Source organism: Sander vitreus, chromosome 9 (assembly GCF_031162955.1).
Source record: "Sander vitreus isolate 19-12246 chromosome 9, sanVit1, whole genome shotgun sequence".
Lineage (NCBI taxonomy): Eukaryota > Metazoa > Chordata > Actinopteri > Perciformes > Percidae > Sander > Sander vitreus.
The window spans coordinates 10,653,796-10,712,707 of NC_135863.1; the positions used below are offsets into that span (position 1 = coordinate 10,653,796).

Consider the following 58,912-nt stretch of genomic DNA (forward strand, 5'->3'; position numbering starts at 1 on the left):
CCAAGGTGACGTATTCAAAGATATTCAGTCAATTATCACATTAAACAAAAAAGCATTTTCTAAATACTTTTAATCCGACCAATATGTGTATTTTTTTCTTTTCTTTGAGTAAAATATTTTTCTTTTAAAGTGCTTTTCTGATATAATGTCACAAACACGTGGGTTGCCATAATGTATTGCATGTGTGTGTTTCAGTGTTTGGCATACCATCTGTACCTCATCATCACTCACATTGTGTCTGGGTGTGTGTGTGTGATTGTTGGATTTTCTTGTCAGGACTGAGTGTGTAAAAAGGCCTGAAGGTTGAACTTTCCCCTACTTCTCACACTGACTCCTCTCACTGACTTTTTTTCCAATCAATCTGCACTCCCACACAAAACTTTCTGAAAACAAAAATGCTAAAACTATACATATGGTATTGGTTTAAATAATTTGGGATGAAATGCTTGAATAAAATGGAAATATGGAAAACACTGTAGACAAAAACTTATTTTATTCAGTGTAGTTGGGGATGTAAAATTGGGATTTCTTTAGGGATGAAAAACACATGGTGACTTGTTGGTCAGACAAAACAAGACATTTGATGTCAGCTTGGGCGGCTCTAGGATATTATGATGGGCATTTTTCTGATATTTTATAGACGGGTTTATTAGTTCAGAAAATAATTGTTAATTACAGCCCTACATAGAATATTTGAGTTTAAGACCAATTACATGAAAGAAATGTATAAAGGGCTTTGGTAGAAAACATCAGTTTAAGCTTTGAAAGTAAAACAGAATCCATGTTACATTCCTGTATCAGTCAGTGTTTAATCAGTAATTCAGACCTTTTATTGCATCATGATCCAAGTCCGTATAAGGGTAACTGACTACCATGAAAGACTATCCACGCCCCCAGCCTCCCTCCTGCCCCACCTCCAAGCTCCAACAGCCAATCAGAGGAGCCCTCTGCTGCAGCACTGAGCAATAAAAACCTCACAATGCTGTTCAGCAGCACAGAACAGAGACAGAGAGAGACATCAGAACCAGCTTTCATACTGAAACAGCCGACAAAAAGATGAAGATGCCACAGCTTCTCATCCTCCTGATGACCATTTTGGTGCACGCAGCAACCGCTTTCCCCACGGACAGAAGAGCTCTGCTGATCCAGGACGAACATGCCTCCTGGGACGACGTGAACGTGGTGGCTCACGGCCTCCTGCAGCTGGGCCAGGGTCTGAAGGAGCACGTCGACAAGACCAAAGCCCAGATGAGAGACATCAATGCCAAACTGAAGGCCTTCAACGGCACGGTGGCTGGCCTGGAGAGGAGGCAGCAGGAGCAAGGTGAAGCTCTGAAGGCAAGAAGCAAAGAGGAGGAGGAGGAGAGGGAGAGGCTGGCCGAGGAGGTGAAGACACAGAGCGAGGGCATCCACACCAGGATGGACAGACTGGAGGAGAAGGTGGATGAGGTGCTTAAAGAGCCGACACTGAAAAGCAACAACAGCGAAAACACAAGAGTCTCATTTATCCAGGTGAGTGGAAAATACTGCTCTCTTCCAGCTTACTGGAAGAAAATGAGTAGTCCTGCAATGAGATAAATAACAATTGAAAACCCACAGACTAGTAAATGTTCTAAAGGAGTGTCACTATTGGAGACAAACCTCCATCAGAAGCTGACCAAACGTTTTATTTTTCCAGAGACTGGTAGCAGCTCAGAACAGACGCATTGACCAGCTGGTGGAGAAAATCACACAGCAACAAGACAAACTGGAGAAACAGAGTCTGTACCTGCAAACAATGCAGAGAAAGGTGAGTTTCACCACATTAAATTAAACTGTAAACCTTGTGTGATTTAGCCGGTGAGAGAGAACAAAACCTGTGACATTCAGCTGCAGGATGATCCCTCTAACCAAAAGATTACCTTAGCAGTAACACGACGAATGTAAGTGATTAACCATAATTTCTTGACCTCTCTCTGTGATCCACCAGGTTGCACACAAGAGAGTAAAATCACACCGACGGAGAGATGAGGAGACGGCACTGATGGGAGAGCCAGCAGAGCACAGCAAAGACGCATCAGGTAAGAAAATAAACTGTTAAAAAAAAAATGTAAAAGTGATAGAGACATAAGTTCTGTGAGTGAGTAAAAAAGTAAATGAGTGATGATTTTGAAAAGACTTTGTAAAAGGGTTTAACCTATTGAGCGCTGAAAACTTGTGCCGCCTTAGAAAAATGAACTACTAAGTAACCATTGCCCTCATTTCTTCTTCTTTTTATGGGCATTCCTCCTTAAGTACTAAACGCAAATAAACAAATACAAGTACTTTGAGATGAAACACAAATGCCGAAGAGAGTAGGCTACACATCTACGTCACATAAAATAAGAGTGCACCGATACAGGAGCTATTCATGTATCCTAATGTGACATAAGAACAAACGTTCACCTTTGCACCTGAATATACAATACTTGATCTGCTGGCAGATCAGCTCACAAACAGTCCAAAGATCAGGAGAAAATAAGGACAGCAGCTTTTAAAACACACCTACTGTACTTTATGTTCTTAGGACACAGAAAACTCAAGCAAGGTATAAGAAAAGTGTGATTAATCAAGAATTTTTGCAAATTTAATTTCCAAACTCAAACCTGACTGAACACACTGCTGCCGCAGTCTGAACAAAAACCTCAATGATCTAATCAGAGTTTTCTGTGCTTTGTCAGGTTTGGCCAGAGACTGTCATGACCTGTTTATCCGCGGGCAGCGAGCCAGCGGTGTCTACAGGATCCAACCAGAGAGCTCCAAGCCCTTTAACGTCCTCTGTGAAATGACTAAAGGTGAGTCAAACAAGAACTTTCCATAAAGGTCCTCTGGTTACACTGCTAGAGCAGAGACAACTTTTTTAGCCAAAACTACACCGGTCTCAACAGCTTAAATCACGGAGTAGACTCTCTATAAGAACACTCCTGCTAACAGGAGACATTTTAGATCAAAGGGTTGCTCATGTCAGTTATAGGAGCTCAAAAAAATTAAAATGGCTCTCACATTCTGTCTGACAAAGAGTAAAGTTTTCCAATACAGCGTCAATACAATAAAATGTGAATTATTATTTTGTGTTATAAGCCTCTTTAACTTAATCTTTTTTCCCCCTCGCTCTGCAGAAGGTGGATGGACCGTTATCCAGAAACGTCATGATGGATCCCAGAACTTCAACCAGCTGTGGGAAAGCTATAAGAAAGGCTTCGGCAACCTGAATGGTGAGAAACTCAGCGCAAAGAGTTTCTTTAAATATCTGCATCACTAAACCTCAGTGACAACAATTAATCCTAATATTTCTCATCCCCTCAGGTGAGTTTTGGTTGGGCTTGGAGAACATGCACTCTCTCTCCAAACAAGGCCAGTACGTCCTGCAGGTGGAGCTCTCCGATTGGGCAGGAGAGCAGCAACAGGAGGCTCGGTATCGACTCCAACTTGACGGAGAAGAGAAGACGTTTGCTCTCCACCTGGAATCTTCATCTGGGGTTCAGGAGAAAATACTGACAACCGGAGAATCTGGTCTTCCTTTTTCCACAGTCGACAGAGACAACGACCTCGCTGCAGATGTCAACTGTGCTGAACTGCTCTCAGGTACGATGGCTTCACTGACCCCGAAACCTCAACACACACACACACACACACACAGTCCGAGTGGCTTAATACCTGGAAAAATTTTAAATAAAACTAAAACGTTTTATAAAAATGCTATTTTTGTTGCAGGTGGTTGGTGGTTCAGTAGCTGTGGTGAGTCAAACCTTAATGGTAAATATCCCAGAAGGCCGAACTTGCTCAGGGGACAGCAGTCCAGAAGACAAGGGATGTTTTGGACGTCCACAAAGGGACAAATCAACTCTGTAAAGACCACTCTTCTGAAAATCGCGCCCACCACAATAGAGCAATAAGCAGATCCGTCTGTCTCAAACAGCAGAGGACCAAAGAAGACAAACACATCAAACTGTATTTAACTCCATTTCATGATCTCTGCGAACATGCATTGGATCATCAGATATTTCTATGCTATGCCATACAATCAATCATTGTCTTAGTGGACATGTTCAGTCATATTGACAGGTTGATTCCCTTTATAAGGGCTTCTTAAACTTATTATGTAATACTTACTTTGTGTTTGAAACATTTCTACTTTAATAATGTATAGTGTATTTTTTTAACGTGTGTACACATTTTATATTTCATTTAAAGTGTATGAAAATAAAGTTTTTAAAAAGGTTTAATAAATCTTGGCTCTTTGTTCATGCTGTCCACATTGTGAGGAGTTGAGTTGAATCTTTATTAGCATTTTGTTTTGGAATCTGACTTATTCACTGAGGTTGATTTCATTGGTTTATGTTGTAATCGCCTTCCCCCTAAACGCAAACATGTATCACAAGGCCCAAAACTGTTTATCTAAGAACTGCCTGAACTTTTAGAAGAGGAATCTTTTCTGTGTTATTTTACAAAAATACATTACATGGAAATTTTGAAAACTTTTAAAAATAACAAATTTTCATTTGGTGACAAGACTTTTAAAAAAAAGATTGTTCACTTCTGTTTATTTCCTCAATATCTGAGAGTACATTTAACCATGAACAGGTCATGGTAGCTCATCTTACAGATAGTCATCAGACACACATGTAACAAGGCATTTTATCATCGTAGGATTCCCTGATATATACTGTACGAGCAGGCGCTCTAAAAACTCTTGCAAGGCACCTCAGACTGCCAACAGTTGTGTCATACATCATCTTATAGGTCAGTTTGTTGGCACCAAGGCAAATATACGTAACATGTGCAAAAGTCCTCAGCAGCAGAAGAAGAAAAAAAAGCTCCCCGAAAAGATTAAAGCAAGCAAGTGAGTGAAATAGCAACAGGTCGCTACATATTTCCACCTTAATGATTGCCTACGAATCCATAAAAATATTTTTGTTAACACTACACAATAAAAATGTGGCCTGTGACTTTTTTTTTTTCTCTTGTAGATCGGTCAAAGTGTGGCACAGCACATAAAAAGTCATCTAGAATAGCACATGAGGGCACAGTATACGACAAGGGGGGTTAAGTGTATGCTCTTATAGGGCTTTACGTTTAACTAACATCACTCCAGTGTTTATTCACAGACACGGGAAAACGATCACTTTATCAGACAGGTCCCGGGGAAACAAAGTATGAGTTAAAAAAAAGAAAAAGAAGGAATGGCACAAAAAAAAGTGAAAACCGAGCACGGTAGGTCCACTTCTGTACTTTTTTGCATTGCTGACAAAGTTCTGTTAATGGTACAACGAGCAGCGTTTTAAACATCATAGTCGCATCGTGATTTTTTTTTTGCCTGCCATCACAACAATCTCAGAAAGCTTTAGAGCAGTTTTTTCAGGACGAAGGACGCCCTCTGCTTGTTTTGGGGCTTAAAGCAATCCAGCAGACTTCCCTCCACTGTAAAATGCAGTGTAAAGACTACAAGACTTATTTCTCTCAGTGACGGTTCTCATTTACTCATTTATGGTAATTATACTAAAATCTGAATAATAATTGTGTCATGTTTATTGATGCTTAAATGCTTCAGCGCCTTTAAGACTGATGAAACAACTCGAGGCGTGATGCGGTTTGGCATAGCTTGCATTCAGCGTATCATAAAATCGAGTGAAAGGAGGTGATGCAGGTTAAAATAAATGGAGGAAAGGAAAAGAGGAGACAAGGAGAGGAGGGGAGGAGGTTAGGAAGCGAGGAAGGGAAGTGTAAGTGTGTGGAAAGGCTTATCAGAGGTTTTGCTGGAGGAAGTGCAGCAGCGTAATCTCATAATGTTCTCCAGACTCTGGACATCGGATGCTGTGCCGCTCATTGGGATAAACCTGGAAAAACAGAAGAAAAGAACTTGTTCAATCATCACAGGATCAGCTGGATTGTTGGTTTCCGGGATTGTAGATTTACTTTTCTTGATTAGCGAAAGATTATCAAGTACAATTTCTTAACTTTTTCAAAGCTTATCTTAGCTTATCCTCCCTGCGGCTGTCTCGATTTAGTTTATTAAAGAAGGAAGAGATCCGAAGAACAAGACCAAACATAACTGGTTGTCTTTTTTTTGTACTAATCTTACTTAAAGTGACTATATGTAACTTTTAAATGTTTCGGAAACTGTAATTTTCCATCTGATGGTCATATAAATGACCTGTAACAGCAAACCAGACTAACATTGAAAAGAACGCTATTTTATATTGTTTTTATTAATGCCTCTACCCGGGTCCGACACATTCTGATGGTTCACAGATTTTGGCGTAACAATGCAAAAGCCTGTGTTAGTAAGTATCCAGCCAGGTAAAGGGTAGCAGGAGATTTCTTTATATAGGCCTAATTATATTAAAATTTATTTTAGAAGTTATCTGCTGTAGTTATGGCTGATACTGGGGCAGGACCATCACAGTAAAGGAAATAGACGAAGAACTAAAAGCTAAAAGGGAAAGATAGATGACGGGCGAAACCCGAGTCACACTCGGTCGGGCTTTCAACAGATAGAGACAATTACGGGATTGTAAATGATTCAAAACCCACCCAGAATTGGTCCTCAGGTATGTTATATGTCCATTTCATTCATAAAACAACTTTAGATTGCGCAATGTGGTTGTACGTCAGTAGCCGACATTAAATTTAGTCCCCCTTCCATTTAGCAACGTTTTATTCCTTTTAGTCAGTGTTTGTGTTGGCCTACTGCCCCTGTACCTGTGTAAAGTCTCCTTGGGTTTCATGAAATGCGATATATAAATCAAAGTTATTGTTATGTTGGTTGCTACAACAAATTCTTAATACCTTGGCTCGTGACACCATGACAGTGATAACAATACCATGTTAAGCTCACAATACATCCAAAGTAGGCTAAGTTACGTATGCAACATTTGAAATGCAACGATGCATCTGTAACGTATTCTCTTATTGTAAATGAATGATTTTCTGTCTGAGCAAAATATTCATCGCAATACATATAGCCACTTTAAATGTGCTTTGTAATGTATTGTATGATGAACGCGAAACACGGTCTCATGATAAAGTTGTTCTTTATACAAGTTGTTGCTGGAGTTTTGACCTCTTTAAACTTTATGAAAAAACCCATCCAGACTTTGTTTCACAGCATCATCACAGTTTTCACTAAAGTCAGTATAAAAAGTAAATCCTCTTACCTGCAGGTTGTATGGCTTCCCTGCCCGGATGAGTTGAGACACCAAGAAGTTGGTGTGGAAAAAGTGCACATTCTCATCTAGAAATCCGTGCAGGATCAGCAATCTGTTGGGCCTGTGTGGAGCACAAAGATCCAATTCTTAGTTTCTTCCCAAATGTTTACAAACACATTTGTAGCAGGAAATGTAACCGATACTACAGCTAACAGGAAAGAAGGACCAGAATCCCTCTATAAACTTCTACCTACCAGTAGATAAAAGAGGTAGATAACAAAAGGTATGGTAAGGTAAGTATAGTACAGTAGGACGTGTCTCTCATTGTCTGGTGCACATAATGAACAGAATGGTGATCACATTTTAGGCATAAATACTAAACAGTGTAATTTGAAATCACAGCTCTCACTCAGTGGGGAGTTTGTCAACGTGCAGGGCGACTGAACAAGCCTCGTATCCCTTCTGGTTTTTCTCAGGCGTGTCTAAATATCGCTCAGTGTAGCCGGTATCGTAGGCCATCCACAACGTCACTGGAGCTCCTGCAATAGCAACCTGAAAAATACACAAACAGGAAGTCAAACAAGCATTTTTTTGAGTTATACATAATAATCTGACAACTGGGGGATAATACCAGACATCTTTTAAAAATCAATTTATAATGCAGTTGAAATGGTAACTAGAGTACATTACATCGCTCCAGTTTAGCACAATAATAGAGTAAATGTTGATGGTTTTGACCTTGAAGATATCAGGTTTGTGGATGAGGCCCATAAGGGAGAGGAAGCCTCCGTACGACCAGCCATGGATGGCAACACGACTCAGGTCCACAAACTTGTACTTGTCTGCTACGTAGTGCAAACCCTCCACCTGGTCTTCAATCTCCACCTGACCCTGATTGGAGGAGAACAGAGGGGTAAATCACCTGGCATTAACACCCTTTCGCTATCAATATACATACAATATGCACACATGTAGGAATTCACTTCAAGTTTACAAAAAGGTTTAAACACAAACTCAGGGGGAAAAATCTTCTTGTTACATACAATTATATGTGAATCTAATCTGAGTATGATGACTGCATGACTACAAGCTGCATATCTTATATAGTAATGAGGTCATAAAACACAGACTTTCATTATCAGTAAATTAATTAATGTCTTCTATAAGAGTAAAACATGTAAATAAAACACTCAGTTCATTCCTCTACATAAGTCTGTCCTGAAGCAGACAGATGATTCAAGTGTTAACTACCATTTTGTCTTTCACAGCTCCTTCAAACTTCAGTCCCCGCTGACAGGAGCCTCGTCCATCGATGACCAGCACAGCGTAGCCCAGAGCTGCCAGCGTGCTCAGCCGCAGGTACTTTACTCCTTTATACGAGTTATTCACTAACTGGACCTGGAAGAAAGAAAGAAACATGGTTACAGCAATGTCAAAAAACATAAGGATGCTGATATGATGACTAATTTCTGATCTCCATTAAATGGAAGCTTTGACTGTCTGTTATGTTGACATCATCACAGTCACAAGTTTGATCCCTGTTGCAGTCAGTGGTAGAATAAGTATTCAGATCCTTTAAGTAAAAAGCCACCAAGTCCCAATAAAACCACTCCATTACAAGTAATAAGTATTGCATTTAAATTCCGACTTAAGTAGAAGTACACTGGTTTTATCAGTAAAATGTAATAAAAGAATCAAAAGTAAAAGTACTCATTTAAGTCTACATGACATGAATATAATGACACAGTGACAGTGGAGGAGATCAAACCTGCGGACCGCCATAGACAAAGACAACGGTGGGATGCTTCCTGCCGGGGACCAAGTTTTCTGGTTTGTACAACATGCCGTACAGCTCAAAGCCCGACTTCCCTGTGAAGCTAAAGATCTCTGGAGGAGTGCAGTCGAAAGGGAAACCTGGAAAAATAAAAAAACATATATGCTAGATAGATAGCTTTTATTGTCATTCAACTGTACATACATGCATGCATAGTGCGCACATATGAACGAAATTTCATTCCACTGGCTCATAAATACTGCCCTAACTAAAAGCAAGTACTAGTGTACAGAAGTACTTGAAGTATAAAAATAAATACAAATACCACAGTATGCTTGTGTTAAAAATACAACAGCAGCATAACTGCTTATATTGCACATGTTGAATGGCAGCAGATAAAAACAGTTATTGCACGTTCATGAATTAATATTGGTATTGCAGTAACACAGTCCAGTTCAGATGAGGCTCACTGCAGGGGATTCAGTGAGATATAGTGTTATACTAATGTAGTATAATCAGGGTGCGATTTGTAAAACAGAGAGGGGGGGGTTTAACATGCACAACAAAACAAAACATGCAAGAATTAAATCCCCCTTTCAATACCATGGATATAGTGCAACTCGACCAGCCATGCCAAAACACTTATTCATGAACTTCAATATCCAATGGAAAATAATCTCAAAAATGTGTTGTCAACATAAAACACAGCGCTTTCAAGCTGGAGAGCGGAGTAAACAAAAAAAATATTTTCACCCAGGTAACGCTCGTTTGTTCTTTATGGGCGTTTTAATTCAAACCATGATCTTTTTCCTAAACTAAACTAGTCGTTTTGGTGCCTAAACTATCATTGACGATGACGCTCACTTTTTCTGGCTCAACTCCACAACCATGGCCCCTGAAAGGACTGTCATCTGGCGGTGCCTGTAGCTGGATCACAGTCACCTATTGGCGGCTAATCAACTGCCGCTGGTAGCCGGCGTCCCGGCGCTCTGTAGCGGCAAATACAACCAGCAACTCCCGCTCCGATTTTCTCACTTTATGGCACTATAGACTGTTCACGTTGCAGCGCTTTACTTAGTTAAAAATACTTCTATTTTAGGTATATAATGGCCTATGGTCTATTGGTGAAGTAGCATTGATCACTTTGAGGGGGGGATACATTTTGTCCCCACTGGGGATAAAGTTAATTCAGCAGAGGCAGGGATATGTAGATCAGAAAGGGGGAAATCCCACGCATCCCCCCCCTGTAAAATCGCACCCCGAAATGTAATAATAATATGAGTGTCTTAAACGGATGATAGGGCAATACAAACCGAAAAACAGCTGCCAGACAACTTTTAATCTGTTATAAACAAACAGTTTGTTTTCAGTACCAGAGGACTCCATCATGCTCGCCCAGAACTGAGGCTCTTTGTGCAGCGGGTCGTCGTCAGAGCTCTGTAGCTTGTAGATATGCACACAGGGTGCTGTGGTCAAGCTGCTGTAATGGCTGACAAACATGTCAAAGGTCTGTATGGAAGAAAAAACAAATACAAAACAGGGTTAAACAGCATCCTCAACTATTTTATATTCGTAATGAACACTTGACACCATAATGCAGAAACACAAACTGCTACGGTTTGTTTTATGCTACTGGGGTTATGAAAGCTGATGCCAAAACCAATATTTTTATTTTGAGGGTGCTAATGGATGAAATTTTGTTCCAAGATTATATATAATTGTATCAAATAATTGTGTCTTAAACAGGAGTGAAACAGCATTTAAAACAGCATGGGAACACAAAATAAAAAAGTACAGTTTTATGCCTGTTTCAGATTTTCAACACTGTATCGTAGCTGTGGTCAGACAGACGCCTCCATCATGTCAATGATACTGATTAAAAGAAAAGACGAGGGCGCCTGGGTTGCTCACCTGGTAGATCGCGGGCCCATATAGAGGCTCAGTCCTCGACGCAGCGGCCACGGGTTTGCTTCTGACATGCAGCCCTTTGCTGCATGTCATTCCCCCTCCTCTTTCTCCCCCTTCAAGTCTAAGCTGTCCTGTCAATAATAAAGGCCTAAAAATGCCACAAAAAAAAACTTGAAAAAGAAAAAAAAAAAAAAAAAAAAGACGAAAACCCTAATTTCAATCACAAATTGAAGCTGTATGTAGCTTTTATTATCAGCATTATCACTGCTAATATATGGCGGCAAGTTTTCTACAGAGGCAAACGTAAACCAGGTTGCTATGTTATCCGACATAAAATATTTTTTTAATTAAAAATCGAATCATTCAAAGTTTTAGGTTTCCTGAGCAGCTTGTTGTGTGAACGCAAAAAAAAGAAAAGTTGTGGAAAAGGTCCCTCTTGCACTGAAGAAAATACTCGATAATTTTGAGTTATGCCAGGACACGAGGATGTGTGTGTGTGTGTGTGTGTGTGTGTGTGTGTGTGTGTGTGTGTGTGTGTGTGTGTGTGCGTGCGTGCGTCTTACATACCTGGCTCACTGAGCAGCTGTGGGAGAAGCCGGGTTTGGTGAGTCGGACGATTTCACCTGGCGAGTCGTAGCTCACAACATAAAGGTGATGCTCCAGAGGAGAGTCTTTGGTTCCCTGGAAGTAAACCAACTTTGCTGCCTCGTCCACCCAAATCTGAGGACTGGACGAACGCTGCACAAACAGAACACAGCAAGAAAAAGTGTCAATAAATTTGCTTCAGTTACCGTACATGCTTGTCTTAATCCTTTATTTTCCATATGTTGCTTTTGGTACTTTTATTTTCTAAATTCTTATAAAATGTACTATTTCTACATTATTACTACAGTCTGGATTATACATTTACAGAGCCTAAAAACGGGGTTCAGTGCAGCTTGTGATTCAATACTTAAAACCTTATTTTTGTGGGTATATTTTACACTAATTATTCTTTTGTCATATTTTTCACACTGACAATTATAAATATGTGATGTGTCATAATTCTACAGAGAAATATGTAGTCACTGGATCAGTTCAATTATCACACTGTTTTTGTGCATTTTCCAAATTGACTATAATGACTATAATTTATTAAACTTCTTGATGCAGGACCCCTGAAGAACAAACCCTAGAACCGTTAACTGTGCTCATGTTATTGCTTTGCTCACTGAGATGTACTGCACATCATGCAGCGCATCGCAAATGTAATTTATAATTCAGTCAGTGTACTGATGAGTGGTTGTGGCGGGGAAATTAGTGCTGCTCTGGAAACAGTTAAATGTCAGCAACCTTGAACAGATATGTGGGCAGGGCTTTACCTTCGATCCGTGATTGGCCAGCACCTCCCACTCCCCACTTGTTATGGTCACCTCCTCTTTGACTGGACATTTGAAATCATCTGGTGAGAGAAGAGAGAAGTGGATAAACTGATAGATAAATTGACCTGTGGGACACCACAGGAAACATTAAATTACTTAATTGTAATACAATCACTTTCCCGTTGCATGGCATAAATCATTTTAAAATATCTTTGACAGTGGTGCCTCATGGAAACATGTAGTGTTGAAATGTGTCAATGAGCTTTGTTTAAATAATAAATAAAACTGAATAAAAATTCAACTGAAATACATCAGTGAAATAAAAACTACAACAGACAACCAATTACTCGAAACTAGTGCTGTCAGTTAAACGCGTTATTAACGGCGTTAACGCAAACCCATTTTAACGGCGTCAATTTTTTTATCGCGACATTAACGTTCATTTTGGCATAGCAAACTTTGTCGTTTTTTTCACATGCTGTTGCAACAACTAGTAACGTTAGAAAAACTACAACACCACACCGGATCTAGCTAGACCGGGAACAAAACAACAGGCACGCTGCACACACTTGTTTGGGCTTGCGAGCCGGCCAAAGAGTAGTAGGCTAACGTCACGTTTTGAGTGGATGGTGAGCGCGAGATGCCGAAATGGATGCCAATAAGATTCTGAATGGAAAGTTTACTTTTAAAAAGTTGCCAAATGGTTCCATTGACAAGACCAAAGTGATCTGTGTGTTTTGTCGTTGTGAACTGAGCTATCATCGCAGCACGTCCAGTCTGAAATACCACTTGATGGCCAAGCACACAGCTGATGTGAATTCTCCGCCCCCTCGTCAAAGCCAGGCGACATAAGCACAAAGCAAGCTGATCCACTTTTCCATGTTGATAAGAGCATTAAAATGAGAAAAAAAATAATTGAACAAAAAGAAATCTTTAAAATTTTTAATTTTAAAACATTTAAAATAGATAAAAATGTGCATTTAATTGCGTGTTATGACATTAATGTGATTAATCGCGATTAAATATTTTAATCATTTGACAGCACTACTCAAAACTCGACTGAAACTAAACATGCAAAAAAGAGACTGGAGCTAAAAGAAACATGTAGCTCATACATTTACAGTATATTTATACTATATATATATATAGTAAAATGTAGAAAATAAGAAAATTCTAAGCAACCAATAAAGCTTATAGTTAAATTTTTCCTTTTTTCCCCAAAAACTGGTTGAATGAAGTTGGTATGGTAATGTTTGGTTGGGTTAAACTGGTACACCTGAATTATGAATGTGTGACAGCAGCCTGTGCAGCCTGTTGATGGTGTTACCTTCAGAGTGTGCGTAGCCTTTGGCCCAGTTGTAGCTGCCCTGCTGTAACACTGTGGTGATTTTATACAGGTGGCAGAAACCTGTTTTTGATTCATTTACTGCTATGAAGCTGATCTCATCATCACTGGTTTGGATGAACGGGTGGAAGATGTCGTGGACCTGAAAGACAAATAGATCATGATGTGTTTTCTTCCACTGAAAGCGGCACCATTTTAGAACATTTTTAAACATGAACCCATCTTATGGGCCTAACTCAAAGTGGGGCTCAAAAAGAGGAAAAACAGCCATAACAAAAACTGACTAAATGCTGCTCACAGTGACAGAAAGCGTCATAACTGAGCCAGACATGAATTGAGAAACCTCTAGGCTTCAATATGACAGCGCCCTAGAAGGATGTGGTGTTGGGCCTCACATTGATCCAGATGTCGCTGGTCTCTTCATAGATGATGAAAGGCTGTACAGTGTCTCCGAGGGCCTCCAGGCTCTTCTGCCTGCTGGCCTCGTCCTGATTTGCAGGGATGAAGAACGCTGGAGGCAGCAGGACCAACTGGAGATGCTGCTGCCGTCGCTCCATCATGACTGCCCAAGCACTGACACAGAGAGAGAAAGCGGCAGTCCTATTTGATTATGACTGTGTCAGATAAAAGCACCTTGCAGTGGAAAGTGGTAAAATATGTGGACAATTTATTACAGGGAAACATCCCACGAATTAAGAAGAAGAAGCTAACCCCGGTAATGTTACGGGCATGGATGTATGGATACATGGCCAGGCAGCATGACAGAGACAACAGCAGGACAGAGAACACTACAGGAGGGCTTTCACCGGCGACCTGACAGCTGCTGGTTAGTAAATACGCAGGAACACCAAAAGCGGGAGGAAGCGTGGGTTAATATGTGGATTGATACTGGGATGTCTACACAACTGTGTGACTCGATTGACTTCAAAAAGTTCGCCACTTTACTCAAACCAAAGTTCAAAACACCTGTTGATGTCTTCTTTAGTCTGTTGGCTATTTAGGTTTTTTTCCTGGAACACGTCACTTACACATTTTGCACTTACTGTAGCGTCTTGTGTAGACTGTTTACATATTTATGACCATATGTAGGCTACATTTTATTTACTGGTGTTATTGTTGAATACATATTTCTAAAATTGTATGATGTTGTTGTTGAGTTATTATTACACAATACTTTTTCTGACCTTTTTGAATCCCCCGACAAATAACCCATATTACAAAAAAAGACTAAAACTAATAACTAAACAAAAACTAAGCATTTTCAAAAAAAATAAAAACTAAACTAGCAAACCCGCTTTAAAAACTAATTAAAACTAAACTGAATTTGAAAACAAAAAGTCAAAATGAAATAAAAATAAAAACTAATGAAAAATGCAAAACTATAATAACCTTGCTCCCAACAAAGATGGAGCAGAAGTGAGATGCCTCACTCTGTAGCTAAAACAGAGAGCTCAACACACAGGGTGAAAAGAGGAGCTGCAGCAATGTGCAGTACAACAAAAATATAGTGTTTTTTGAAACAAACCACATAAACCTATTCTGGTACAACCTCTAAATACAATTATGAACCTGAAAATGAGCATAATATGAGCACTTTAAAGACTTTGGGTAGTGCTTTTAATAACGGTGTTTTTTCTACACTTTAGAGAAGAAAAAAATAAAAATAAAAACTTACTATCGGCCGTCTTTTGTCCATCCGGCTCTGGTAATATATTCGGCCCCGGGGAACAGGCTGGTGAAGGGAACAGGCAACTTCTTTTCCTGTGTGCTGACAATCTGTGAGAGAAACAAGAAGCTGGCATTTGAACATCTCTCTGAAGAACTTTCTGGTAAACTATCAAGTTTTATGGCACTAAACAAGCCCTCACTTTGCCAAGATTGTCCGTCCTGATTTCTGCTATTTTGAGAGTAATATCAGGATTCTTGCTGCCTGGAGAGAAAACAAAACTGAGTTACGTATTAACATATAATCAATCACACATGAAACCTTTCTGATATTAAGAGTTATAAGTGTCATGCTGGGAGCTACACAACAAACATGTACATGTACATGAGTACATGAGTTTCAAAAAAGGTACCCCATGGAGTTTTTGATGAAGTAGCTCTCTGGAGCGGTTTTCTTATCTCATCTTTCTTAACGTGCCAACACACCAGTACAGCACCAGCAAAGGCAGGGAAGAAGAAGACTGCTAGATAGTAAACATGGATGTTAACAATGCAGGTTTTAAAAATCAGCTGTGCAAATGTGTTACGAGGAAGGAAATGCATTGCATTGCACATGTTTGTTTGACTTTTTCATTTTGTATTTTGGTGAGTAACACTAAATGTAAATTACTTCATTTGATTGCAAGAAAACTCCAGAGGGCACCTTTAAATAAACTTGCCTGCTGCAAATTTCTTTTTATCATACAAAACCAGGAAACAAGTGCATCACATATTTTATATTGTAAATCAAAAGCTGTGTATGTGTACGTCTGTGTGTGTGTGTGTGTGTGTGTGTGTGTGTGTGTGTGTGTGTGTGTGTGTGTGTATACCTGCGCGTGGGTATCTGTAGATGTCGGTCTTGCGCTCCTCCAAAGCCGGAGATGGAACATGAATGATCTCAACCTCAGACTCGTCCACCTCCTCGTACAGAATCTGCAGAGTCTTACCACCATCTGATTCTGAACCAGAGAGAGACCAGTAAAACCAGTCAAAGGCGGTTTTGCTTACAGGAGAAAATTGCAAGCCGGTAGGTATCAATCATTGATTTACCACACACACAGGTAAAGTCTTCTATGAATGCATTCTTGTCATTTAAGCATCTAATAATAATCAATCTTCATTTGATTGCTGGATTGCTGATAATAAGCCTAAGAAAACTACGACAACAATCTATATATCTCTATGACTCACTCACCTTCACGAGCAGCTGGTGACCACCAGTATCCAGTGAAACGGTCAAACTCTTCCTGCGTGACAAAAGTGGCTATACCGGCAGATTTGGGGTCCTCTTTTGGGTTATCAATACCTAACATGAATACAGAGAAAAATAAAAACACTGTATGAAAAAATTCTAAGTACCAGGTAAGACTCTCAGGGAACATGCGACCCTCTCAATGCTGACCTTTATGGCAGAAGGTGAGCCTCCTCTCTTCACCCGTCTCAATGCTGGTCACCCAAATGTCGTTGTTGTTGATGAAGCCGATGAAGTTGGGGTCCCCGGGGCAGATCTTGGGGTCCATGCGTGTGCCTGAACCCTGGCTCTTAATCTCGACAGGATCCATGGGAGAAGTCTGCACAAACACACAGAGAGGTTGGACGACATCTGAGGTCACAGCTGCTGTGGTTCCACACTTTGTCATTAACTAATTAAGTAAAGACATAAAAAACATCAACACATCTTCTATTTTAAAGTCTGACCAAGAGGGAGATTTTGAGGCCAAAAACACGCATCTCTGAATGATTCAAATTTTATTCCAATAAACTAAAAAGGATCTGGTGATCCTGAATGAGTTTATATATATATATATATAAAAAAATAAAAATAAAAAAAAAGTCCTACTAATCAAGCTAAATAAACAATTTAAAATATTAGATAAATGCTTTGCCACAGAGCAGAAACATTTTAAGATTATTTTTGGCCATTTTTAGGCCTTTATTGAAAGGACAGCTGAAGACATGAAAGGGGAGAGAGAGGGTGGAATGATATGCAGCAAAGGGCCGCAGCGTCGAGGAGTAAACCTCTATATATGGACGCCTGCTCTACCAACTGAGCTATCTGCGTTCCCAAGCAGAAACATTTTAAGCATCTTAGCTTTTTGGACATACATGGGTTTAATTTTTGTCAAAGATCCCCTATTTTTTTTTTTAAAGAATTGTGACGAGCACTGAAACGATTAGATGATGAACAGAAAATGTACCAGCAATCATTTTGATAATCAATTAATCATATGTGTTATTTTGAAAGCAACTTTGACCTGTCTTCTAACAGTCATTCTGTGCTGCATGGCTATGACAGTCTTACTGAACTGCCCTTAAACTCACAATGAAGCTGTTGTTTCCACCGTCACGGCAGTAGTACAGACTGCTGTTGGCCTGGAACAAGATAAGGCCGCTGGGTCGGTGGTAGTCATAGGAGGTGATGCCAGACACCCCCAAACGTTTCCTCTCCCGCAGCAGCTCTTCCTCCCGCGAGATGCCCCCGTGGTGAGGGCTGGCCTGAGGTCAGGGGTTACAGGAGGACACACAACGTGACAATGCTGGCCGAGCGAGGTCAAAGTAAAAAAGTTCAGTTTGTTCAGGGCATGGAAAACAAACAAACGGTAAGAAAACATTACCATACTAAATAGATAAAAGAAAAAACAGAACCTCTTTACTTCTCTCTCTTCGGCACAAACAACTTTTGTTTATGAAATCAAGTGGTCTAAATTATTTTCTCTTTTTAAAACTTTAAAATTTAAAACAGTATTTTTAAGCTCTATGAGGAAAGACTCCATTATAAAATAAGTTGTTCATAATCATCCTCTAAGCAATAATACTCTGGTTTGGATAGGCTCAATCACATGAAAGTGTCGGAGTGGATGAAAAATCATTCTCACCTGAAAGCGATCCAGCATCTTCTTCCATGACAAAACCAAAAGTGCGTCTTTGCGGACCTTCTTGGGAATGTCTGAGTAGAGTAAAGCATTTTCCCGGCTGGCGTAAGGCATTCCTGTGAGGGCAGAAATGCTATTATAGTCTGCTCTGGAAATTATATCACACACAACTAACTGCTTGAGACATGGCAGCAAAGAGCAGCAACCATTTGGCAGAGAATATGTGCACTACAGCTGCAACAGCAAAAAAGCTGAACTATTGCCTTAAAGCAAAATGTCCTTTCCTAGTTGAGTTTCAGGTTTTCTCCAGCACCGACTGACTCGATCCACTGCAGCTCGGTAGATATCAAATGAGGATAAAAACAGTTGCAGGCTGGCATCTCTGACTCACCAGCTGTATCCAGAGCTATTTCTCAGAAGCATGCTAACTTTCAAATAGACTGCAAGGAAGCAACTGAATCTGCAGGCCAACAAGTCAGACCCTGCCTCAAAATGAATAAATTTTTGTCCCTGAGCTCACCAAGATAATAGATGCGATGGGAGTGCGGACTGGTCTCATCCTTCTGGATGAACTGGAAGTCGTGTGGCGCCTTGTTAATAACCACGCCTGTGTTCTTGCGGCTGTTGTGGATGATCTTCCGCAGGCCATCCCATGTATGCTTCTCCACCTGGAACTGGGTAGGATTCACATCCTCCATCTCCACCACCTCTGTGCTGTCCGTGAGCTCGTCCACCCCCGTCATGCCTGCCAGTGCCTGTCTGACGCTGTGGATAGACACTTAGACTGATCACATACATCTACAGCAACTCACAATGGCAAAGTAACACTAGTTAAATATGGGTATATTTTTAATTGAGGACAGATTCATTTACCTACTAAATCAGACGCTCTGACCGAAAAACACAGACTATGTATTCCTCTAATCATAATCTGGGTCCCGGATAACGTGGTCAAAACATCTTAAAGAGATCTTTAAGTGTTATTTTTATTAGCAGCAGCGTGGGCACAAGTTATGACATTACCATCTGCCTCAGCTGTACTTTGTACAGCTAAACATGCTAACATTGCGTGTTTACTTTAGCATTGAGCTCAAGACATAATTGTGCCAAAGCCTCACAACATGGCTGTATAAAAATTCAGTCAGGCTACTAAAAGCACAGAGAATGAAATAGAATACAAAAAGAATAAGAACAGATAAAATATATTAGAACTACAGTAAAACAGATTAATAAAATGCTTATATATTATTATTTATTTATTTTTTAAAACAAGATGTGTTTTGAGAACTGATTTAAAAGTGATACTGATTCAGACAGCCTCAGATCTTAGTCAACAAACAAACTACCTAATTTCATTACATTTTCCCAGCACTATTAAAATATCAAGATGTTGCCCTGGAGTGCATTATCTTATATCTTTTAATCTTTCTGGGCAGCTAAAACTATGGAAAACCTTGATTTTTCATTCATTTAATGAAAATTAATGAAAATTGAAACCAAAAAATATGGTTTTGACAGCTGTGAGAGGAAAGATGTCCCATACCTTTCCTGGCCGTCTTCTGTTTTGTCTTCAATTTTTAGTCTCTTTACTCTGTGCATTAACCGTTCAATAACCCTGTACCAGACCTGACACCCTGTGGGGAACAAGGTAAACACGAGAACTGAAGATGTCAAACAATTGAAACACATATCAGACCGTTATCATGGCAGCACCTCTTCTAACTAACAAACAGATCATTTAAACAGAACGTAATATGTTTAAAAACCTAGACCATGCCCTAAGCTAAGCTCACAAGCTATCAACAGTGAAACTGTTACTGAAGTGACGGCCCCATTCAGGGCAGTAGTCTCTGTCCTGCTTCATCGAGAATCTGCTGCTCTTCAGCCGACCACCGCCACACTTCCAGCTGTGTGTTCCTGATATGGAGTCTCACGGAGTGTGACTCAGCTGCATGACGCTGACACACACAAAGTCTGTTATAACTGTGGCAAATGTTACACTGTCACTCCACATTTTACTGTAGGCTGTATACTGTGGGCTGATCTGTGGCTTAAACAAAGTGCAAATTCTACAGAAGTTAATTCCCAGGAAACACTACAGCAGCTCCCTTCAACCAATTCATGTGTCTGTCAGAAGAATAAATATCATACTTTGACATGAGTTGATTAGAGTGAATTATGATGCAAGGAAGCATGACTAAAATAATAATTAATCTCCCTAATATATATATATATATATATATATATATATATATATATATATATATATATATATAGACAACTGATTAACAGCTGATAAAGGCTGTGAGATGGGGTTAATAAAAGCTTCAGAGAAATCTATTAAATGGGTTTAGAATTTTTTTTGTCAAATTGTTTTTGCTTTGTTTCATTCTAATTCACTGTAGTTTGATTTACTTTCTTTAAGATACATTAGAGTCTGTCTTATAAATCATATTTTGATGTGCTCAAATGCTGTATTAAAAAAACACATTATTTGTCATGTTTGCAAGTGACACACACACACACACACACACACACACACACACACACACAATCTGGATGTTGGTCAATTTAAGAAAAGTATTATTACTGATTAAAAAAAATGTCCCCAGTGAAACAGCAAACACTGTTTTTAAATCGAAAGCAAAAATAAACCTCCGTGAACTGGAAGGGAGGATGAATCACTGTTTATTCTCCCAGTCTATGCCCAACAACTTCGGTGCTCTGTGTGTGTCTACTTCACGGTTTTATTCGGATCTTCCTATCAGTTTTAGAATTGGTTACCATTACTTGGTTTGTGTTATGTGACTTCAATAAATTATATTGACAGGATTTTATCACGAAATCATGAAATATGAATATAAATACATTACCTCCCTATGGTATTTTTGACACTCTTTTTTAACATGCATATCTCTGGCATCATCCTCTCTATTTGTACATATATTGTACGTTTTCTAGCATCCATTTAAAAACATGAATTTTGTGTTTCAGATATAACGTTACGGAGACTGTTAGCTACAGACAACTAACGTTAATGGTTTAGTTTTGACACATCAGCTAATGAAGCTAAAGTCCACAAAGTGACAGACAGCTTCGCATCACACAGACATCTGGCCGAGTGTGTCCTCCCCATCAACCCTGACAAACCCTTATTATGCTATAATTAAAACCCTCTGTGTAAACTGTATGATGCTTGGAGTCAGCTAGTTAGCTACCCATTAACGTTAAGAAGGCACTCGTAAGCTAACGTACTAAAACGGAAACAAAACAAAACAGTAAACACATTCATTTTTAGCTTACACTTTCTTCCCCAAACCTTGAAAGCTTTTCTTCTTTTTGTCGAAGAAACGCCCGTGTCGGAAACAACAGTCAGGGTCTGAATAAATTACTCAAGTCAACTATTTTCCCGAGAGCAGGTAGCTTAATGCTAATATGCTAACATCGCGGAAGTAGTTTGTGAAATTTCTAAACCAGATTACGACCTTTGACACGGATGTGATTCATCAAGTTTGTAGCTGTGTTAATTTATTTCTATAACCCGGTATAACCCTGGTCTCTTAATACAGCCATAGTATAACCAGAGCCCGTCTACGGATATTAGAAATTCTCTGGTATAACCATCTTTTCTAGTTTACAGCAGAAATAGCTCTCATGCTATTCTGTAGAAAATATCACACCATATTAATATGAGGAATTTAGAAATATTTTCTTTAAAGTTCTTAAAAGCATCTGAATAATGGTGGGATTCAGTTTAGTTAAATCCCAGAAAAGGTACCAATGACTCCTATTTTAGCTTCAAGGCTGCAACTGAATATTTTCATTATCAATTAACTGTTAATCTGTAAATCGTTTAGTCCATCAAAAAAAATTGTGAAAAAAATAAATGTCCATTTTTTGAGAGCCCAATTTGACACACTGTCTCAATTTGTCTGATCACCTGTCCAAAACTCAGTTATTTAATTTACAATATCACACAAAACAGCAAATCTTCACATTGGAGACACAGGAGTTTTTTGTTGTTGCCATTTTTTGCGTCAGAAAACTGAAATGATTAAAACATCCCCAAAAGATGGTGATAAATATATCAATCTACACTAATTATATTAGGATTATTATTTAACTAATTGTTTCAGCTCTACTTTGCACGTCTTCCACCAAAACACCAGAAGCAAATACATCCACAACCAAATACAAACATCTGGGACAAGCACTGTATCCTTAAAACATTTATTTTTGTAATAATTTGTCCGTTTTTTTCTTTTTGCGTAAGTGCAAAAAATGCACCCAAAAGAGCCACCTGAGGGAAGTCTACATCTTTAAATAAAAAAACAAGCAAAGTGTACATTTATAGTACAAAATTCTCTTTTTAAAAAATTGCACAGTTTGTGTATAATATATATATATTCATAATCTCCATTTTAAACAAAGGCTCAGAAAGTAAACAAAATCCACCAAATGAAAAATAAAAACATTTTTTCCCTAAAATTTAAAGCTGAGGAAACTTGAGACCCTGTTTTCATTTGTGTCCACCATAAATATACATATTTATATGCAAGTCTCTTTACATAAAGTCTCTGTGCTAGTGTTTGACCAGACAATCAAAATTATTGCAAAGTAGTTTAGTTCTACTATAAAACATGGGGTGGGGGTGGGGGGTGGGAAGGGGTAAAAGCTTCTTTCTGCTGAATGTTCATTAAGTTATGCAAAGAAAAAAAAAAAACTGGGTTTCATAAGACCCCTTTTGAATTTACTGGAATCCCTGCTTTCACAAAGGTTTTTGTTTCACAAACAGCAGTCCAGTTTTGCTTTTAGCGAGAACACACATTTCCCTGACTTCTTTTAAACTTTACACAGCGGCGCTGCCCAGAGGTGGCAGTCAGCGTCGATACGGGTGGAAGCCCTGTACGTTGTGGTTTTGCCCTCTGCCGAACGCAGTGGCGGCAGACTGGGGGGCGGCGGTGGGCTGTGCTGTCGGGGGCCCGTACGAAGCCGTCTGCTGGCTGGGGTCTGCGAAGCTGTGGCTGAAGGCTGTCAGGTCCTGCCCGTACCCTGAAGAGGATGACAGAGAGGAGAGAGCAGGAGGGAGAGAAGGTTTTAACGTCAGGACCACCAGACGGTGTTTAGGGAGAAGCCTTACTCCTTTAAAAGTACTGCTGAGTAAAAAAAAATATTTTAATGTTAAGGAAAAATCCACCCTGTTACCCTTTCACTATACAGCGTATTCCAATTGTTATTTTTGGCTACATATTTTGAACAATTACAAGTGCTGTAAACTACTGTAGCTGTTAGAAATATCGGTATGTCACATCAAAATGATTATCTTCATCATGCTGCCTTCTTGTTCCAATTTGACCAATTTGTCCAGAATCTACTATATAACCAGCCTTTAATATATTTTTTCCCCTGATAACTGGTTGAATAATTTTTGTTTACCCGTTTTTTTACTTTGTTCAATAATTACCTAGTTGACTAGACTTGACTTTTTCTTTTTAAGATCTATTGGGATCTAAAAGATGTACTTCTTTTTATTGTTTGTGTATGAAGGGCTCTAAGATACGTTGTGATAAAGTGCTGTATACATAAACTGTGACACACCAATGATTAAATGAAAAAAGAAATGAAGTATGCATTGCTAATAGCATGTTTTGTATAGCATGTCAAGACTTTAGAGGTTTCGTGGTGAATTTTTCCTCTAGATTCAAATACTGTATTCCTTCAATGAGCCCATTAGTGTTGAACATTATTGTGTAACAGTTGTTAACATGTATAGAGACAAACATGAACATTTCAGATGACTTTAATAATCACTTAAAGCGGGCTTCATTGAGGAAAACAATCTCTAGATTATCTTGATGATTAGTGCAACACGCACAATGTTCTTCTATTCAGACACTGGATGGCACCATCTCCCTGCAAACAGACAAGGGAACCAAAGTGACACCCAGGGAAGGAAACCATCTGCCTAGAAAAAATGGCTGGTGCAACCCAATATTCACCAGCCACCTGCCCAAGCTAAAGGGACATTAAGGTTGAAAAAAACCTGAGAGTTTGCTACCAAATGGCTGGTAGAATATGAAAACCAGTTCCAGCCAAATCTTTCCAGTGTCATGCTGGTTATTTTCCTGCCCTGGCAGCATCCAGTTAGCACTGATTTCAAAATATTACCATTGACTACTAGAGTGGGGAACGTTATAAATAACTGGAATGGAGAGACACGAGATAGAAAGACAGAAAGAAAGAAAAAAGGCGGGAAAAGTTAGAAAATACAACACATTTCTTTGGAGTGTTAAAAAGTGCTCCATGAACGGAACTAAAATAAAAAAATCTGAAGAACAGGGAGCAGTCACAACAGGACCACCTGAGAGAAGAATCAGAGAAATTGGAAATTTACTGCCATTGTGTCCTTCTTTAAATCTTCTTTCCTTTCTCATCCCTTTAGCTACCATGTGGAGATAGTACATGGGGGAAAAAAACAATGAGTGAATAGACTGCTGATGCATGAGACAACTGAACCATGAACACATTTTCTGACAATTAGATCATCCTTTCATAATCTGCAAAGCAATGTGGACAGAGAGAGTAGACAAAAAAGAACGGACATGGTTAGTCTTGGTATAGCAAAGCTACAGCCGCTGAGCCGCTTAGAGCGCCGAATGACATATTTCAATGTAAATGTCTTTCAAATCCATTCAACTGACCGTTAATGGCTGTTTTGTTTACTATACAAGAGTATACACAGTAATTTGTATGTACATGCAAAATGTACATGCAAAATACTAAACAAGAATAAAAGAAAAGAACCAGGTGTTAGCTCTATAAACACTACAGTACTGAACAAATGCTACTTTTGTGGTTGGAGAAGACGATGCTAGCACCTACCTGCACTATATCCTCCCTGCTCATCCTGACCATAACTGTGAGAAGGACGCGTTGGTCCGTAGGCAGAGGGGTCCTGAAGGTAGTTACCCAAGCCTATCAGGGAGATGAGGAGACCAGGTTGACTGAACCCAGATACTGCTGGCCGACTACTTTACATGGTTCCCCCCCTTACTGAGCTAACAGAGCTGCACATTTATACTCATTTACTGCGTCTGCACTATGCTTGGAGAGGCATCACTGATCAGCTTCATCTGGAAGTCAAAACAAAATGGAGTGTGAGAGTGTGGGCTATCGCTAGCACGCCTGACATTTTAAATCATGCCAGCCTGGTCTCATGAAATTTTGTGAAATGTGCATGATATGCTAAGATGCAAGTAACTTGACAAGTATATTTTCTTCCAAGAAAATATTATGAACGGGAAGCAACCAGAACAACAAACCAGAACACCACCAGTGGTTTTGCATGTTTTAGTCCATAAAATAAGACACATTGTCACATTGCTGCCAAACAATTAACAAAGAATGCCATACATTTCTAGATTGATTTTCTATCTTCCAAGCCGCCATCTGGTTCAATTAATTTAGCATGCTGTGACAATCAACTTAAAATGGACTTGACTTATCTTTGTTTCACATTTCTGTCATTGTTTTGTATCCTCCAGTTGTAAGTACTGACCGTTTTCAAAATTTTACATTACTTTCATAATCAAAGTTCTGTGTAGCGCGTCAAAATGAGTCATTGGGTCATTTAAGGACATTTCAACATCACAAGTTGCCAAAAAAAATCTCGTCAACTTTTAAATTCCAGATGTCTCAGTGTTCTTGAATGCAGCAAGGAGGTTTGACAAAAAAAGTCAACAAAATGTTTATTGTGACACAGTACAACAAAAGCAAAGCCAGTGCCTGTCTGGAAGGTCAGATTCATTGAAAATATATGGTACGTACAAAAAAAAAAAAAGGGCATTTTATTAAATATTAATGACCTAAAACATGCAAAACCACTGGTTTACTTTAACCAAATTATTTTAACTCCCTAACTCCACATAAGCTCATCTTAACTGAAACCAGACTTGCTTTATTTGTCGTACCTCACCTATTTACTAATCGTACACAGGTAAAAATGTCATATCCAGTTCCTGCTATTGTTACATAAACTTTCATGGTAAAGGTTTGTGTCCATAACATCACCAGCGTTTCTTTGTGAAACTGTTCTGCTACTACTGACTGACTACTGGACTGAGTGCCTGAACAGGCAGCGCACACTAAATGCAAAAAGCTGGATGGAAGATAAGCACAAGCAGGAACCAGATGGGCACCCGTCATGACTGACAGTGATAACACTGACTGCTTTAAATGGAGATCCAGCAGTGTGAAGCAGCTGTAAGCCAAGTCAGAAGAAAAATACCAGCCAGCCAAAAACACTGAATGCAGCTTCTGAATGAACATGTGACTCTTATCTGACTTTCTGTTTATGTGACTCAATGTTGAATGAAACTTGTTACTTTTCCATGGATGCTGGTTAGTTTTCACAGTATCTGTCCTATGAGTATAGAGTGTGTCACTGGAGAAGCTATCTCCTAAATGTTTATAATCACAGAAATTAATAAGTCACCTAATTTTCGAGAAGTAACTTGATGAAATGTCTTTTTGTCAAGTCCCTACACGCTAAATGAAATTTGGCCAAGAATTAACCAGCTCAGTAGACATCCAGGATGAATCATTTTCCTGGCTGAACACAGTCCAGCTCAAAGACACCCACCAGAAAGCCTAGACACATTAGCCAAAAAATGACTTGCCCAGGAATCTAGCTAATGTATCAAGACGGACAGAGGTTCAAAGTTCACATTTTGCAGAGAAGCATGCAAAGCTCTGGTGTCATAAATTGATGGACATGTTGAACATTTTTGATAGGTAGCTTGGCAGGTTGGACATGCCTCATTCCAGAAATAAGGTTTCACGGGCACAATACTGTCATGCTGGTGCTCTTCTATGGCTATGGTGCCAAGACGAGGAAAATAAGCTGGCAAAGTCATAAACAGGGAGGAAGATAAGGAGGTGTAGAATGGAGTAATTATAAGGTAGGGCTATTTGAACCAAGTCAAATGTCTAGTACAGTCAGTCAGGAAAAGATTGCACTCCCTTGAAAATAAATAACAAAATAAAAATGCAAAACAAAAAAACACTGCAAGGCAGGATGATCTAATTCAAACCTACCAAGACCTACCAATCTTTATTACCAATCCACAGCCCAGCTGGAAAAACTCGACAGAAATGACTGTTGAAGACTCCTGGATATGGTGACAATTCAGAAGCATCTTCCTGGCAGAGCCAGAGGGGTTCATGTATGCAAGAAGCATGTATGCACGTGGAGCAGCTCAAGCTAAATGGAGCAAGCTCCTGCTTGTGTAAGAGTTGTACATATGCACTTAAATGAGCTTTAGTTGCACCCAATAAAATATCCAGGGAGATGGGCAGGGCCGAGGGGTAAATAAAAATCAAATGAGAGAGAAAAGGGCAGCAAACTGCTTATTGCACAAGGCTTTTCTTACCATACTGGCTATAAGGGAAGTCAGGCTGCCCAGTGGGAGCTTTGCTCAAGTCCTGAGTTGGTGTGGTGGTGGGTGCAAAGCCCAGAGGTGCAGTTCCTGGAGTGTTGGGTGGAGGAGGAACCTGTGGAGCATACTGGTCTGCTTGGGGTGTGCCGAAACTGTAACCTGTTGGAGAGTAATGAGATACGTTCTATGACCGTTGCTTTTTCAAAGATGATATATTATGTATAAGTACAAAGGCCCCAGTGTTGGTGTCCCAGAGTGAAACACAAAAAAAATCTTTCACAAGTGGTCTAGTCTAGTTAATCCAGTTGACCATGCCACATTATCATACAAAAACCAATACGTATAAGTCAATGTATTAATCAATTCACACTCTTCTTATAATAGCCAATAAGAATACAAGTTGTACGTCAACATGTCTTTTAGAAATATCAACAGCAGGATCAAATTGTGACCAGCACATTTGTAACAGATCGTTTTGGGCTTCTTTTCCTAATATTTTGTCCACGATTTACAATATTAGCTTGGTACATCTGCAGGTCTACAGGTTTAACTGGTGGAAGGTAGTAATCCCCCCCTCATGCTTTTTAGCAAGATTTCATGAAATTCTGAGTATTTGCGGATCATGCTGTCCATCTCTGATAAGGTGGAGGTTCCTCCCTGACCACAGCAACAGCAGAGCTGCCTGAAAAAACCTGACATAGATTCAATTAACACATTTTTCACACCCATTTCAGTGATCTAAATTATAGTTTGTCCATATCCCTACCTAATTCACAGTGTTACCTTTACATATGCTGTTACAAGGCATGCAAAACCGAACCATAAAAAAAACTGTACACTACACAAACTACAGCCCGGTTTGCACATGTGAGCCACAGTTTTTTGGTTCCTTGGGTTCCCCACAGGAAGCGAGACGTCCGTGAGATGTGAGAGTGTGTGTTCTGCCATCCAATCCACACTAGTCCGTCTTCCGGAAAGGTCTCTGCCTGTATGTCAACAGCAGCTCCTGGGGAGCTGAATAGACAACGGAAGGCCAACCTGCCTTCACCAGGCTAACTGACCCCAGAAATGTACTAAACCAAAAAAGTTTTCATGTCGACTCCATGGAAAGCAATCAACGGTGTTTATGTATTGATTCATTGATTTTATTTCCCTCCCCACCCTAGCGAGTGAGGGAGATTCCCCTGTAGTGAAACGGATACACTCGGACAGACTAGGAGCCTTGATCACTCAATGTAGACATGGTTAATACAATCAAAACACATACACAGCGGAATATTTGTGTGATTTAAACAGCCATCTATGCAGATTGCACTTCACTAAACGGGAAAAAAATAGCCTTGAAGAATGAAATCATGCGGGGGCGTCTCACAGAGTCAGTGGGGTGTTGATACATTTAATAAAATGGAAGCATATCTGTTAAGTGAGACGTGCAAGTGACGGACATCAAAAACGCATCTAAAAAGGCTTTCTTTGTGGATTGGCCACTTTGTGGGAAGAATACAGTGTGGAGATCGGAGGAGATGGCATGTGGAGGTAAAAATGTAACAAGGATGCAATGTCATCTTTTTAGTCAGGTTTAAATAGACTGAGTAACACTTTTGAAAGAATGTATTGATTTCAAATATTATCAAATCTCTGTAAGGAAGAAAATGTTATTCATGCAAACGACAAACTACAGAGAGAACATTGGAATTGGTTGTCCCTAATGTGCAAAACAAAACGTGACCCAAGAACCACAAAACAAATGGAACTGTGGGCTTGTTAAACCGTTGCACCCCTATATTACTTGTAATTATTTTATAATGATGTACAAATAACACCAAAGTGAGTGTGTCAGTGTTACTGACCAAACTGAGGTGCTGTGCTGTAGGCCTGCTGAGGGTAGCCCTGAGGTGCAGCAAAGCCACCCGCCGGGGTCGTGACCAGGAATGCGTTGAAAGGTGAAGGAGGCTGTGTGGGGGTTCCGCGGCTTGCTGTCAACTGAGGTCCATACCCGCCTGCTCCAACACAGAACAGATCTATTTTATAGAAATGTTTATATAAATGTTTTATATATGGAACACAGGCAATTACAGTAATTATGAAAAGAAGCACAGATCAATTTGATTTGATCTTATTAAACAGCTGAATAACATAAAACTAATATAAATAAATATGGTATGATACTGGTTTAAGAAACTGAATTTGCATAACACAATCTGAAGCTGAATGAAACTGAAGCATCTTCTGAGTGAGCACAGGGCCGACACTGCAGTGAGCGTTGCAGGTTAACCCGGAGGTGGTGATATGAAACTGAGCCTGACCAATAGCAGAGGGAGGCTGGAATCTATTCAAGGCCGCCATCTGTCTCAAGCAGCAAATTATCAGCAGCCTCAGCCATTATGAATCAGTGATAACACGTACTGTTATCACAACTGTCATCAGCTTAATGGCCACACAGAGTGCATGACCAGTTCTGTGACACAAGCGTTCCAAGATAAGCACTTGATCACATGGCAAAGACCCTAAATCTATCTGCAGTTTGATCAATTACCAGTTTTTTTCAACATACTGAAAAACAACACATTTTCTAAAATGGAAAAGATACACCTACCTATGGGCTGGCCAGTAGTCGACACCCACACTCCTTCAGGAAGTAAAAAAACAACAACTTTAGACTTGGACAATAAGTGAAATATAAAATGTTCATAGAATCCAGTTAACATTTTACCTGACAGTGTATCAAAGTTAATGTTAAAGCACATTTAAACAGTTACTTTGAGGTTTTCCTCTGAACAGCGAGCCTCACTCACCCTGTGCCCCGTAAGGCTGTTGCCAGCCCTGGGCAGGCTGTGGTGTCCAACCATTAGCTGCACTCAAGATGCCCCTTGTTGCCCACTGGCCAGGGCCAAGCTGGCCAGGAGCTTTGCTGTCACGAGGTTCAGCCTTCTTCACTTCCACCTGGACAAAGGACAAGGAGGGCAAATTTGGCAGAACCAGTATAAGGTTCATGAAGTCCCTCACCTAGACAGACCTGTCCTACCATGATTATTTAATCTCAACATTGGGCCAGTTCACTTTATGTTTATTAGAATAATGTGGGGCAAATATGTTAACTAATATTACTGTGTAGCCAGGAGAGCTGTGCAGCTATGTGTCTCAGGTACTAATTATCAAGCAGGAATTTCACAGTGGCCAAAATCATAATGCAAAGATAGTAAATTATAAAAAAAAAAAAATGTAAATGCATCATCTCCAGATTACAGCCTCTTAAAATGTACCTGAGAAACATAATTTTTTTTCCTCAAATGAAGTGCCCTATATATGATAAAGACATCTAATGGAAGGTCATGACTTACCTTTCTACGGTTAACGCTTATAAAGAATTTCATTTCTATTTTATTTTAAATATGTTTTAGGGGGGGAAATGAATGTAGAGAGAAATTTGTATCTCAGTTCTAACAGGATATATAAAAAGGTAAACATGCAGATAGTACAAATAAACAGTCTTTTCAGTCAATCTAAAATTGAATCTTCATACTGTGTCAGAGGTGAGAATTTTCTTTTTAAATAAGTACAAGGGACCGATGCTCTTTGACCTCAATATAATGTCAAATGGCTGCTGGAGGACACTGTCTTTCTACATCTAAACCTCAAATGTATGAATGGTGACTTCAAGTTTCTTTTTGATAATTCAATTATAATAATAAAGTACACTTATTGTTTGGGAATTACTGACTTACACTGTCAATTCATTAACACTCTGCAAACTGACTTTATCCATCAATTACTTAAATTAGACTTTTATGTATAGTTCTCATCCATCAATCAGTTTAATGCCATGAGTCTGTATTGCCCCAAAAACAAAAACAAAAAAAATGTCCTTCATGCAACTAGGCAAATCTACCAGCAGTTAACCAGAGCAAAGAAACAGGCTGAGACTAGGGGGGGGCAACCAAGAATAGACTGAGGGGTTGAGTTATTGGGGTCACCTTGCAGGAGGAAAACGAATCACAAATTCCTCCCCGCTTTAAGGTGTTGCCACCTTCCCCAGCCTCCCCTCTTCCTTCTCTGTCGACCTAATTACATGCACATGTTTCCGGCAGTGGCCCCGCCGCCGCCAGCAGCTACCTGAGCACTTTCTCCCGTGGGCATCACAGCTACGAGTGATGGATACCATGACTTCTGTAAAGTCCCCAACAGCAGAAGTGGGATTTGTTCCACAGTTTGATGTGCTCCAATTTCTAATTTTGTAGCTCATATCTCCCAACCTCCCTCAAGTCCCAGTGTAAGGTAATGTCAAGTCAAGAACAATGGATTAGGTCGGGCCTTGATTCCTGCTGGAAACCAGGGCAAAGTCAAGGGAGGCGGGGACCACTGGAGAGTATACAGGTCGGGCTGAATCATTTACCAAGGAAATGGGATTTGGTTGATCTTTTTAATGTAATAATCAGTGACATTTCAATTAAAATGTCTTGTGTTGCTACTCAATATCATTGATTAATATAAAAAAGTCCAGCCTAAATCCAGTTCAGGAAAGCTTTTACATTTCCTTGTCTAAAGAAAACAACTAAAAAACTAATTGGCACACAAGAAAATAACATGCTTTCATTTATAGTTTGTTTAGAATAAACAGAGGAGGGGCGCCCCAGGGGTCAGGTGGTTTAAGGTGCTGACAACAAACCGCAACATCCCTGGTTCAACTGTTCAATGTCATTCACCATCTCTCAATCTCCCCTTATTTCCTGTCATCTCTCTACTGACCACTCTCAAATAAAAAGGCACAAGAAGGTTCCAAATATACTTTTTAAAAAATGCCACGACTAAACAGACAAAGACTGTGCCACCTACAGAAACTCAGGCTTCCAAAAAAGAAATTACAAAGTGCTTTAACAACCTTAAAAAAGACCTTAAATAAATGCCAAAATATCCACGAAGGTCTTCTGAGTGTCAAATATCACAGACTGACCTTCAAATATTTAAAACATTTAGTCAGCCATGTAAAGATCAAGGACAGAAACAAGATACATGTGATAATAGGATATGACTGACTACACTATGTTTGACTTTGATCATTTTCTTATGCCCACAAATATTTAGTGAGGGCCGAAAGGAGAGTGCCTCTCTTCTGGTATCTCTGCAGAGTGGTTTAAAAGCTGCTAATTAAAATGTCTCTATTGGGGAAAAGAGGGGCTGTTAATGAATGAGAGCTTTAAAAGTGTCAGAACACATAATAGCCAGATATGTACCAAGTAGTACTTTATTTTTTTAATGGTTTGTTTTACTCAGCTGAGGTGCCAGGTGGGTGGTGTTTGCTTCATGCAATAGAGCAATACAGGGACTGCCAGAAGGTTAGGAGGTGTGCTTAAATATAACACCATAATGAATTTAGTTTTTTCCTGGATAAACAGCTTACCTGACGCAATCTGAATTGTCTTTGCGCAGTAAACCCTATCCATCTGGTACACCCGCTGAGTTAAAGCAAACACTAAGAAGCAACATGCAAATATTACTGTGCGACTCGTGTCTCATCCTGAGCAGCATTGTAGAGAAAACCGTCATTTGTTATTTAGGGACACAGTATGGAGATTCTTCAACTGAGGTCACTGAGTTGAGCTTTTTCTTTAACTTTTGAAAAAGAAAAACATGTTGACGTGTAAGTGACCTGCCAACAAAATATCAGAAAACAAAAGAAACAGAACTGATTGGACCAATCCTTTAGGTGATTTATAATCAGGGAAATCCTGTGAACTTTGAAGCTTTTGGATTTTCTTTTGCTTTATTATATTTTAAATATCAAAAACCAAATAATAACCACAGTATTATAAGTACAATCTAATGCACTTAAGACATCCTAAAGGAGTGGTCGATTTAAACAAAGCCTTAGGCGACTATAGTTATGTAATATAACAGCATTAGTAAAAGATCACTGTGCCTCTACAAACTATAAGTCATAGCAATAAATGTGAGGGTGGTATGTGTTAAGAGCAAAATATATTAATAATTATATGACTAGTAAATTAGTTAGTGGCCTGATCATTTGATTAAAGGCTAACTTTGTGTTATATGATGCTGCAGTCACTAATGGGAAGCCACTGGAAAATGAACAAATAGCCTGAACAAACAGCATCATAGTATAATTCTCACTCCGTCGCCCAAGCCTCTGTTTGATCTTAAGGGTAAAATAAAACTACAACTACACACTTTTTTGCCCATGATGTCGTGAAAATGCATGTTGACAGCCTGGTCCACTGATTGTTCGGCCTCGAAAGTAATAAATCCAAAACCTAGCCAACGACCAAGAGTGAATCAAGGTAGCAGGGGGGTTGTGACAACACAAGATGAAGAACAGTATTGGGCTTCAGCAGAGTGAGGATCCGTCAAGACTGAGCAAGAGGCTCCTGGGGTTCGGATGATGTCGCAGACTTGCAGAACAACACAAATCCAAGACTAAAGCCTGGGGGATTGAAGGAAACTTCTCTTTACTGTGCAGTGAAATATTTTGTGAAGATAACAATACAGGACTGCTCAACTGCTAAACATGAAGTACGATGAGTGCAGCATTTGATTTAATGTGAAATGTCACATAAAAAAAGGCCAAAGAAGTCCATCTTCCATCCTTTAACATTGATAAATGCCAATTGAACCAATACTACATTCTGTTACTTCATGCTGTTTCATCCAAACCCCACCTTGATCTGTCCCTTGGTATATTGCTGTGGAGCACAGACTCGCAGCAGCCATTGTTAATGCATCACAAAAATATGGAGAAACAAACTGTAGAATGCCTAAAGCTGTCTCCAAGCTTTCCCAAATTTAGTATTTTACTTTTGAGTCAGCCAGGATAAGCCGAAATGGACAATTAAAGTATTGCTCACAACGGTAACACAAAGATATAGGCCACAACTGGTTTCCCAAAGTGAAAAGTTGCTGATTTTGATCAAGAGTTTTCATGGAGGATATACAAAGTTCATCGACAAGAATGAGAACTTTTTGGTCCAACATTTCGGCTCAGTAAACTCATTTGACTATCTGTAACAGAACTTTTCAGAGCGTTAGCAGGCCGCAGCGCTGCAGTGATCTACTTTCAATTTGATTAACTTTGCACGATGGCAGAATTGGGTTGTGTGCACATCTCTACTTGGGGACCTAACCTGAATCCAATTAAAGGTCCTAGGAGACAACTGCAATTTTAGAGACCTCTTGTACCATGCCAAGCATTCCCAAGTCTCATGATCTATTGCTATTAATAACATCTGTCAATGACCCGTCCTTAATCTAAAAATAAAAAGGAAACCAATGTGTTATTAAAAAATGTTTGATGAGCGGAAAATAAAACTTTACTCGCACTACCAAACAAAGAACAGGAAAAGAATTTAATATTGTGATTTATAGATGATTTCTATTTTGATAAATCGAATAATCGCCCCTAATCGTTTATTCTCTCTATGAATTATGTTATTTCTAATTATCTGATTACAGTATTTAATTCTTGTAAGACATTAACCAAACATTTGATTTAAAGGGATTCGATTTTTACTTTCTCTGTTTGCTCTAATATTTACTATGATAATGTCAATATCAGATAGAAATAACAACCATTCAGAGGATGTGTGTCAACATGCTTATATTTTCAAAATGAAAACTTCCAATTCCTGCTAAACTATCACTATACTATCACTCAAATAACCTGCAGGTAAATCCTCATCAAACTCTCCATCTCTAATGACATAGAATAGGTAAGCCTTCAGCCAATTTCACAATTTGATGCAACTTTGTACACAGTCCATTTTGACCAAGTCAAGAATTTGGGTGCTTTTACATTTGGCCTGTACCTCTGTGCTACCAGTCAATGCACAGTAACCTAAAGGAGAAAAGACAAATCTTAAGAGACACCGTTAATCATATTCAAACCATTCACAAAGAGAAGGGGACAGAAGAAAGAAAAATAGAAAGGGCTTACTTACAAAAATACTTAACTTTCTACATTATGGGAAAACACATACTACGCCATTTAGGATACATGTTTCAGTTACATCTAAATCAAGGTAAAGAAAACTTATTCCAACATTGAAAGTCTAATGGTTTTAGTAAAAGAAACTGTTTATACTATTAAAGATTATGTAATGGTTGTTACTGGTGTAATACTGCATGTTAAACTCCAATGACAAACTATGCTGGGTTGCTCCCAATAGAGAATGAATGGGGGTTTTGAAGGAAGAGCAGTACTGTTACATGTTGGGGGTCAGTGGCAGCTGCATCATTGGTATGTAGGACAAACACAGATGAAACAGCTGTAAATCAGCGGGCAGAGTCTGACACCAACACTGCCGGTGGCACAGGGTCTGATTCCCAGTGAGGCCATCCATGCTAAAAGTGTCAGCACATGTCAGGAACCCATGATACATTTATGATTAAATGGACAAACTCTTGTGAGATTGGAAATGTCTGTCTTTTTTTTCTACTGTCAGGAAATAGGTTAGAGAGACTTTTAAAATCGCAAAGTAAAACCTTTTCATTGTTCTGGTGACAACAATGTAATATTCACCTTGAGCGTATGAAGGACAAATCCCCCCTTTAGATACTCAAACTGTTCTCAATATGCCAGTTGCATGTTGTGATAAAGTACTGTATTTTTTGGAGCACCTACATTCCTGCAACCTGCCTTCTCTCCTTCAGTTAGTGATTTCCTTTCCACAACGCCTTTTAACATCCTTCCAATTAGAGGCATGCACTTATTGCATTTAATGTCTCATCCTCATCCCCCCAATATCTTACACTGGAAACTAAAATGTTAGAAATGGATCTTTTAACAGCTTTAAATGATCATATGCGCACCTTGCTATTGTTTTAAGACAGAACTAATCCTTTAACACACCAGATGCTAGTGGACTTAAATCTAGAAATTCTTCATACATCCTCAAATAAATCTGAATGGATGAGCTGTGTGAATCAGACGAAACAATATATTTGAAACAATGAAGACAGTAAAGTCAGTGCTCTTGAGGATAACCTTACTATTTCTGCCCCGATGAAGACCCTGTGAGGTTGAAACCGGTCTGTTTTTTAACCAATATTCTTGACTAAAGGCTTTTAAGATAACTTCTCTCCTTGCTTTGCCTATTTAACGGAGAAGAGTTGTGTCCATGGAACAGACTCATGATGTCACACAAGGTCATGAAGGACACTGCATCAGTTTAAATCAGAGCCTGATTTCTGAAAACAACTTGCAGATTTGAGCATGTGTGACAAGGGCTGAAATGAGGTTTTAAGGTGCAATCTACTATTATTTTGTCAAATTACATTCATGTAGCATTGCAAAAATGTATAACCATCACATCAGCTGAAGGTACTGCCTTAGTACCTGTTTAAGAATTAAATGTATGTATTTCACAGGAGAGCCGTGCTTTTCACTAAGCTTTTCATTCCACCTCTAGAAATGTCAAGGTCCATTTTCCATTTAATTGTACGCTGTGGTGACAATGTACAAGGTTTTATCCAACATGCTTTTCTGCTTTATTGTGCGTCTTCACCACTCATACAATTCCCGTTATGGGTTACAGCGTTTAAATTGAATTGAATATCTGGGGCTGAAAAGGCTTTTTTCTCTTTGGGCCCGAATAGTTTGTCATGAGATTTAAGATGGCAAGGTATGGAGAGGGGAGAAAAAAAACGGGATCAGCTTTTACCTCGGGGCCTCTGCTTCTCCGCATCATAGATCATTACCACCTCTGTGACCTTGAATGGGACAAAAGGAAACAGTGGCTCCATTTAGAAAACCATCCGGGTCCATTCTTACTACATTTAAATATTCTGCCTCAATTTGAACGAGTAATTAATTGTCCTATCCCATCCCACTAAATTAAATTTTTATACTGTAGTATTGACCCTGTTCAATGTCACATCCATTCAAGCAGTCTTAATGACGATATGAACTGCATTATGCACTTGGCAATACTCACCACTCCGAATCTATTGAAATAGTCCCTGAGTTCAGGCTCGCCGCAGTTATGGGGGATTCCACCTACAAATATCTTCTTTGATTTATTGCTATCGGCTTTGCTGCCCTTCTGAAAGAAAACAGGGAGTGTATGGATTTCAATGTCTGTTAAAGAGTCACTCTGGGAAGGGGCCAGTTAGCCACCATCTATTCAGACCGTGCAGAAGAAATTAGGTTCTCCTCTTGCCCTAGGGTATAACTCTTAACATGTCATGTCAATGCAAACACTAGTCTCCACAGATCAGCGAGCACGGCTTCCTCCACAACTAAGCATTTCACCATTGCTGTTCACTGCACTCATGCTGCAAAGGCTAGAGGCTGCTTACAACAATGTTTTTTTTTTTTTAACAATTACATCTTCTGCTTTGTTAGTAAAACATTAAGTAGCAGCTCCTTAAAGTCAGTTAAAGGAGTTCCATTAGGAGGCAAAGGGCCTCATTAATAAAAGCTTCTGGTTTACAATTTATGCTTACAGCCAAATATGTGTATGTATACTTTTTTTAATTGACTGCAAAGGTGTAATAACTAAAACCTTCGCTGCCCAAAGGGGCAAAATTACTATAATAGATCTGCAGTGGCTTGTTTATCGACCCACAAATTACCCACGTTGCTGCAGAGATTTCGGCCTTTAAAAAATTCACTGCTGAAAGCAATTTTCTGTACCAGACTTTCCTACTCATCTCTAGTTCTACTTGTGTTTTCTCAGTTTTAGTCAATGAAAGGACAGTTACAAGAACAACGTATTTTAGCTAAGAAAGAAAGAAAGAAATCTTCAAATTGAAATAAAAAACTGCTCTTCATTGAAAAAAGGTAATACAAAGGTGTTGTTATAATTCCAACATGGTGATACAGGGCTACTGTATGACCTCTTCGTTATTTTTTTTTGTTACATCTGGGAAAATGTGACCTTATCATGTGTCAATCCCAAGCCAGTGTAAGCTGTACCAAATATCTGCCGATATTGCTGCAGTCCCTTGATGACAAATAGAGATCGATTCAAGTCATAGATTCTTTAATGCTTCTGTGATTTATCAAAACCTAAAACTGATTTCTAACATTCTCAAAAGGTATGAAGGCTGTGCACTGTGATTTTTTTTTAAATTGACTTTTTGAAGAAACAAGATGTAGGTCAAAGTCAGAGTGTTTTAACAACTGAAGCTCAAGGTCTCCCCATGGCCCATAAAGAGTCAAACCTCAGGAGGAGGGGATGGAGAGACTGGCAGTCTGAGTCTTATTCCAGCAGAAACACCTAGCTTAGCCTCCCCAGTAGAAATCAGATTACTCTTACCCAGCCCTCCTTGGTTCGAGACTTTTCAGGTTGCATTCCTCTGGGAGTGCATGGCTTCGGGTCAATCTGACAGCAGAGAGAGAGAAAACATTTGACATTAGCCCCAAATAAAGACACCTTCAAATGTTCTTCACTGAATCAATATATTGACTTGCCTAAAATATGTATTGACATTAACTGAAACATGTGGCTAATAAAAAAAAAAGCAATGCCCTTCTCCGCCTCCTTCAACTGAACAAAGGTGACATTATGTCATTTAAGGTGAGCTGACTGTATAGAAGCATTAATGCAGAAGAGAAGACGAACAACTACTCGGTTTTCTTTCAGCCACACGAAGGAATCCATGTTCAACTGTCAGTTTTGCTAATTTGACTTTAAACAGGTAAGTCTTGTTGGGAAATCACATGTCAACATTTTGTGCATCATCTGTACTAATGTCTGCAGGCAAGTACAACTGTGCTTCTCCTTGAATAACTTCTAACTACTCTGGATGGTGAAATACAGTATGGAGGTTTTTCACATTCCTCACACAAAGCACAGGCAGATTACTCGGGTTGATTTGACTATCTGCTTCTTTGATTTAAAATACTCACATTTCTTCCATCAAGATTATGCGGCTTTGTCTCCAGCACTGTCCGTACACAATTGGGGTCTTTGAATTTGACAAAGCCGAAGCCTCGCGACTGATTTGTAGTTTTGTCCTTCATTATGACACAATCTACTACTTCCCCATACTGTGAGAAGTAGTTTCTAAGTGTCTCTGAAAAGAGAAACAAAGAAATGACATAACAGTGGTGCTTGATAATAAAAAAAATTAAAATAAAAAAAAGCACAGAAACATACAACAATGCAACTGCGGAATTATATTTGAAGTCACCACAACACAAAGAAGTGTAGTCATGATTTATAGAACTTGTGCATTATGATAAATGATGCTAAGAAAATATCTTCAGCACTTCAACCTGGACTTAAACAGGTGTGGTAACACAAGCACCACTCCATGTAATTACACAGGGAACACTACAAGTCAGCCAGTGACCTTGATTTTGTCTTATGGCAGAATATTGGGAATTTTACCTTCGTCTTTAATGTGAAACATAAAAACACTGTGCAGTCACATTCAAGTCACAGATTAACATTCCTAACAAGCAAACAAAGCACTGACACACTTTCATGTTAATAGCACCAAATATACACCTAACTACTGTAATGCCTGCACATGCCCACAGCAGCAAGGCGTGCAAGTTTAAACAAATGAGGAGCCACACTGGAGTTATCGTAAATGCTTTTCTCATTGCTAGGAAACCCTGGGGCATCAGCTACGGAAACAAGCTCAGCGTTATACCGCACTGTGGTTCAGATCTTAATGTTAACAGTGCTGTTAACACAGGCCAGCCCTTGTTCAAAAGTTACACAATGACCAACCAAGCATGCAACGGTAAAGGACTTTAGACAAACTAGACCATCTCTGGGCAAGTCTGGGGAGGGGAATGCATACAGACACACACTGTAGAAGTAGTTTGTAGACTCCCTCACCAGTGTTTGTGGTTTGCTTATCAGTTATTACACCATGTGAAAAGGGAGAACATACCAAAAATCCCAATGACATATTCCCAACAGTGACTGCTTTAATAAAGAGGAACAGTGGCCACAGGTAGACTCTACCAGCACTGTGAAGACACTTCTTGGAATATTTGCATGAATACACTGCAAACAGACTAAAAAAATAAACCGTACAGCTGCTATGTGGTATTTTCTGCAAGGTCACAGCATTGCATTATAACACATTTCTTCTTAATTTCATATCATGATATCAATATAATAATAATACAGTGACTTGATATTTTACAAATGTACAGCTCATGTCATATCGGTACATCAATATCATCATACAACACTTGATATTATCTGGAATTAGTTACTGTAACAGTGTGACATTAGCCAATCATAATATAAACAAAACAATTTAAATAAGGCAACGTCTGATAAAAGAATAAATAAGCACACTATATCTGCTAGACCCTCTTACACCCTTATTTACATTATTGTATGAAAGCAACCACTGTCATATACAACATATCTTATACTGATATTCATATTGACATCAATGCAGGAGTAAGAATACTAAAATTTGTGTTTTAATAATATTGCCCAGCTCTACTCTATATTTCATAACTAAATATGACCTGATAATCTATAAAGACTTTGAGTTTGTCCTCCAGTCTGACAACAAATCCAATGCAGCTACATCAGTGTCACCTCGACAAATTCCTGTTCATTAACAACTGTGTGCATGAAGTGACCGAGCCTTCACAGGTTAAACAGTGTGACTTACCTTGTGTGGTACTCCAGTCTAATCCACCGACAAAAAGTTTCCTGAAAAGAGTAGATACATGACCACTGAGTCAGTCATTGATCATCCCTTGGAGTCAAAGTAAATTTTAAACTGTTATAGAAGTCACATATAAAAGCATGATAACAAGCGTGGGGCCAGTTTGCCTGTCCAGAGTCCAAAAGACTGAAAACACAAACAGATGAGAAGATTGACAGCACAGTTTCAGAACCATAACAACGCTACAGCTGACTGAAGATTTAAGTACACAGATATTACACAACATGAGGAAACGCTGCCACCAACGCCGGTGCAGTGTATAGGGAGATATACACACAGCTTCAGTTTAAATGCCCGTGTTTAATGTGACTCATGTTAAGGTACAGTCCTGTCATGTTAAGGTACAGTCCTGTTCGTGGATGTCACTTTGGTCTTCAAACACTGCCTGCAACGGCCTCGACAGTAACGGTCTTTTTAAAAACCTCCTGCCACGTAAGTTATCCCGGGACAGAGCCATAGCATTTAGCAAGCTAAAACAGCACTCAGCTGAGTAACTGACTCCAGAAGCTCCAGCCTTCACCACTGAAACCCCGAGTAACGTTATGTTCCAGTCAGAGCAGAGGACTGGAGAGCGGCTGCTCGGCTCCCTGCATGCGGACCGGTGAACTCGGATGTCGGTTGCTACACTGGAAGTTTGACAGCAGTTTAAGCGGCACTAATATCAAACTAGCTAGCGAGTTCATTAATGATCGAGATCACGGCTGAAACACATCAGTGATGAATGTAACGTTAGCGGCTGTGATAAAAGTGGAGGGTTCGTGCTCCATCCTCTAGCAGTGCCCGCTAAATGTCCTCGCTTTGGCGAAGTCAAAAAGAGAGTCTTTCGCTTCGCTGGCAAGCGTTAGCTAAGCTAGCTCAGGTGCTTCGAGCTAACTGAAAACAACACTGAAATAAGTAACTGCACTTTCACACATTCCTGTGACAAGCTAAGTGACAGTACTCCAGACACACACTGTACATTTCGATGTAAGCAATAACAGAAACAACTAAGCTAATTGATGACTACTTTCACTTTTTGGCCGTCTTTTCTCGGGCTAGCGATCTCGCTAAGTTACTACAGCTAGCTTAGCTTGCTAGCTAACGTTAGCTGTCAAATGACAGCTTGACAAGAGAGCACGCTAATTATAAGTTTCAATGCAGTTCACAGATACGTGCGTCCGCAGTGGAAGGTTTTGTGAAATGGATCTTACCCAACTTCATCTCCGACTAAGTTGTTGTTCATTTCTGAGGCTAAAGCGGGGGACTGTAGGAGCTGTGACCGGCTTATTGCTTCAGTGCTGCCCCTCTCACTCAGACTAAGAGCGGAGGAAGGTCACTCCGCTTTTTGGTTCAAACTGTTCTGCGCAATGACGACGCTGCAGGGGGCAGCGGTCTTTAAAGGAACATTACACTCAACCAGTCCGCACTTCACTCTACTATTTTTAACTATCCCACCGGGGTACCTAAATGCTTTACACCCGGGTCTTTTTATTACTTCATTAAGCATTCCTATCAGGAAATTGTTTTTACAAGGAACACCTGGTACCACAGAACAGCCCTAAAAACAATCAATTATGAAAGAAAATGAAAAGCACACAGCTATGGGTTTATTACAGAATACATATCTAAAGTGTGGCCTGATTATAAGGCTCATGGTGGGATAAAAGAACATTTAATGTGTTAACCAAAATCAATAGTTTTCTTCCTGTTTGGAGCATTATGTCTAAGTTCAGGAGGTGATGTGTCATATTATGTTACTCCTTTATTCAAACAGTTAGTCTAATAGAAAACAAGTTTTCGTTCAAGAGAGATTTTCATCTCATTGCATTCCACCTATTCGAAGCAATGCAGTTAAATAATTTTTTCCAAGCTCAGTATGAACATGATGTAGGCTACGGCTAAAGTAAAAAAAATGTTACACCCATTACCAAATTTCACCGTGAGAATTAGTAAATTGCTATCAAAATTGAAAATTGAAAGTTTGGCCAGTGGCCTAGAACAAAGGTCCTAATGTGCATCCAAGCATCCAAAAACAAAGGGTGTCCTTCTGTTTGTATGAATGTGCACAACAAAATTCCTGCATATCCAGCCATTACATTTCTGTTGCTGATCTGAGACGATCACATGACATTCACTCTTTGGCTGAGTTGATAAAACACCAACAAGCAATAAGCAACGGTGACATTTAAATCATGATGGAGAAAACAGATCTGAAGAATTACAGTACATAAAGAAACAGTGACTATAAGTCATGTAAATTAAACACTATGAAGAAACATCTTCACAATTCACACATGTTCACTCACTGTCACATTTATACATTAATGGCAACACCCAATCAACTTTTTTTTTATTACAAAACATTTAATGGTATTAACTGGTATTAACCAATTCAAAACGAGGTAAATATTTGAACGTAACTAAGTGCATTTACCAAAGTAATGTACTTAAGTCCAAATTTGAGCTACATTTTATACTATTTTACACAGCATGACATTCCAGTGTTTCCATACTTTTTATTCCACTACACTTATTTCACAGCTTTAGTTGCTTTATACATCAAAATTTTACACACAAAACAAAAGCACTTCATAAAATATAATACAACACTATACGTTAAACCAATTAAAAATTAGTTTCACGTCGACCAACAACTTCACCATCAAAGTCCTGCTTAAATGTTAATGCATCAATGATAATGATCCAACAATACAACAACACTGACAGGGAATCCCTCTGCATGTTGAGTACTTTTATTTTGAATACTTAAAGTACAGTTGTTGCCAGTACTTCTATACCTTTACTTAAAAGAATAATTGAATGGGTGGTATTGCTACTTTTACTCAGTAGTAAATAATTTAAATGCCATTTCCACCACTGAAAAATGCATTATATATTGCCCTTTGTGGTTGTGAATAATCCTATTTACTTACTATACTTACTATGTTTAATAATGTTTTTCTTTTGATGTGCAGTTATTCTTTGCTTCTGCAATGAGCCAGTTTTTCCACGAGGATCATTAAAGTTGGATCACCAATCGACGAAATAGCCTACTCTTACAAAAATGTGCTTAAAACACTGCAGGGCTGAACCATATTGTCACATTCAAGCTTGTTATGTATAAAAATGTGCACATAAAAAATAAGGCTTTAATTTTCTGAGTAAAACTGTTTTACAGGAAAACTCAAACAGACTGTGTTTTGGAGAAGGGCCCTCTAGTTTTTGAATGGTCTAACATCCTATTAAAGATGTTTTATCAAACTAACGCCTTGACATTTCCTGAAGGTTCAACAATAGCTGCATTCAAGTTGTCAGATTTAGAGAAGAAATGTTTCCAGATAGAAAAAAAACATTCATACCAGCCTATATTGGTGCTAAGAAGTGGGACATTTCTCAGACTCATATATCAGAAAGTATGGCAAATAATCTGCTTCCTTCACTTGCAAGGTCTTTGAGAAAATATTTTAACATAAAAATATATTGTGAACTCTTAATTTAGAAAACTAGACCATCACAGTCGCACACATGCTGTCTTTCTACCTCTTATATGCAAAGTCAAATAGCTTAATTCATGCAATAATTGTATAACTAATTAAAAATAAAAATAGAAGTACACAGGTATCAATTTTGGAGTATTCCTCAAGCTTATAGCTTATTATACATTACTCTCAATGGGTACTAAATGTCAGAATGAGATTCACTCTCTCATTCTGTGTTGTTGTTTCTCTGTGTCTCTTTATTGCCATCGCACATCAGCATGTTAAGATGTATAACAGACTCTCCCCACTGGGACTGGAGTCCATCAACACAGGGGTTTTTCCTAACTACAATGTATGTGGGGAAAACAGCTTGATCATGTTTCTCAGAGATCGGCTTGTCTGAAATAGGTCTTATGTTGTTAATAGAGAGTCAAAATAGAGCAGGAGGACATAACTAAACACTAAAACTAGGCAAACAGACACGACACATAATGCACAATTACACACAGCAGTGCATTACACACCATGTCAGCAGCAAGTGTATGTTAGACAAATTAACACAAGGAGATTTGCATACAAAGCAAAACCAATACAATGCAGAGTCGGTGGTTAGTGAGTTGAGTAGCTTTTAGTGCACTTTTCAATTTGTCTTTAAAGATACTGATAGAGCTGCAACTCTTTATGTCGTCTGGTAGTGGGTTGGGTAGTGAGCCAGTGAAAGTGTCACATGTGACACAGATGCAATGTTTTCTAATCAGGAGGTCATATTTTTTTAATTACAATCTCATGTGGAACCGTGCTACAGTTTAAATCAGTAAAAGTACACATTATGCAGAATGGCTCCTTTCAAAGTGTTATATTATTATAGAGTAGTATAAACATTCATTCATTAATGAATGTATATTATATGTATCACTAGCAAATACATGTAAGAGCATTTTAATGTCTGTATAGAAGCCGATCTTTTGTATACTATCTGATAAATTAGTAGCACAGTACTGAATAATATCATATAAGCATGTGTTTTTCTCATGTAAAAAGTAACTAGTAACTATTCTGTCAAATAAATGGAATAAAAAGCACAATATTTCCCTCTAAAATGTTATTGGAGTAGAAGTAGCATAAAATGGAAATACTTTGGCCCAAGTAAAGTACAAGTATGTCGAAATTCTACTTAAGGGTTACTAATTGAGCAAATGTCCACCACCACAAAAGTTATAGTCATAAATTATTTCTCAAGCACTCCATTGGCTTTGAAAAAACAAAAACAGCACCCTCTTCCTGTTGTGAGCTGCACAGTAATCCAGTAGATTTCCCTCCAAATCTGAGCCGATGGTACCAGATCCACACACCAACAACATGAGAACCAGTAAAATATATAAATTTGCATACATTGTAAATGGGTCACCATGTGTTATAAACCAACAGCAGTTTGGCACAGGTCTGCTTACTTTAGTATGACAGGGTAACACTCAAACACAAACACGCACGAATACAGTGGAGACAAATAGCATTTTGTTTGTGGTGAAAAACTTCAACAGCAACATCTCTATATTCCTTACTCTTATAGATAATCCACAGAAAACATTCTTAATAGTTTTCTCTGGGGCAAAAATCTTTAAAAACATACACATTTCTACTGTGACAAAATGTTTGGGGCTGCAGGAGGAGGGGTGTATTTTCAAATTCTGGCAGGATACTGCCTACCCCAGCTTTAAATTTGGTGGATTGCCTACAATCATCAAAGCCTTGTCCATGGTTTGTTCTATTTGGAAAAGCATATTTTTGTAAAATATATGAAATAAATGTGTAATGTGTTTTTGAACCCAAAACCTTTCATAAACCTGATAGACAGTTAAACATATTACATAAATAAAATGAAAAAAAAGTTACCATATTTACTGACATTTGACTATTAGACTTCATTTAGTAGTTAAAAATACAGTATTACAGTACATAAAACTGAAGAAATAATCTAAAATGACACACTGCAAAGATATTTTTCTTTATCAAAGATTTACACAATATTTCTTCACCACAGTTTTCTTTAACTTCTATTTTTCCCTTTAATTTTGTTCTGGAAGATGTGATTCACATTTTTGGTTCTTGACTCAACTTCTGTCTGTGAAATCTGTTGGCACATCAATTGAAAAACACAAGGAAACTCTGAGGTGACTGATAAGAAATGAGGGACTTAATCTGGTTGACCCGTGGAAGACTTTTTCTGCCCTCTGACTCTTGATAGCTGAACATTCCCTTTAGTTCGATCCTGGTGGAGAAATGATGGGGACAGCAGCATGTTACAGTATATGGGAAGGGGGAAACAGCGAAAGAGCATCTGTGATGAAACAGAGCATGTGATAAAGCAACTGTGTAAGACTGAGATAAATGTGAGAGTCTAACAAAGAGGCAGTGAGATAAACTGCAACTGAAGATCTATGATAACGTTTTAGGACACTCAAAAGTATAATATAAAAAGTAATATTGGGATACCAGAAGAGAGTAACATCATGTAAGGTTTAAGAGTTACTGAGAGGTCTTTGAAGGTGTTTCAAGGGTTTTCAATGAGTTCTTCAAGGATTAAATTAATAAAATCGAATAAAATTGAATGCTTTGTTTACAGTTTTAATATGAAATTAGTTTTGTGTTTTTATCATTTTTTATTTATTTATTTAGTATGGTTATATCTTTAGCCGGTCGAAAGTCCCTGCTGAGGGTCTTTACAGTGGTGTGACGAGTTAGCAACTGTGTAATGTTTTGTAAGTCCTATGCATTGATTTCACTGATATCCTTGTACTGTAACTGAGATCACTGGAAACGATCCCAGTTAGGTTTCACTCTTGTCTGCCCAAGTGGTTCTACAATTCAAAACCAACTTTTCCAAAGTGGGACATTACCTGGAGCTAAACATCATCAAAAGAGTTCTGATGGGGCTTTTGGGGTCTGTGACATGACAACATTTGAGAACTGTGGTAAAAAAAAGAGTAATGGTTTATTGTTTCCCATATCAGGGGGCTGTGGTTGCTGCATGAATGTGAGCTTCTGTGGAAATATGTATTCAAAGGCAGTGCAGATGAAGAGCCTCCTGTAAGAGCGGTAGGTGGATAAAAACCTGGGATTTGATGAGGACCCTCACTGAGGGTCCGGTCCCACTCAGCTTCACCTAATGGGACTGAAGTGGATGATGGGTAAGCGGGGCAGAGGGGCTGTGAAGATGAGCATACGAGCCATTTTTGACTGTTGTTCCGTCTCATTGTGCAGTGAGTCATACTACACAGGAAAAGGCTAAGTGACATTGAAAAATAGTGAAATTGCTGTTTATTAGAAGTTTGGGGTGCAGAGTTTTCAGTCCCACTATCGTGTTTAAAAGTATCGTAAGTGATGTTAATCCAATACACTTTTCGGCAAAATCAGTGAATATCTCGTCACGGTCACCTAGCTCACTGTTTCAGGGGAATCAGGGAATTTATGAGAACCTAAAACCCAATCATATAAGGGCTGCACTAAAAATGATTTATTATAAATTAATCTATAAATTATTTCCTAGAATAATCTATGATTTGTTTGACTCTCATTCCCTCTACACATCTGATTCAATGCGCTACATTAACGGACATTTTTTGGATTATCTCTGCACATTGTACATATTCTTTATACCTTACATGAAGATTTGCACATTCCTTTGTCAATATTTTGCACATCATCTGTATTAAATAATGTACAGCTCTTTTTATTAGATTTTTTTGTACATATTATCTTTACAAATTCTATCTTTGATGTATTATTTTATTGTACATTTTCCCATTCATGATTCTTGACTTTTGTAGTACTTGTTTTTTCTTTTCTCTTACTATGTTTACTGTTGTGCATCAAGATACCAAGGCAAATTCCTTGTGGTAAATAAACCTGATTCTGATAAAATGTCAGCAAATAGCAAAAGATTGGTCATCACAGTTTCCCAGAACCCACGGTGATGTCTTAAAATGTTTTGTTTGACCAACAGTTCAAAACCCATAGTTATTATGTTTATCATAGAAAAGTGAGACAAGCAGAATATTTTCACAATTTAGAAGCTTAAACCAGTGAGCAAGTAAATAAAGGATCAATCAACTATCAAAATAGCGGCCAATTCATTTTCTATGATCGACTAATCAATTCATTGTTTCACTTTAAATGCTAATATTTCTTTAATATTCCTATATGGAGGATATATAATGTCTCAGCGTTAACTAGCTCAATAACATTGTACAGTGGGGCAAAAAAGTATTTAGTCAGCCACCAATTGTGCAAGTTCTCCCACTTAAAAAGATGAGAGAGGCCTGTAATTTTCATCATAGGTAAACTTCAACTATGAGAGACAAAATGAGAAAAAAAAATCCAGAAAATCACATTGTAGGATTTTTAATGAATTTATTTGCAAATTATGGTGGAAAATAAGTATTTGGTCAATAACAAAAGTTCATCTCAATACTTTGTTATATACCCTTTGTTGGCAATGACAGAGGTCAAACGTTTTCTGTAAGTCTTCACAAGGTTTTCACACACTGTTGCTGGTATTTTGGCCCATTCCTCCATGCAGATCTCCTCTAGAGCGGTGATGTTTTGGGGCTGTCGCTGGGCAACATGGGCTTTCAACTCCCTCCAAAGATTTTCTATGGGATTGAGATCTGGAGACTGGCTAGGCCACTCCAGGACCTTGAAATGCTTCATACGAAGCCACTCCTTCGTTGCCCGGGCGGTGTGTTTGGGATCATTGTCATGCTGAAAGACCCAGCCACGTTTCATCTTCAATGCCCTTGCTGATGGAAAGAGGTTTTCACTCAAAATCTCACGATACATGGCCCCATTCATTCTTTCCTTTACACGGATCAGTCGTCCTGGTCCCTTTGCAAAAAAACAGCCCCAAAGCATGATGTTTCCACCCCCATGCTTCACAGTAGGTATGGTTCTTTGGATGCAACTCAGCATTCTTTCTACTCCAAACACGACAAGTTGAGTTTTTGCCAAAAAGTTCTATTTTGGTTTCATCTGACCATATGACATTCTCCCAATCCTCTTCTGGATCATCCAAATGCTCTCTAGCAAACGGGCCTGGACATGTACTGGCTTAAGCAGGGGGACACGTCTGGCACTGCAGGATTTGAGTCCCTGGCGGCGTAGTGTGTTACTGATGGCAGCCTTTGTTACTTTGGTCCCAGCTCTCTGCAGGTCATTCACTAGGTCCCCCCGTGTGGTTCTGGGATTTTTGCTCACCGTTCTTGTGATCATTTTGACCCCACGGGGTGAGATCTTGCGTGGAGCCCCGGATCGAGGGAGATTATTAGTGGTCTTGTATGTCTTCCATTTTCTTATAATTTCTCCCACAGTTGATTTCTTCACACCAAGCTGGTTACCTATTGCAGATTCAGTCTTCCCAGCCTGGTGCAGGTCTACAATTTTGTTTCTGGTGTCCTTTGACAGCTCTTTGGTCTTGGCCATAGTGGAGTTTGGAGTGTGACTGTTTGAGGTAGTGGACAGGTGTCTTTTATACTGATAACAAGTTCAAACAGGTGCCATTAATACAGGTAACGAGTGGAGGACAGAGGAGCCTCTTAAAGAAGAAGTTACAGGTCTGTGAGAGCCAGAAATCTTGCTTGTTTTTAGGTGACCAAATACTTATTTTCCAGAGGAATTTGCAAATAAATTCATTAAAAATCCTACAATGTGATTTTCTGGATTTTTCTTTCTCATTTTGTCTCTCATAGTTGAAGTGTACCTATGATAACAATTACAGGTCTCTCTCATCTTTTTAAGTGGGAGAACTTTCACAATTGGTGGCTGACTAAATACTTTTTTGCCCCACTGTATATCCTGTAACACACTTAGTTGTTAATTTTATTTATATAAAGCCATTAGGACTTAAATATCCCTGCAGGAATGTATATATGCATTAGTTGTAGAGGATTCAATATTTTTGCACAGGAGTAGGAGTGGCAGTCAAAACAGCTGTGGACATGGAACAGGTGTATTTACAAGACAGTTTGAACTACTTAACATTTAGGGCAGTAATACAAATATGTACTGTTTCTCATAAATACAGCAGCTTTTAATAAGTCTAATAAAGGCTCTTATGCCACATGAGCTTGTCCCCCACTGTACTGAGAGTCTAGCTCTGCCCCTGGATGATGCAATAGGAGCAAATGTGTGAATTTAGATCCAGGACCTTGTTGACTTCAGCTGTCAATGCTCCGAGAGCAGAAAAAACAAAGAGCTCTCACTCTGCTGCAAGTTCAGTTTACTCTACACAAGAAACATAATTTGACAAGACAGTACATTCAATTCACTCGGTTGAAAAAACTGTAGCATTTGATTTGTAAACAATCACTCAAGTTCATAAACAAACATGCTTTCTCTATTAAAGGAATAGTTTGCCATTTGATAATTAGCTTTCCAGTAACTGCGAGATCGAAAAGTGGCTGATACATAGGCATAAGTCGATCCCCTGGCGGCACATGCCGCTCACTACAGCGACATAAACCGAACCCCTGGCGGCACTCATAACTGTTAAAGAAATGGACAAAGCCACGCCGTAGACGTCCACTGAGACCAGTGAAGTCTATTAGAAGCACTTTTCCGGTGATGGCTGAGCGTTACTGCGCAGCCTCAAACTGAGCTTTATGACGTAGCTGTGACATGAGCAACCTGTCTGAAAGTTGTAAGTCTTCTGGTAGCTGTGCCAAGAGAAATCTCAATCATTCCGAATCTTGCAGAGACGGAGAGCATAGGTATATGTGAGGAGATAACGTAGGCACAGGCTAATTATTGCTAACTAAAATGCTAGTTAACATTAGTAATTAAACTTAAACAGCTAATGTAAGTCGAAACTGCCTGCGAGTTTCTCCTGACTGTACGGTAATTTGTCTACTATGCGACAGTAAGTTGCGTGGTTATGACACAATCGTAAGCCTATTTTTACAAAAACGCCTGCTACGGAGCCATAACGTGAGATACAACAATAACGAAGAAATATAGAGCCAACTAAAATTAAAATAAAGGGAATGTAACGTTATGTTTTTCTCGACTGTTCTGTTGCTGGGATATAAGTAATGCTTTTGAAAGTAAAGTAACGTTAGTAATTACGATTTAAAGCTGACAAGTTTAGAGCAAACTAAATTGTACACCATAATAAAACGAAAAATAAAATTACTTTTAGCATGTTTAATAGTAGAACGCAATCACACATTCCATCATATGAAACTCCACGTCGCGGAACATTAACCAGGCATACGCATGGCATAACGTTATTTATTATTCACCAGAAGGCCACTTTGTATAACTAACGTTAGTTCAATAGCATTCACACGCTACTATTGGCCAGGTGTCCAATGCTTACGCAGGGTAACGGAACCTGATTTGTTCAGGTCCTATCCCCTGACCAGCTATCCTAACCTTAACTACTCAAGGTCAATGCCTAACCCCAACCAATCTGGCTGCTTCGTAGGGCTAGCCTAGAAACCTAGACGCACCCTAGCGGCAGCAAATGTAATTTACAGCCAGGGTCAGTCTAGCAACTCTCCGTTGGCTTGCGAGCTGGAAAAACTATACTCTAGTCAGGCCATTCACATCGTGTATAGAGTTGGCAGAGTTGCGACGGTTCCGTGTGAATTCCCTGCTACTTGAAAACAAAGAAGATGGCTGCTGCTGCTGGCGAACAGCGGTCTTTGGAATCGGCTTTGGTCGCGACTCTGGAAGACTTGGAGTTAAGCTTTTCTTTGAGAAAATAACAAAGAACGGAGTTTTGGCCGACCGGATACGGGAAAAGTTTAATCTATATCAACTATCTCCGCTGGTGGGAGCACTGACTATGTCACCTTCTCTGTTGCTCTGGTTGGTTGTAGCGCTATCCTATTGCGTGCAGAGGGAATTTGAAAGACAACCGTTTATCCCGCCCCTCGGATTGAGCCCTGCCAATGGTGTGTTCCCAAACCCAACATCTTGATGTGGGTCTGGCTTGTTAGGCTATCATAGGGTGGGACTTGCTTAGAAGTTGCATGGGATCCATAATAACGTGGCAAGCTCACACAATTCACAGTAACTTTTCGCTGACTTGAAGTTTTTCAACTCAAGGCTTTAGGGGTGCTCCTGCAAAAATGCGAGGTTATAGAGTGGAAAAACCAGAGGCGCCCAGCCACGCAAAAGCAGAAAAAGTTTCAATCTCATTTAAAACAATTACAACATGCCACCCGTAGCTGCCAAGTGCTCTGTCTGTTCAAGGCCTAAAACTGCTGTGCATTGAGTGCTATTACTAGGTGCAGGTTATAAACAATGCAGTTGTTATAAACAAGTAGCCTAGCATAAAAACAGCAGAAAAGAAAAGAGCAGCTTCATGTCAGGCTTAACTGGGCACACTTGGGAACAATGGTAACTTGTTTATGCTGCTTATTAGTTTGACAGGTTCAGTGTATAGGGAAGAAAGTTCAGAACATCCAAATCCAAAGGAATGGCAATTTCCTGAACACTGACCAACTTAAAGTATGCAGAGCTAAAGTGAACCAGTTATTTACCGCGGAGTGACTCATCCTCTCTACACAGGATCTTGGACGCCTTCTTCCCTCCTCTGGGAATGTGAGCCTTTGACCCGTAGTGAAACTCCAACGGTGTCAGCAGTTCTGAGCCCGATATAAACTGCCGCCTGCTGCCTTTCACCCCCTCTTCTGTGTGTGTAGACACTGCCAAACCGTTCACCAGAACTAAACAACCACCACTGCGTTCCTCCATACCAAAATAAAATGAGCACCGCTGCTCAGCCCATATTCAGCAAGGGAGAGAACTGCAAGGCCTCCTGGCACGACGCTAGCGCCGGGTACAATGAGACGGATACACACCTGGAGATCATGGGCAAACCTGTGATGGAACGCTGGGAGACCCCGTACATGCACTCACTGTCGACCGTTGCAGCCTCAAAAGGTAAAAATCGAACCTCAGATCAGGAAAGCAAAGGCTAGTAGATAATGGACTCCTGCCCCAAAAATAGCCGTTTTGAGAGGGTGAGTTACAAGTATAACAACAAATTAATGTCATAAATTATAGATATTAGTTTTGTAAACAGGTATTAGGCCATTCATATGTTACTATATCATTTAAAATGTAGCTGTCAGGTGAATATAACCTTGAATCACAGAAAACAAGTGCACATTCTCAGTAAGCTATGTATTAAATCAGCACACTACCTGCACACTGTTGCTTGAGTGGAGGGGGTGTAAAAAACAAGGTAATTGTGTTTTTAAAAAGGGTCAGAGGAAATAAAAACACATTTGAATCACACAAACTTGATTATTGTCATACATGTAGGCTACCTTTTGGAAAACAAAAAATCTAACTTTTTCATTTATAAAAGTGTTTACAGTTGTGTTTTGATTTATTTTTCGATATTTAAAATGGTGTGATAATGTACTAAGCACCAGGGTCATTTTTTACACAGATTTTAGCCTTTAGCCAAATTTTTATTTATTTTTTTTCTTGTATTTTATCTGTTTTAAATTTTTTTATCTGTTTTTATGTAAAGCACTTTGAATTGCCCTGTTGCTGAAATGTGCTATACAAATAAAGCTGCCTTGCCTTGCCCTTAATTTTTGTGAGTGTGCTTGCATGGTGCTCAGTGCTCTGTGAGTACTACAGCAGCTGTTTTCTCTACTCATGGGAATGGCCACAAAGTCTGCAGAGGGGGGAAAAGGCTCATCTGCCCTGAGCTTTATGTGAAAATAGACTGTTCCACACACCGCAGACATGTGGGAAGGCCTTTTAGCATAGTATGTAGTTTAATTGGGAATTTTGGACACTGAATATGCATTTCTCACCATAATGCACCATAATAATAATCTAATCTGCATTATTTCTGCAAGTAGGCCTATATTCCATCTAAGCCTAAGCCATCTAATTCTGACCAGTCAAAACATATTTGGATAATACTTAATTGCAAGTTTTGATTGATTAATTTAATGATTCTACAAAACCAACATGCAAACCCCACTTATAAAAAGACATGCATTTAAAGCAGTGGACAGTTTGCACTTTTTTTTTTTTTTTTAATCAATCAAAATGTTTGCCTGCCATTACATGCACGAATTGTGAAAATTGTATTTCATGTAGAGGATGTAAGAAAAAATCAAATTGAAAATTTCGCATATTTTTCAAGTGTCTCTGTTGACTTGTGAAAATGTGAATATTACATTGAGCTGCCGATTTAAAGGTTCAGAAAATCATCATGAAGGGGTCAAGGTACAACAAATAGCCTTTACCCCACCTCTATTAATAGATACATATTCTGAAAGGAAATGAAACCGTTAGGCCTTCTGTCCACCACATTACAACCTATACAGTCTATGGTTACAACTTACTGGCTTTCCCTCCACACCCAACAGAGGGAGAAACCTTAAACTACAAAAATCAGAGAATATGGTCCTGCTAGTCCATGAGAGCAATGGCTCAAAAATGATTGAGCCCCAACAATGTGGTACACATGGAACCCAAATGATTTTGGTGTTTTGTTAGTTATGACACATTGCTTTGTTGTGTTCTGTCTGGTAGGCGGTCGGGTTCTGGAGATCGGTTTTGGCATGGCCATCGCCGCCACTAAGGTTGAGTCTTACCCCATCGAGGAGCACTGGATCATTGAGTGCAATGACGGTGTCTTTGCCAGACTGGAGAACTGGGCCAAGTCTCAGCCACATAAGGTCAGTTGACCCAATCACAGATGTGTTTGTTGCACTGCATGCTTACACATCTAGTTAACCGTTACTGTCCTTAAAGAGGAGTGATGTTTCTGTTGCTGCAGGTCGTCCCTCTGAAGGGCCTTTGGGAAAACGTTGTACCCACACTTCCAGATAACCACTTTGATGGTAAGAAATGAGTGGGGTATCAGTAACCACGTTAGGGAAAAACATTACTGTACTTTGGTTTGAACTTTGGTCAGTTTAAGTTATTGATTGTTGAAAGTAAGTGTTAGGATGCATAATCCACTCAAGGGTCCTCCAAACTTCAGCCACTGAGGTCTGACAACTCCTGTTTGATGAACACACTCTGAGACCATGTCCCATTTTACTTACTTGATGGATAAAAAGATATTAAGAAGCGATTAAAAACAAAACCCGCAGAAAACTGAATAATTACCTTGTATGCACTCTGCTAACTGTGTTCCTCTCTCAGGTATCCTGTATGACACATACCCTTTGTCAGAAGAGACATGGCACACTCACCAGTTTGACTTCATTAAGGTATGTGTAGTTAAAATCCACATAAAACACCCCAGTAAGTTACATAAAGCCAATTGCTTTATGTAACTTATGAGGACAATTGCTGGATTCTTGGAATTGTTTGCATGAAAAGTGTATGTAAGATACTGAGTAATAGTACACACTGTAGAGTGTGCAACCCACATAGGCTGAGTCCTTGGCAGTGGCCCAGGTTCGAAAGGACTGTTTGATTTGGTCTGTGTGTCTCTGCAGGGTCACGCTCACAGGATGTTGAAGTCTGGCGGGGTCCTCACCTACTGCAACCTGACCTCCTGGGGCGAGCTACTCAAGACCAAATACGACAACATTGAGAAGATGTTTGAGGTTGGTCACCTGCATTACCTCAAGTAGGGTTATATGAAGTACTTATCCATAGTCAGTCTTTAACCTACAGTAGACAGCGATCAGCATGCCCCCAGTTTGGAGGAGAGCTAAGTAATGTACTGCTGTGGACGGAGGCAGCAGCAACTAGCATATTACCAACCTAAAGTGTACACTATATTTAGAATATTTTTAAATTGCTTTACCTTACCCCAGACAGCCCTTTTTGTCAGGGAAGTGAAGCCATTATTTTCATCTATGCTTGTTTCACAGTCACCAGACTCCTTTGACAAAAGCAGTCATTTTAGCTTGCAGAACAAAGGAGCTGCCTCAATCGGTTAGTTTATTTGTTCTATTGTGTTACCTTGGTACCTTTTAAAACACCAAAATCACAAACTAACCTATTTAGGCATCGTAAGACCAGCCTGTTCTGCAAGGTAAAATTACTATTTTTGTCAAAAGAGTATAGTGGTTTTGAAGTGAGCATAATTTTTTTTCTGTATTGTTTATTTTACATTAATATTTAATGTTTGTTTTAGGGCTGTCAGCATTAACGCGTTAATCGCGATGCGATTAAGGGCTGAGCATAACGTGTTAATTTTCTTTAATCGTATGCCGCCATTTATTAATTTATTTTACACTTCACTCGGCTTCGCGTCGTGCCTAACAACGCCCCTTAGCTGTTCTAAAATCACTAGAATCTAGCTAGGCTACTATTCTGACCCTTTGCCGCACCTTTACTTATCATCAAGCTGCCATACTTCCTCGTAACACATCCTACTGCTGCAGGCATGATGGAGAAAGACAGCAGCAACGCAATTCTGAATGGCGCTTTTTATTTTCCAAAACTCCCGGACGGCTCAGTAGACAGCTGACAGCACGTCAAGCTTGAGCTACCACGTACGAGCTAAGCATAGTGCAGTTAACGTGACTCAGGTTGATGCTAGCGGGCTCAGGCAAAGCACTATTTTGGAGAGTGCTACTTGCCGACCTCTGGATGAAACCAAATCTCAAAAAATGACTACCGCTCTTGCAAAATGGGTGGCAACTAACTGCAGACCTGTCAGCATCGTAGAAGTCTCGGTTCTTAAAGACGTACTACGGTTGGTATGTTCTGAATTGTGCAATAATCAGTCCTTCCAGAAAAATGCGGCATTTTTTTGTGATTGTTAGGGGCAAAATTCCACTCCATTATGCGGCACGTTTTCTTAAAAAATGCGATGGAATATGTGGGATATTTATGCAATTTTATGCGATGAAATTGCGGGAACTTGCAAAAATTGCGGGAACTTGCAAAAATTGCGATTTCATCATGGCTTCATCGCGGGGTTTGCAGCTTTTCAATGATGTTCACATCGCGTAATTACGCCACTTCATAACGTTCCCATGGCAAAAGGGGAAAATGGCTGCTCTTGTGTGAAGTAAACGCAACATTTTTCAACTTTCTGCTAAGATATATGTGACTTTTTTGCAACGACAATGCGGGGATTATGAAATCATGCAAGCCCTGCATATTTCGCGCGGAAATCGGCAATTAATGCGGCAAAAGTGCGGACTTCGGCTGATTATGCATTGAATTATGCGATCGCATAATCGCGTTTTTCTGGAGGGACTGAATACTGACAGATTCACACATTTTTCTTTTGTTTACAGTAAATAAATAATAAACAAATACAAATCTTAAAGTCAAGTTCATAAAGCAACTTTCTTTGCATTCATTTGATTCCTAATCAAGATACACTGGTAATAATTGCTTTTCATTGTTAATATGTACTTAAAAACTCTTCTGAAATGCAAAATAATAGAATTTTAATCATGTGATAAATTATCACATGATTAACGCTGAGTGTAACCTGCATTACATGTTGCGATAATTTCAAGGTTAACAATAAACAGGATCAGGCTGAAGGGCCTGATAAAGCCACCGAGCCGCCTCACACTGACCAGCTCTGTCTGTTAATGATTTTCAGGAGACTCAGTTGCCTCATCTGCTCCAAGCCGGCTTCAAGAGGGAGAAGATTAGCACCACCACCATGGACATTGCACCACCCACCGAATGCAAATACTATTCCTTCAATAAGATGATCACTCCCACCATCATCAAGGAGTAAAGTTTGAAGATGATGCTGCAACTTTTTTTCTTTCTTTTTTAACGATAATGTGCCTTTTCATCTGACCATCCTGACCTCCTCACTGTTTATTTCAAGGTCTGCAATAATTCAATAAACTCAAGTCCATCCCAACTCAGATTACAGGTGCTCGTAATTTTTATACATTTATTGTAGCATTAGTTCCTTTACCTCTGTGGTTTTAATTTCAAAATGTCAAGCTATTTACAAACTAACTTCTTGATTTGAGTTGAAGTTTTGTTGTTCAGTGTGGTCGTGTAGCTACAGACTGTTCTTTATCAATCCATTGATACATTTTACTCTTCACAGCAGAAAATATGTGAAATAACAGCAGACTGAAACCACCAAAAATGCATATACAGCCCACTGAGCCTCATCTGTTTTAGGTCTTAAATCACCCAGTATCTTTCTAGCCACACATTTAGCAATTTTAGACCAAGCAGTAAATATATCACGGCATTCTTAAGAGCAGTGGTGGAGGAAATACTCAGATTGTTTACTTAA

At 39.2% G+C, this 58,912-nt stretch overlaps 4 protein-coding genes across 9 annotated transcripts; 2 read left to right on the forward strand and 2 right to left on the reverse strand.

The window, feature by feature from the left end:
- Positions 1-1,000: 1,000 nt before the first annotated feature.
- Positions 1,001-4,248, forward strand: LOC144523253 (angiopoietin-related protein 4-like). The gene is made up of 7 exons (XM_078258705.1): positions 1,001-1,512; positions 1,679-1,789; positions 1,970-2,060; positions 2,700-2,813; positions 3,138-3,233; positions 3,325-3,603; positions 3,733-4,248. Exons 1-7 carry the CDS (start codon positions 1,057-1,059, stop codon positions 3,912-3,914), a joined length of 1,329 nt encoding a protein of 442 aa, XP_078114831.1. The 5' UTR covers positions 1,001-1,056; the 3' UTR covers positions 3,915-4,248.
- A 285-nt stretch (positions 4,249-4,533) lies between these two features.
- Positions 4,534-21,601, reverse strand: LOC144523251 (dipeptidyl peptidase 9-like). Of its 2 annotated transcripts, none has more exons than XM_078258699.1 (21): positions 21,451-21,601; positions 19,675-19,765; positions 18,652-18,896; positions 18,135-18,247; positions 17,581-17,754; positions 16,661-16,829; positions 16,454-16,564; positions 16,089-16,217; positions 15,423-15,484; positions 15,230-15,330; positions 13,950-14,127; positions 13,537-13,696; positions 12,210-12,289; positions 11,416-11,586; positions 10,314-10,449; positions 8,935-9,080; positions 8,418-8,564; positions 7,905-8,057; positions 7,576-7,718; positions 7,176-7,287; positions 4,534-5,855 (listed from the first exon to the last, which is right to left on the reverse strand). In XM_078258699.1, the coding sequence occupies exons 2-21, from the start codon at positions 19,728-19,730 to the stop codon at positions 5,763-5,765; spliced, it is 2,679 nt and encodes an 892-aa protein (XP_078114825.1). In that variant the 5' UTR covers positions 19,731-19,765; positions 21,451-21,601; the 3' UTR covers positions 4,534-5,762. The 2 variants fall into 2 exon arrangements, with proteins under 2 accessions (XP_078114825.1, XP_078114824.1); XM_078258698.1 differs by having other exon boundaries at positions 21,435-21,601.
- Positions 21,602-22,968: 1,367 nt separating this feature from the next.
- Positions 22,969-42,544, reverse strand: dazap1 (DAZ associated protein 1). 5 transcript variants are annotated; one of them, XM_078258701.1, is made up of 13 exons: positions 42,421-42,544; positions 41,174-41,214; positions 39,432-39,598; positions 38,839-38,904; positions 37,513-37,617; positions 37,240-37,288; positions 33,755-33,837; positions 30,364-30,511; positions 30,165-30,197; positions 29,419-29,589; positions 27,563-27,727; positions 25,014-25,106; positions 22,969-23,183 (listed from the first exon to the last, which is right to left on the reverse strand). In XM_078258701.1, the coding sequence occupies exons 1-13, from the start codon at positions 42,450-42,452 to the stop codon at positions 23,011-23,013; spliced, it is 1,326 nt and encodes a 441-aa protein (XP_078114827.1). In that variant the 5' UTR covers positions 42,453-42,544; the 3' UTR covers positions 22,969-23,010. The 5 variants fall into 5 exon arrangements, with proteins under 5 accessions (XP_078114827.1, XP_078114828.1, XP_078114826.1 ...); XM_078258702.1 differs by having other exon boundaries at positions 29,419-29,568; positions 37,513-37,620; positions 42,421-42,543; XM_078258700.1 differs by having other exon boundaries at positions 37,513-37,620; positions 42,421-42,543.
- A 10,752-nt stretch (positions 42,545-53,296) lies between these two features.
- Positions 53,297-58,522, forward strand: gamt (guanidinoacetate N-methyltransferase). Its single transcript, XM_078258130.1, has 6 exons — positions 53,297-53,634; positions 55,255-55,400; positions 55,502-55,565; positions 55,873-55,940; positions 56,172-56,282; positions 58,250-58,522. Exons 1-6 carry the CDS (start codon positions 53,457-53,459, stop codon positions 58,388-58,390), a joined length of 708 nt encoding a protein of 235 aa, XP_078114256.1. The 5' UTR covers positions 53,297-53,456; the 3' UTR covers positions 58,391-58,522.
- The last annotated feature ends 390 nt before the right edge of the window (positions 58,523-58,912 follow it).

Excerpts from the sequence above, each read along its gene's own strand:
- dazap1 (XM_078258700.1), bottom strand. The coding sequence starts at position 42,452 with ATGAACAACAACTTAGTCGGAGATGAAGTTGG. Across the intron at positions 38,905-39,431 it reads ATAATCTTGATGGAAGAAAT|ATTGACCCGAAGCCATGCAC; the intron begins GTGAGTATTTTA and ends CTCTGCTGTCAG. Across the intron at positions 30,512-33,754 it reads ACGACATCATGGGCAAAAAA|GTGGAAGTGAAGAAGGCTGA; the intron begins GTGTGTAGTTGT and ends TCCTTTGTCCAG.
- gamt (XM_078258130.1), top strand. The coding sequence starts at position 53,457 with ATGAGCACCGCTGCTCAGCCCATATTCAGCAAGGGAGAGAACTGCAAG. Across the intron at positions 53,635-55,254 it reads GACCGTTGCAGCCTCAAAAG|GCGGTCGGGTTCTGGAGATC; the intron begins GTAAAAATCGAA and ends TCTGTCTGGTAG. Across the intron at positions 55,401-55,501 it reads CCAAGTCTCAGCCACATAAG|GTCGTCCCTCTGAAGGGCCT; the intron begins GTCAGTTGACCC and ends CTGTTGCTGCAG.
- LOC144523251 (XM_078258699.1), bottom strand. The coding sequence starts at position 19,730 with ATGCACAGAGTAAAGAGACTAAAAATTGAAGACAAAACAGAAGACGGC. Across the intron at positions 15,331-15,422 it reads GGACGGACAATCTTGGCAAA|ATTGTCAGCACACAGGAAAA; the intron begins GTGAGGGCTTGT and ends TTTCTCTCACAG. Across the intron at positions 7,719-7,904 it reads ACAAACCTGATATCTTCAAG|GTTGCTATTGCAGGAGCTCC; the intron begins GTCAAAACCATC and ends TGTATTTTTCAG.
- LOC144523253 (XM_078258705.1), top strand. The coding sequence starts at position 1,057 with ATGAAGATGCCACAGCTTCTCATCCTCCTGATGACCATTTTGGTGCAC. Across the intron at positions 1,790-1,969 it reads TGCAAACAATGCAGAGAAAG|GTTGCACACAAGAGAGTAAA; the intron begins GTGAGTTTCACC and ends GTGATCCACCAG. Across the intron at positions 2,814-3,137 it reads CCTCTGTGAAATGACTAAAG|AAGGTGGATGGACCGTTATC; the intron begins GTGAGTCAAACA and ends CTCGCTCTGCAG.